The sequence below is a fragment of the Rhododendron vialii genome, chromosome 3a, assembly GCF_030253575.1.
Source record: "Rhododendron vialii isolate Sample 1 chromosome 3a, ASM3025357v1".
NCBI classification, from domain to species: Eukaryota; Viridiplantae; Streptophyta; class Magnoliopsida; order Ericales; family Ericaceae; genus Rhododendron; species Rhododendron vialii.
Window position 1 is genome coordinate 3160564 of NC_080559.1, and position 72089 is coordinate 3232652.

The window sequence follows — 72089 nt, forward strand, 5'->3', positions numbered from 1 at the left end:
AACGAATTTTAGCAAATTATTTCGATACGAAAACCGAAAGTGTAACCAGAACTGTACACAAAATTCATGATAGTATTTTCAAAAATTTCAAAATCCCTGTAACAACCAATTGGGCTGGGCTTCATTTCTGCTTGTGGGCTTCATTTAGAGCCTGGTCGCCTGCTACTACTAACAACAAATTGGGCTGGGCTTCCACCTTCGATTTTCTAACAAAAAAGAAGAGAAAATGACGGCCCAGGACGTGTTTTGATAATTAATACCCACCAAGGACATGTTGAGAACAATTGTTAATACTGAAAATGTCCTTGGCAGATATTAATTATCAAAACACGTCATTGGCCGTCATTTTCCCAACAAAGGAAGCCCCAAGTAGATTGTGACCATAGAGTTTCTGGGTTAGGCATCCACACCCAGATGAATGCCATTTTTTCATCGTCGTTTTTATTTTCTTGACAATAAATAGTGTCATTTTGTAAAAAAAAAGAAAGAAAGTAGCATCCCTGTATGTCTGTATGTCGTTTGCCATTCTTGTTTCTCTACCTCTCTCTCAATCAAAAAAAAACAATTTTGCCGTAAATTTTGTCATACATGGCAAAGGCCAAAGGAGATGGCAATCGCCAAATTTGAGAAAATTATGACGACGTGGGTGTGACACCCTATTTGCCGTTTCTTTTGCCATTTTTAAGAAATAACAAATAATTTTACCAAATATGGCAACCGACGTGGTTGCTCTTATTACCCTGTTGCAAATCCAGACATAAAGAACACTTTTTTTTTGTTTTGTAACTCTGGTGATTTAGATTAGCTTTTATACAATTAATCTTGGAAACCTTAAAGTCGTGATACCCTCGCTTATCCGGGTGCTCCGCAATCAATAATTTTACTACCACATCCATTTACACATTCATTCACACACCTACACTCACAATAAGGGTGGGGCTCACACGCACTCAGTGCGTGATACCCCGCGTTGTGTCGTGTTCGTGTCATGTCATCTTGTGTTCGTGTCAGAATTTTCTCAATCCTCACCCAATCTATTTAAAACATCCGTAAAGGGTTTGTTAACGAGTGTGTTAATTGTGTATGCTAAGACTTAGCAAAAAAAAAAATGTATTTTTTGTGCCACAATGCTTGTATGCTAGAGTGTGTTAAATCTAGTAGTGTGCTAGTATGTGTGCCAAGTTTGGCAAAGATGCTAGCAAACAATAAGTGGGTCTCACCTCTATAATTCAAACTTCAACCATAAAAATATAAATATCCACTACTTTTAATACACACTTGTGGGACCCATTTTTATCTTAACAAAAATTTTAATACACAAATTTACCAAACTCATTGTGGATGTTCTAACATACTTCTATGTTATCAATGTCTAACACACACTTGTGGGACCAATTTTTATCCAAATACTCCTTTTAACAAATATTTTAACACACAAATATATCAAACCCTATGGCAGAAGCTCTTAGCTTTTGGTGTTATCAACCTGTTTAATTTTCGGTGTTATCGTGTCGTGTCATAATTTGCTAATTTCATATCGGTTCGTACCGTGTTCTCGTGTAGTGTGTCGTGAATCCCCACGCCTACTCCCATACTAGTGAGTTTTTTTTTTTGATCCTATACTAGTGAGTTTGGAAAGTGGACAAAACTAACTCTTGGGGGAACCAATCAGAGGACGGGGCGGGGAGTTGCGTGGTTAGTTGGCTGATGAGAGCCTGCTGCTGTGGATATATTGTATGGTCCGAAACAAATGGCTACAACCACCGCCAATATATCCACCGGAATCGGAAACGGCAGCGTTTCTAGGCGAACGGCCATGGCCACCGCCACTACTCCTTCCACTCTCCCACTTCCCACTCCCTTCAGTGGTCTTATCTTGCTCCGAGCCTCCGCCAGGTCGATTCGCCGCCGCCCTGCCGTCTCGGCCGCTCGAACTCACCCCGCCTTGACTCGCTCTTCCCTCCCAATTCGAGTCAGGGCCGCCGCCTCCGCTTCCTCGGATGACCTCCCTAGCTCTTCAGGTCTCTCTTACTCTCTCAATTCTTGTGTGCGTTTGTTGTTCGTACAGCATTCGGAATTTGTGCCTTTTTCCTCGCTCCTACCTACTTTTCGTCGGGGGTTTTTAGTTTAGGTTTATGTGGAATTCTGACAATTACTGTTCGAATTTTGTTGTGTCTTACATTTAAGTGTTAGTTACTTAGATTGCCCGGCACTTGTAGAACTTGAAAGAATAGAGTTCAGTGGGATTCGAGGAGCTGGATTGGTTCCTGAATTCTGCCATGCTAGAAGAATTAGATTCTTGGATGTGCTTGGCCGTAATAGAAAGAACCAATTAATTCGCGTAGTGCTTGATGTGGTTAATCTGGAGAGGAGGAATTGGAGATATATTGACGGGGAAGATAGGCCTTTTTCAAAATTAAGAGTCTTTTTACTTTCAAATTTGTTTAGTTGGGAGTCGAGGGAGTGCAACCAATAAATTCTTTGTCGTGTTAGATATTTTTGGAGTTTAGAGTGGTGTATAGGTCCTTTTATTGGTTGGCCTTTTCTTGATGTTCCTCACTTTCTTTGGTACAGAAAAAGAAGCACTTAACTAGATGAACATTAATGGTCAGGTTGTTGTGATAGTAGTTGGAGTCAAGAGTTGTGAATGTCCAGAGGCTACAGGTTTTGATATGTGATCAAGATCAAGAGCAAACCTTTTTATTGCTTATGAAACTCTGTCTTTTTTTTCCATTGATAAGGCAATTTAGAATTGGGGCCACATTGTTGGGAATTTAAAAAATAGAGTGTTAGTAGGGAATGCCAAGTTAGAACTGTGTGAGAACCTTCATGGTCTAAAATCTTTTCAGGTAAACATTCCCGGAATTTCCAGGCTAAATATTTGTCAGGTAGGTCTAATGAGAATACATGTGGGAAATTTGTTCAAAACCTGGTCAAGATGTGCCCAAAACGTTATGGTCACCACAAGAATAAAAAATACTCCCAACATGTCACAAACTGTCAATGAAAGAACTTTACCTTTGGAAAATCTCATTTGTTTTTTTTGCACTATGAAGGTAGGGTAATCTGTTTTGTTGATTTAATCAATGACACTTGGCCATAAACATGATTTATTTTGTAAGTGTTTGTGCATTGACTAATGCATAATGCATAATGCATAATGAGTACTTTTTCCTTTTCACACATACATTTGTTTACATATTCATTGTCCTCAACAAGTGTCTTCTTATCTAGTGTATGCTGGAAGGTGCATTCACTTTGAAGGAGACTGTTATGATCATTGTCGTTAGAATCGTGCGGTTCACGATTTGATTATGTGCTGCGATACGAATGTCAACCAATATGATTCGACTCTCACTATTGACACGAAGTTAAGGGAGTCATACAATTCAATTTCTGATTCATTGTGATTCCCTACGATTCATGCGATTTAGTGCAATTCACTCCAATTTGGTTTTGTTTGTATATTTGTTTACATTATGCAGAAAATGATGTCTTTTGCACGTCTGTCAAGTAAAAACATGAAATCCATTAGTTGGATAGATATATATTGTACTATTTTCTTAGGCAAGTATACAATGGTTATGATACCATTGATGTACTTAGTTTGTGATGGCTTTCTAGTTTCTAGTCCTGCTTCATGCAGAAACAATGCATAGCAGTATCCAGTAATCTTCTTTATTGCTATTAGTTTTTTTGGCTTTTGAATATTATGGAAAAAAGTTTGGTGTTTATTTCATAATTGTTATGTTCCTTCTGCAGAACGAGGTGTCGAGAATTTGGTAATTATAGGTTCAGGTCCCGCTGGATACACTGCAGCAATTTATGCAGCTCGTGCCAACTTGAAGCCTGTTGTATTTGAGGGTTACCAAATGGGTGGTGTTCCTGGTGGACAATTAATGACTACCACTGAGGTGGAAAACTTCCCAGGTTTTCCAGATGGCATAACTGGTCCTGATCTGATGGATCGGTAATCAGAAGTTTGAAAATTAACATCTTGTATTTCTTCCTGTTCTCATGTGCGATTGGTAGTTGTGGGGTGCTACCATTTGGGCTTTTATTAATTAACAAACATGACATTTTTTTGCTGACTAGGATGCGGCGGCAGGCTGAGCGCTGGGGAGCAGAATTATTCCAAGAAGATGTGGAAGTCATTGATGTGAAGAACAGTCCCTTTACTGTAGTAAGCAGTGAACGTAAGGTGATGTTTAATTGATGTAGCTTGCTGATAAATTGATACAATGAAATGGTTGCCTTAGTATGTGTTAGGGGAGTTCCATGTCGTACAAACACAACCATAGTACAACACAACCATAGCTGAAGCTGGCACTTAAATAGATTAGTTCTTCAAATTGGAGCAGAAAACTTCAAAATAATTATGCACGGAAGTGCTGTATTTCTGTATCCAAAAAATGGCACAATTTATAGATATGGACTAAGATTATGGGATAGAGGAAGAATAAATAGACATCCCAAGGGTAGGCCTTCGAGCCATAGAATAAAATACCATTTGGGTGCTCCTTGTTTGCACTAAACAATCTGAAACCTCTGAAGTTTATAGCTAGGCCTTCAGCTGTTGTTTACCCGATAAATTGCATGATAGCTCTGTTCCTAAGCCTCGCGCATACCCAATTATTCTTGGAATTTATGATATAAACTTCTGTTTGTAGAGATCTTACCAAGTTCCTGATCTCAGTTTCCCCAGAAGTTTGATATAATGGCCCCTAAGTATGGCAATTTGTACCCCCGCGACAGTGTCCTTGCCATTGCACACTATATACATTGTTTTGGTAAGTTGCCCACTATATACTTGATTTAGAGTTGGCCTAATGTTCTGAACTGGAAGAGTTTTCTTGCTGTCTCAGATGAATCCTGAGGGAATTGCTTGCCCCACCAACTCTTTTGTTTAGTTACCCAGCTGGGAATCCGTTTTACTCAGGTCTCAGAGGCATAAGACTTCTTGCTAATTGACCAAAGATGTGTGAGCATTGTAGCCTTTACCCACTCCTTTAAGGGCTTAGAACCCAATCCACCCTCCTCTTTTGGAGAACAGACCATATCCTGAGGGTTTGCGAAAAGCTCTCAATACTTTTGCCCCATTTTGTTTCGTAGCTACCCCTGTCCATAGAAAAGCTCTCAATACCTTCTCAAATTCTTTCAGGATTCTTTGAGGGTTTGCAAATGATAGTTGTAATGCTCGTAATTCATAGGCATTACTATGTTTGATATCATAAGAATTGCTTCTAAAGGAATAACTTTAAAGTTATAGACGTGTATCTGCACTAATCTATGATAAGAAGTTACTAGTATCTAAGGCTCTGTGTGTGTGTGTGTGTGTGTGTATTTTTGTATGACATGCTTTAGCTATGCCGAGGATGTGCAGCTATCTATTGTCCATGGCTGGGTATTACCGTATTAATATTTGTGGATCCTTATAACCAAGGTTTGGTCCTTAGAAGCATTAAGGTTTTTTGGCTTTGTTTTTCAGGTGAAATGCCACAGCGTTATTGTGGCCACAGGAGCTACTGCAAGAAGGCTTGGATTGCCTCGAGAAGATGAATTTTGGAGTAGAGGAATTAGTGCTTGTGCAATTTGTGATGGTGCATCGCCGCTATTTAAGGGGCAAGTTCTTGCTGTGGTAGGAGGAGGTGATACAGCTACAGAGGAAGCATTATACTTAACTAAATATGGTCGTCATGTACATCTACTTGTACGCAGGGACCAACTAAGGGCATCCAAAGCAATGCAAGATAGGTGAGTGGAGATGAGCACTTATGTACTTTGTTTTAATTGTCTTTTCATAGCTCAGTAGATTACCTCGTTAGGTATATAGTATTGGATACCATTATTGAAGTTTTTCCGTAGTTGGAAGGCAACTAATTGAAATGCTATTTCTGTATTCTTTCGTTCTAGGCGTGCATCATGCTTCTTACCTTTCGGCCTCTTTTCTTATAGTTTTGGATACTGTGGAATACCTTGTTTTGTGTGTATGCATATCTTTTTTATTCATTGTCTACCTCCCTTTATATCACAAAGAATGGGAGAGTTGGTTTTTTATTTCACTCAAATGACTATTGGTAGTCCCTGTGTCCGCATGCATTGCAAGGGCCCTTGGTGTTTTTTGTTGAAGCTATTTACCGGGCCTTACCTCAATCACATAACTTGGTAGTTTGTTGCTATTCTATTCATACATTTACCTCTGGTTGTGTTACACAATCTTAGGTAGAACTCACTCATACAACCTAGCTATTGAGATGGGGGTCCTTCGCGCTTGTATGGTGCACTGCACGTTACTGTCTTACTTGGGCAACTTGGTACTTAGCTTCACACTCTAACTAGCATGCAATTAGCGTTGTGCTGCAACCAAGCCGAGCCAAGTTGAGCCTCAGAGTGTTCAAGCTTGGCTCACTAGAAAAGAGTTTGGCTTGAGCTCGGTTTGAGCTGCAAATGTTAGGCTTGTTTTTTACTCGAGAAGTGTTTGATCAGCTCGAGCTCGGCTCGGCCTAACTCGGAAGAAGCCACAGGCCCATGTGGCATGAAACAAAGGGATTGCTTGGGCTCTTGTTATAAAGGATACTTGGCTACATCATGTGGGGAAAATTTCCGATGTGTGACTAAAACCCGAAGGGGAAGAGGAAAAACACCTTTGTCCCACATCAGTAATGGAAGAGTAGAGAGGCACCCCTTTCCTTTAAAAATAATCTTCTTGCTCCATCGTTCCAAACTAGTGGGATGAGCCTCGTTCCTAAATGACCCCTATTAGTAATATATATGGTACTAAGAGAAATAAAAAAGTTCAAAGCCTATTAGTCTTGGGCCTCTTGGCTCGTGAGCCAACTCGAGCAGAGCCTCTATCGGCTTGGGCTCGGCTCATTTACGAGTCGAGCTATGAATTTTTGCTCGAGCTTGTTCAATAAGGTTCCGAGCTGAGCTCGAACGAGCTCTTTTCGAGCTGAGCCTCGAGCGGCTTCGAACCATTTTGCAGCCCTACATGCAATGTGTATTGTCTTACTTAGGCAACACCTGCTGCGTGGAGGAGCACAATCCCATCCACCCCTTGGTACTTTGGCTTTGATACATCTTAGAAATTAGGGAAATACATACTATTGCATTAAGTCTCCATATTAAATCACAGAGCAAACTCATAGGACTACCAAAGGTCAAAAAGATCCATTGGCTCGGTAAGAAAATACAATCTCACTGTCTAGGGCATGGGTAACATGTTTAGATAAGCTATATTCACAACATAATTTGCAACACTTACTGAACCTAGAGGAAGTATTCTTCCTTCTCAGTTCCTATTTTGTTGATCAATGTAAGTAATGTTGGCCCTCTCTGCTAAACATATGAGACTCAATTACTGAACGAGTTTACCTTCTTTACCAATTTTATGCAATTACTTGGAATTGGGGACCCAGCGGCTTTGGTTGCATTTCCCAATAAAGAGACTTGAGTTTTATCATGGGATGCAGTTGTAAACGTGATGTGAATATGATTATATACCCCTTGACAGAGCAGAATGGCAGAAAAAGATTCGTATAGTCGACCCCATTTGACTGAGACACTTTGCTTAGTATGGTTTGGTTATCAGTACACTGGCATGATGGGAACTTTGAAGAAAACAAATATGCATTCATTGTAACTTCTGCATTTTTATAGTGCAGATGCGGTATTTTGATGTTTGAACATTGAGAGTTTGGTTTACTTCTAACTTGCGATGTGGCCAATGTGATGGATAAGTGGACTTGTGTCCCCTAGAGCATGAAGTGTGTCCAATCAGAAGGTTTGAGAAAACTGACATGTTTGGATGTGTGTTTGTGTCTGGGTATTTCCTGAGTGAGTATCGGACATGTTGTCTTCACAGACAAGGCAAAACTAGGCTTTCTCTTGTACATGGCATTTCTAATAGTTTCAATTTGGTATGGAGTATAGTCCCTGAACTTGTATTACGTATATCACATGATAATATCTAGATATGAAATTTCATCTCAATTTTTTTTTTCATGGTGATTATTCTCTTTACTTCTCACTGAGTGTATATGGCAGTGCCACCTTCCTTTTTGCTGCTCAGTTCTAGTCAACTGTGTCTTGTTAAATAAGTTAAGTGTAAAATGTGTTTTTCGTGAACATCGCTAATGAACAGTTTAGATGTCGTGTTTCAACTCCCTGGATGTTTGTTTAACAGGTTGATTATGGCGCATGTTTCAGAGTTTACAACAATCCAAACATCACGGTGCACTTCAATACTGAGACTGTGGATATCGTTAGCAATATGAAAGGGCAAATGTCTGGCATTTTGGTTAGAAAACTTGAAACCGGGGAGGAATCAGTTCTTGAGGCAAAAGGATTATTCTATGGGATAGGCCATTCACCAAATAGCCAATTTTTGGAAGGCCAAGTTAAACTTGATGACTCAGGTTATTTGTTGGTGGATGAGGGTACTGCAAAAACTTCTGTTGAAGGTGTATTTGCAGCTGGAGATGTTCAGGTAACTGTTTCATTATTTATTTGATCATTTCATGCTGCAATACTATATCTCTGTGGCACTCTCCAGGCTCATGCGTCCCTAAATGTTCCTAGTCACTTTGAAGTGGGTTGATAAGCCGTTCTTGAAATGACAATCACTTTATTACCCAATGCCCACTAGTCCCCATGGTTTGTAGTCTTGTAGATTTATCAAAGAGACATTAGGAAAACTGCTTTGTCTCTGACAGACAGTCTTCTGCATAAAAGGATGCTTTAATATTTTGCATTACGTATAACAGTAAAAGTGATTCAACATTCACATCACTAGGTGGTTTTAATGGGAAAATGTTTTGCCATACTGAAATAATAGCAAGATTCCTTCGCTTCAAAATATTATTGGGGATATAGGTTCAAAATTTTCGTCTAAGTTGAAATCTAACTTATTATTTGAAATTTCTGAATGAGCTATAGAGAAAGAAAGTTTCTGATGTTGGAGGAGATTATTTTTGATAGAGAGCATGCCAACAAGAAAAATGAAAAGTTTGGATTTCACATGAAATACATTTGGAGCATCATGGAATGAAATCTATGCTATATTTGTTCCTATATTACTACATTGCAGTAATTAAGGATCATGCCATCATGGATTGTTAGGTTCGATTATGGTTTGGGTTTTCTGATGTTGGTGGCTTGCCTCCGGCATTGGCTTGCTTTACACATGGACTCGGCCATAATTCGATGCATCTTACTTTAATATTGCTCCAAATATGTGATCTTATCTTTGGAATTGGTCAAGTAAATTGATTTATAGATGTTACCCCGAAAAGATGATCTTATCATACTCTCTCGCGCTCTCTCATTTGTTATCCCCCTCTCCTACGTGAAGAATAAATATGTCTGAGTGCAGGGCTCTAGAAATAATGCTTTGGTAGCACCTTAAGCGACCAATTGTGTCAAATGGTTGAGCTTTTAGGAGAATGGCCCTACATGTTTATCAACATCTTAAGAACGTGTATGTACACTTTTTTTTAGGCAATTGTACTCTAATTTATTGATTTTCGTGCAGGACCATGAATGGAGGCAAGCCGTAACTGCAGCTGGTTCAGGGTGCATTGCTGCTTTGTCAGTAGAGAGATATCTCGCAAGCAATAATCTCCTAATTGAATTTCACCAGGTATTTCTAGTCCTGATTGCTTTCTGCTTCAGTTCGTTTACCTGTCTCTTGAAATCCATTTTAAATGAAACTAGACTTCTAGACGTTGAATAAGGGCACAAGTCTTGTGCAAATCCAAGTTAAATTGGGTGAGTAATGGCCTTTAACACTTGACCCTTCCCTGCTGTAGAAGCTTAGCAGTCTCTTTTTTGGTAAGTTGATTCTTGTCAAAGAAAACACACCAAACGTGAAAGGCCAAGGGGTTAGCCTTGGGAGCCTCAACTAATTATACACACAGATCAAGTCCTAAAAGAATCATCAAAGAGAACTGGAACAAAAATAGACAAAAGGGGTATCAAGACCCAAACAGGCAAACATCATAAACACCTCACTTTTGACAGCTGGTTATGTAACTTCTTTCATAGCTTCCATGTCAATAAAATTCCTATGCATATCCCACCGATCTCTGATTTTTAAGTTTTCCCGAGTTGAAGGGAGCTTTTTTCCAGGCAGCCATGCAATCCCTCAAATCACTTTGTTCTTGGGAAGGATACTGGGAACATCTAGGGCTTTGAGCTTAAAGATCCGGCTGTTCCTTTCAGCCCAAACATGAGACACAGATGCAGATGGGTTCAGTTTTATCGCAGTGCCCTGCAAATTCTTGCCTCTGCCATACTGTTTTACCCTGTCCACCTCATTTATAAGCAGCTGAACATTTTTAGAAATGCACATTTGCTCAATATACAACCCCATACCCAACTAGAGAATTGGCATTCTAAAAGATGATGTGATTGTTAGATTCTTGAGCACAAGGCACTAGCTGTATCGTGTGATTATGTGATTCAAATACATGATGCTCCAGAACCATAAATCAATCATCCATAACTATCACCAATTAAGAGTTCACCGCCATGATAAGCATAGCTAAAGTTCTAACAGAACCATCGACAAACAAAGCCATTTTAAAAGTTGTACTCTGAAAATTCACTTGTAAAACTATTTTATTTAAGTTGGGCAAGGCTGGGCCGGACTTCAAGGGCTATTCCAAGTCCATCCCATTGATTAAAAGGGCTCAAAAGCTCAACCCTATGGACCTAAATGTTAATGCCAAACCCTTACTAGCGCGGGAGGCCGGTGTGCACCTATCTAAGAAGCACATGTACAGGTACGTTGATACAGCAAAACCCAAAATTGTGGGGTATGGACCCTACGGCTATGACAGATGTATTTGTATAATTTAGGACCAATGTATTACACGTGATATATCACACTTCGAATAAAGGACGTAGCTAAATGACTTGGGCAAGTAGAAGTCCGGCATCAGATAATAGTCTAACGCCAAACTTGAGGTGCAAAATAGAGTTTAATGCCATTGAAGAACCTATACACAAAAATTGCTATTTTAGAATCGTGCTTAGCATAGAAAAAGGAAGTCTTGTCGACTTAATTTCATTTCTATATGGGGTACAGTTTGATATATAGTGGGGTACTTCTGAGGTACGACAAAGATTCAAAGAGAAAAGTTTTGATATGTGTTTCATGTACCTTACGGACTTTGAATTACGGTACAAGTACGTGGGGTTTAGAATTACCAGTGCTTCATAGGCACCCATATTATCACTTCTATTGTCTTCCATTCCAGGCAGATAGGATAAGAGCACTTTGGATCTGTAATAGTATCAAGTTGCTAATGCCTTAACTACTGCAGCACTGCCCATATCAAGCAATCCGAAGTGCTTGAGTCTCAACTTGGTGGCCTGTTTCCACAGTTGACCGAGCAATAGACAATTGTTTTTTGCTATCTTGAGCTAAAGCCTTAGATCCTGCAGTGAGTGGTTTCCTGCTAAAAAGGGAAGAGAGAAAAGGGGCTGGAACAATGATTTTAGTGGTCATTATTTTCAGTGTTTGTTGCAGTTTTCTGAACCTTTCAACTGGAGCTCTGTAATAGTGAAAAATAAGATTTACAAGGAAAGAATTAACATTAGCCACTGCTGAACCCAGTTGGTAGTCTATAGAGTTTTCACCCCCAAGTCTTGCTCATTGGTCCACATCTGCTTTGGGCGATGGAGACTAGCCAATGGCTGGGTTTCACTGGTTTTTCAGGCAGAGAAAGTAATTCCAATCTTTACTTCTATAGTCATATTGAAGAAGAAGATTATGCTCCTCTACTCAAATTTTGTCATTCTTATGGTGGAATGTTTGAGAAAATAGCAAAGTAAGTTGAGTAACAGCTTCACTTGAGCTGTGAATGATAAATGGGAGAAATTTTCATAAGTCCATTATAGCACTTTCCAAACCCATCTAATCCACTTCTAAGTTTCATAACCCACTAAGTCCATTAATAATTTTAATGACAAAGATACCCCACCTCAGAAATAAGGGTCTTGTTTGGCCAACACGAAAATACATTTTTTTTCATTTTTGTTGCAATCAAGCCACCACCGCCACTGCCGCCGCTACCATCACCATTGCCTCCACGGCCGTCGCCGCCACCGTCGCCGCTATCATCACGCCACATATAACGTTATATGTGTAACAAAAAATGTATTTTTTCATTTTTCTGAATTTTTTTATTGGACCTATTCAATAAAAGAACATATATATAACGTTATTAGTTCCTCTTTTTTTTTTGAGTTTTACAGGATAAAATCTCATATAACCTTTTATATGACAGAAACTCATATATAATGTTACACAGTACAAAAGGTCATATATAACGTTATATGTTCTCTTTATTAAATAACATAGAATGTTATATATAATAATATAACGTTATATATTATTATATCTCTCTTTAACTAAGAATGTTTTACAAAAATGACATTAAATAACAAAAATATATTTTTTGTGTGACATGAAAACACACACATAATCTTATATATTTTTCAAAAAACACAACCAGTTCAAACCTTATATGTCTAGCCTTAGAAAAAACACACATATAACCTTATATATTTATTCAAAAAACTTCAAATATATTAGAAGCAAGTCGGAGTGGCCGTTGCGCGAACCAAATCAATAAGTGATTGATGAAAAACACAAATATAAGCTTATATATTTATTCAAAAAACTTTAAATCTCCAACCCCAGGAAAAATACACATATAACCTTATGTATTTATTCAAAAATCTCCAAATCTGATGATAACCGAACACGGGACAAACAAAAGACCGGATCTGCCCCGATCTGATACATTTTCAGTCCTCCATTCCTGGCCCAATGGAGATTTGATCGGAGATTTGGATATCCGAATGTAAAAAAAAAACATTTGGACTCTGTTTTTGATTTCAAGCTTCAAAAACGATCCAGTATCGAAAAAGATTCGATCTTTCATCTCCAATACACATTGCAAAAAAAAATTGAGATACACATGTCCAGTACAATATTATGAATATGTAATAGAAACCCACAAATTTAAGAAGAAAAAACGGGAAAATGAATTATCACGGATGACACCGATGGCCTCCTCGTTGCCATTGATCTTGGATCGTAGGTAGTGATTGATGAGTTCTTCGTCGGTTAGACGGAATCAGTAACCTATCGGAAGAGATTTCAAGGGCATAAGTTCTCTCAAGGGCATAACTTCCATTTTCAGAGAGGCAAAAAAGGAGAAATTATATAGAGATGAGATGAAGAAAAGAGACGGTAGTTTTCTTTTTCTTTTTGATGTTTTTTATTTGATCGGGAGAATTCAGTGGGGTTTTGGTAGAAGCATCAGCGTGCGAAAAATGTGGAACGAGAGAGGGAGGAGGCTTGCTACAGATTTGTTTTTTCTAGGGTTTCTCTCCGTATGATAGCTTATATAGGAGGATATTTTTGTCTTGATTGAATTTTTTTTTTTAAGAAGTGGACTTAAGGCCTTACTAAACTATATTAGTGGACTAGAGAGGTTATAAACATTAGAAGTGGACTAATTGGGTTACAAGTTTTCTATAGTGGACCCTAGACCAATTTTTTAATGATTAAATTCATATTCAGTTAGTCATTCTTACATGAATGTTGAAAGTGGGAATTAAATTGTGGAATTTTATTTATGTGAACATCTTCTAAAGTAGGTGCAATAATGTGTTTTATATGGACCTAACTGTTGCATGCTTTTTCGGGCAGCCCACGACTGAAGAGGTTAAGAAGGAACCGTCAACTAGAGATGTCCAAGAGGGTTTTGACATCACTCTTACAAAGCACAGGGGCCAGGTTGATTTTTTCCCAAGAAACTTGAATTCATGTGACGAATTTTCTTTGTGGTGACCTCTCTAAGCTTGATCTTTTGTTCACCGCAGTATGCTCTACGAAAATTGTACCATGAAAGTCCAAGGCTTATTTGCGTACTCTATACAGCACCCACATGTGGTCCATGTAGGACATTGAAGCCAATACTTAGCAAGGTACAACCGGGCTGGACACTGCTCTCTCTCTCTCTCTCTCTAAAAAAGGCGTAACCCAGGGGAGACTCTCCCATAGGCTACACCTTGGGAGAGTTTCCCTTGGTTGTGCTGCGCGCAATGGCCCCACACACCACGCATAGGTTAAGTTCAGAGTATGCAGCTGCAGGGATCGAACCTATGCGCAAAGCCTTGGTGTGTTTAAACCTCAACTTGCGGCCCGATCCTTGACCAACTGCACTAAACCCCTGGGGGCTCTCTCTCTCTCTCTCACTTTTGAAATGATTTACTAGTTATGTAGTGAACTTATTCCCGAATCTCTCGAATGGCAGGTGATAGATGAATACGATCAGAACGTACATTTTGTAGAAATTGATATTGAGGAAGATCCAGAGATTGCGGAGGCAGCTGGAATTATGGGCACACCATGTGTGCAGTTTTTCAAGAATAAGGAAATGATCAGGTTGGAATTTACTAAACTATTATACTCTCCTTATCTGTATGAACGAAACCAGTGTTGCTTCATGTTTTTTCCCCCTTGTTTTTGTTTGTTTGTATTTTTCTGTAGTTCATTTTGCAATTTTGGTTTCCTTATTCTTTTGTTTTTTGTTATTTTCATTTTGATGGGTTGAGAAGGGAATTTATTTTCCTTGAATATTTTCATTCACCCATCAGATTTGAGGATGATTTATATACCTGGTTTATAGAATGAATGGTTCAGATCATCAAAATTGGCTTGTGGTGGGTCCCTTTTGAACCTCCTGTGAGGAGATGATGTTCCTTCTTTCCTGCAACTTGCCTTGTGTCCTTTTTGCCTAGTAACCTAGTGTGATGTGATGTCTTGTGAACGTGCCCTAGAAATATTTTAGACATTAGAAAATGTTTTGACCTACTATTTTAGATAGTATTTGGATTTTTAATTAGTTTATGTTTAGCTTATCCAAACCTGCTAATTTTAATTTTTCAATGGTGGATATGCAGGACTGTGTCTGGGGTCAAAATGAAGAAAGAGTACATAGAATTCATTGAAGCAAATAAGTGAGCTCTTTCTTGTTTAGATTTTTTTCATCCTTTTTTTTACTTATTATTTAGGGTTCGTTGCCCTCAAAAGGCTTGTCTGGTGCCCCAACTAGTTGATTCAGTTTTGTTTCTTACAAAGTGGCTTAGTTGTATAAAACGCTGCAATTCCACAGTACTGATCGCCGGTTTTTCCAATGAACAGCACCTTAAATTGCACATTTGAGTTCTCAATGTATTGTTGCAATTTTTGAGGCCCCAATTCCTCTTTCTTTTTTTCCTCTTCAGATGTGAATCTGGAGAGCAATTTCATTTTCTTGCATATTCCTCAATTAACCTACGAGAAAAGCATAAACTTTGCAAGAGGCTTTTAGATCAATGGCAGTAGGAGCATACTTAGGTGCCTAGAGAAAGGAGTTTAACTATTTTTTCAAAGTGCTAATCTAACTATTATAATAATACTGATGTTTGCCGATCAATCACCCATGAATCAATCATCCGCAACTATTACCAATTAGGGTTCACCGCCATGATAACTACCGCGTTCACAAATAAATATTTGCATGACATCGTCATCCATTCCCTTTTCATAGACACTTTCCCGGAATCCTAACATTATCGTAGCGAGACTGAAGGATGAGATTTCATGCTAACTGTTCCTAAAGTTATGTTCCCTGCAAAGAATGCCACTATGGAGAGAAAGCACGTCAAAGTATTGGCTTTAATTTTGGCACTATCCAATCCCTCCGAGCCTTGCTCTTCTTTGACGAGGCAACTCAAAAGATTCTGTGTGTGTTACTTTCATGTTTAGTCCTTTCAACTACTTTGGCCTGTGCACGATCCTGTGGTCTTGCTTATTACTTTTGACTTTTGAGGGTGTTTTCCGAATTCCGGTGTGGGAGAAGTCTATGAACGCCTCTCTAGACACCAACTGTATCCGAAACAATTGAATGTACGTGGAACCACATGCATTGAACGATTCTAAATATAATTGTGTTTGGAGTTGTATTTTAAAGTTATTTTCCTACCATTGCTCTTTCATGTGTTATTAATTTCAATTTCACGAGTACGAGTAGGTAAAAAAACATGTACAGGTGATTGTGCATGTATATAATAATGAAATACAAATGATTGTACAAACATAAAACTTATGCGGAAAATAGGTATTTTCTCTTTTCTCAAACCTACTTCAACCCAGCTAGATGGTTTTGGTTTGACTCTATGTCTACGTTAACAACTAGCAACGGATACAAGATTTGTACATGTTGGGGCCCGAACAAGTCTATTTCAACGGTGATAGCAAAAATTATATTTTATTTTCATCTATTGCTACTTTAGCTTAAAACAAATTCAACCAATCAATTGGTACATTAAAAAACATTTAAAGTATATCTCCAACGATTATTTTGACCTATCAACCAACCACAACTTGGATACAACCACACACATTGGACGATGATGAGATTGAGTATTGAGGGTGAATGTAGCGGTGAAACATAATGGTAAGTGTCTTTTTACGTGACTGTACAATTGTATGTGTAAATTTTTGGGACACAGGCATAGAAACTTTCGGGAGAAAAGAGATTGGAACCCCTTTTATCAGATTGGAATAGATAGAGAGTGGTACAAAAAAGCTTATCTAGTACACTGCGAAATCATACTGGTATTAATGCCAATAAAGAATGGGTAGATATATATTACACGTGTATACTTCTACAACTAAAGCTAAACAAGGGGTTTTCATGTCGTCTATTCAGAAAATTCTTATGCCTCTGTGTCAAAATGATTTTTCGACCATGAAATGGTGTGGTTTTTTTTTTTATATTTTTAATTTAACGGCCGAAAATCCTCTTGGAGCAGAGGCGCAGAGAATTGGCACAAGAGTTTTCGACATCGATTCTGCCTCTAAAAACAAGTGGCATTGATGATTGGTGGGGTCATGACCCTGCAGCTGCCAATGTCTGTTGTTGTGTTTGCGATGCCGACGGGTGAGAGGAAGAGGAGTGAGAAGATTGTGAAACCCAAGCCAACCACCTCGACACCACCCCCGCCTCTCTCTCTCCTCCTCCTCCTCCTCCTCCCCTTTCTCTCTCTTCCCACCTCCGCCTCCCCCGGTGGCCGCCGTAGTTATTACTCAACCTACTCAACCCCGTGATTTCCGATACGCTCCTCCCATTTATTACGCTGCTGCCACCCTGATTAATGTCCTGTTGCACCGACGGCCGAGATCCCGAGGCCCGTGATCCACGGCTGTCGCTCATTATCATCTCCGACCGTAGATACAACAGATCCGACGGCTGTACGTCGCTCCACCTTTGCTGAAACCCCAATCCACCTCCTCCTCCACCTCCACCTCCACCACCACCTTCTCCTCCTCCGCCGCCTACGATAATCCTGTGCTCCAACCGCCGCCGGTCGGAGCTCCTCCTTTCCTCATCCAACGTCAACAGCATCCCGTCTTTCCTTCGATCGAAACATCCAATGCCAAGTGCTTCCTTCGTCTTCTTCTTAGGAGTAGTTTGGCCTGAAGAATTAATATGTGTCAAACAAAGTCAGTCTCTATTTACTTTTAGCGATTATGTGTTCAGTTTTTTTGTAACAAATATTCAAAGCAATCATTCATCTCAAAGAGGAATAAAAACAAAAAAAATTGTTCGGTTTGTGGAAGAAAATGTATTCTAGCAATAAAAACTCAAAACTTTTTTAATCAATTTAGTGATTCTCGGTGACAAGTTCGAATTTTTTCAACAAGAATGCATTATAAATATCGTAAATTTTTTTCCAATATTTATAATGCAGCCCAAATAATCCTTTTTGAGACGGAGGTAAAAAAAACTGAATCAAATTTAAAAAAAAAAAAACTCAAATGAAATGACATTATATAGAAAAAAAAATACCGTTGTTTCAGATTTCATTTTTCTTGGGAACTTTTTTCAGTAAATTCTATAATTTAGACGTAGGTCGCATAATGCAGGGAGGGTCCATGTGAGGGAGCACAAGTGCGCTAAACAACTAAAAATCATGTGCGAGGATTGCGAGCACGAAACGAAAGCGAAGTCCATTTTGAAAAATTATGTAATGGATTAGACTCCTCCCGTCAGCCAATCGAAAAGCAAAGCTCTTACGAAAAGCTCTTACGCGAATTTAACAAAAATTCAAATACTAACAGGAAAGAAAATTATCAAGACAATAATTTAGTAGTAGTAAGAAGTAACATGGCTTACCCTTCAAATTCCAACCGTCCAACGATCTTCTCGTCGTCACATTCTCAACACCATTGTTCTTCTCCCCTGCTTTTTCCACCACAATTTGTAAAATTCCACCGTTACTACTCCCTTTCTCCCCAGCCGACGAGTGCCTCCCAGACACTCGCCTTAAGCTCTCCGCCTCCGCTGTCGTTGTCGGCAACGGCGGTGGAAGCGGAGGTAGAGGATCGTTTTGGCCTATTATCCTGACGGCGTCGTTTAAGAGCAAAATATCTTCCGGGTCGACCCGGTAGCGACAGAGGGGGCACGTGGAGTGGGCGTCGAGCCACGTATCGACGCACTCCACGTGGAAAGCGTGCTTGCATTTGGGCAGCAATTTCAGGACCTCTGTCGGCTCGAACCGGTTCAAGCAGACTGCGCACTCCAGCCCGTCCTTCGCTCCCCGCAGCGAACCGAATCGGAAGATCGGCAGCGACTCGATCACCGTCCGGTCCACCCCGGAGTTCTTCCTGTCCGTGAAAGGCGGGACTCCCCGCCCTCTAGAATTGTATCCATATCCGTGTCCGTGCCCATTTTCCCTCTTGCAGTGCTTGGCGTAGAGGAGCAAGAGGAAAGTTATGGAAAATAACGTTGTTAGGACGCCAACGACGATGGCTATGCTGGGTTTGAATGGGGCCATGTTGGATCTGTCTTGAGGCGGTGGTGGTGGCGGCGGTGGAGGAGAGGGAGGATTTGCGGTGGTGCTGGTGAGGTGTAATTTTGTGGTGGTGTTTTTGTCTGCAAATACCATGATGGAATTAGCACCTAGGAAATAGGATAGGATGAGGGTTTTGAATGATAGCATCATGAGTAGTCTGGAAAAGCCCATTTCTTGGTCCCCTGGTTTATCTTTTGGAAGTTGTTTCTTGCAGCTTGTGAGAGAGAGAGAGAGAGAGAGAGAGAGAGAGAGAGAGAGGAGAGTATGGGAGATGGGTGTGAGAAGAATAGTTTTGGAAATTTGGAGAGGGATGGAGCTGGCCCGCACACACTTAACCGGTCGAGTCGAGAGAGAGAGATGGGTGTGAGGGGGGAAAAATATAAGGAAGAGAAGACAAGGGGGAGTAACAAACTTGGTTGATCTTATTGCAATAATGAGTGGTGGTCACTACAAGGGTACATGAAAATGGGAGAAAGGGATGAAATCAAAAAGGAAAACAGCCAAAAAAAAACAACAGAAAGTGCAAGGGGAGAGAGATTCATTCATTCATGTGTGACCAAGAAAAAGAACTGCATAAAGGCTGCAGAGATACATTGACATCACAGAATGATGAGAGAGAGAGAGAGAGAGAGAGAGAGAGAGAGAGACCTGAATGGCCCGTGTGTGAAGCAGTGGTGAAAGAAACCCAAGGGAAGTATATTTGACAAATGTTGGGGGCTTCAATGCTCAAGGGGGTCCAACTGAACCGGTGGAAATTACAGGGGGATGGCTCTCGTGTTCCGGATTTTGACATTTTCCCGTTCTTTTTGGCAATTCATCGAACATGTGGTGGGAGACTTGCCCTTTTCAAATGGTTGGCAATGTTTTTGTCCCCCCTTCAATTCGAGTTTGTAATTACCGATAAAAAAAGTGCTAAAGTGGTAAGGTTCCATCATCTAGACCGCCTTTTTAGAGTAATGATTCTAATTCTCTATGAGAATATTGTTGTGACAAAAATGGATCCTTTACAAAATTCATGATTGGTTATAATCGTTCGTCGCATATGTACGGTTTCAAACACAATCATATATCAATTTGCGTTTTAAATATTCGTTCCTAGTTGTGCTCTTTGCAAAATTCAGACCTAATTGATACAATTATTCACAAAATGTAAATACATTTTTGGTTTGGAACATCCAAATACCTAGAAGTAAAAAAAATGAGGAACGCAAAATGGGAAACACCCCGAAAAGTACTATGAGAATCCAGTATTGTCTTTTGATTTCATCGTTATTTTTATTGGAAATGAGCCTCGATACGCTGGAGAAAAGAATCTAAAAGAAGTTTTGATGAACAATTTTGGAAAACTTGTATGGTCGAGAAAGGAAAGCGATTTTTGCACACTCCTTTCTTGTAAAATGCACCACAAAATTTGTCTTTTACTACTTCAATTGGCATACAACAAAATACTAGAAGATAAAATTTGAAGTGCGCTTATAAAAAATAGAGTGCAAAAATCATTTCTTAATCTCAACTTCTCAACAACTATTTCTTAGGAAAAAGAATAAGATATACTCCATCCGTCCCAATTTGTTTGTCCAATATTGAGAATCCAACTTCTTTAGGGAGCATAATAATTATACCTAAAAGTAGTTTACTTCCCAATATTACCTTTTACCTTTTTAGAAAAGTTATTTTATTTCAAAAAAGTAAGGGTAAAAAGAAAATTTTATCTATTTAAAAGTCAAACGGACAAACAAATTGGGACGATGCAAAGTCAAAAAATGGACAAACAAATCAGGACGGAGGGAGAACGTTTTTAGTTTTTCTCAAATAATTTGTGATAAGAATTTTTTGCAAATGATTTCCATACTAGAATCAGTATGTAGATGACACTAACATCAAATATAAGTTATACAACCGATCTTTGTTGAATTTGTTAAACTTTTGGTCAAAATATTATTTACTATTTACTCACCTCCTTCAAAGACAAATTGGAAATATAAAATAGAAATAAGCACAAAAATAAATTTAAACGTAACAAAAAATAAATAAATCTTATTGGTTTTCATTTTTCAGTCATATCATATGGGATAAGCTAGCTCCAAGAGACAAAAGAATAACATTGAAGTATTGAACCAATAACATAATGAAATATATCATCAAAAACCTTGTATTTCCAAGGAAGTTGGCTGGCTTGGCTTTTTCTATACTATAAAATGAGTATTCCTGACAATTTGATGACATATAAACAGTGATTTAAGACCCTTAAGAAGTAAATAGTACCCCTTCTTTCAAATTCAAATAATGCATGTCCATGAAATAAATGGTGACAGAGTTGCTTGCTTCTACAGCTGGGCTGGTACTGTGTAACCCCCCATTATTGGGTTCTATTGCTGCATGCTTAAATGCTTTGAATTTAATGCTATGTTTGGATACAAGAGTTTACTTGGAGAGAAGAATTTTTTTTTGATACATGGGCAAAAAGTTTATTAATAGGAAAACTTGACAAATGGTACGTCAAGTTGGAGGAGGGGAGAAAATCCAACCAAGGGTTGGACGAAAAGAAGAAGAACATGATGTTCGGGTCAGGTCACATGCACCTTGACTAATATCATGATCCTGAAGCTAACGATCGATTGACAAATCCTAATCGCGGCGGGAATCAAAACTGCGAGCTTGGGAGAGTAAAACATACTTCTTGTTATGCTTCAATTCGACCAATCTATAGGGGTTCTTGTTCCTCTTTCAAAGAGATTATTATGTGTTTATTTTCCTCTCTTGCAAACCAACTAAAATCTTTGCCTTGATAAATTCACAAACCGAATTTAACATTACATTTTTGAGTTGATACAAAATGAATACGTAAGAGCAAATTCTTTGAATCACTTTTTCTGCAAGAGAAAATTTCTGCGAAACATCTGTGGTAGGGGCCCAATTTTCTTTGCGTCCACACGACTCGTTTGATCTTTTCCGTATGAAGCAAAAACAAATACTACGAGGGTTTTTTTTTTATTTTTTTGGGCAACTCAAATACTACAAGGTTTAAGGTGTCATGACAGATAAAAATAAGAAACCATTTTAAAATCTGATCCACTTTGCGTATGGTGGAAAAGACTTTAATTAATTAAAAAAAACACAACCATGATTCCCAGCTTGATTCAATCTATAAAGTGAAGTTGTCTCAGTCCAAGGAGACCTCAGGTAGTGATTCGAAGGCTTTAATCTATACTTTAAATTCATTCTTTTTAACAAATTTTTTAGTACATGTGGGATTTCTGATAATCCTTTTCGCGACATTGGCACAATTATATATTGGCAACTAGTCAAGATTAGGTGTAGAATAATATTAATTCAACGGATTAATTATAGTTCACTTTATGTTACGTTTTTTTTTTTTCTTCCCTTTTTTGATAACCGAATGTCTGGGCCAGTTCGTGTGCACCTCGACTAATTCCAGGCGCTGAAGTTAATGACCGCACAGACCCTCAAATAGCCTTAAGGTTTGGAATGCTCGGATTTTATGGAATTCAAACTTGCAACCTCTTGGAAGGAAAACCCTCCAGTTGCTTTTTCGTACCCATTTGGCCAAATCCGAACGGGTCTGAATTGATTACTATATTTCAGTTTAGGTTAAGTTCTTCTGACAGTTCTCCAATCCTTTTCCCAGTGTTTTGTCTGGATTTTAGTAAGGTTTACAATATGGGGATGTTTAGTACTTTAGCTTTGGTAGAACCAGGGAACAAAAAGAAATTCAAAAAATCCCTCTATGTATTCTTCCAAAAGGAACATAAAAAGAACAAGAAACAAATTCTCCAGTCCATAAAAAGGGGTAGGGACTGGACGGTGCTGTTATTCATTTGTGGGTTTTCTCAGGCTGAAATGTTTTATTTTTTTGACCTCCTTAACACCTGAAGAGGAATAGTGAAATTTTTAATCAGATGATTGGACGATAATAATAAATACCAACTATAGTGGCGGCTCCAGAAAAACTAAGAAGGGTGTTTAGAATATTTATTACCTTTAAAAATTTCAAAAGTATATAAATAAAATTTATCTATAATGCGACTCAAAAATAGGAAAGTATACTCTCTTTGTTATAAAAAGTTAGTCCATTACGAAAAGACATGTGGATCAAAACATAAAGTAATTGCGTTTACAAGTTTTTGAATTTTTTGTGCCAAATTAAATTCGTTTTGGTAAATAGAAATTTGGAAAATTATGCATGGAAGTACTTAGTTTTTTATCCGAAAATTGCGCGTATATTGCACGTATAATTGCGCATATATTGCACGTATGTAGTGGATTAACTTTTTGGGACAAAGGAGTATATTACAATTTTTCTCGACACGATTTCATATTTTGAAACCGTTGCATAATACCCTTATTATCAAAGTCAAATTCAACTCTCAATGTATGTAACCAAGCAATTATTCATCACTGATCTGTCATCGATTGCGTAATTATTCATTGGATTAATTTGTTCGTTGGTTTTTGGGCTGTGTGTTCAAATATTTTTGGGTTAGGTGTTCAAATAATTTTGGGTTGGGTGTTCAAGGAAAGGGATGAACTAAAATTAAACTAAAAATATTACATATATGCTTAACAAAAAAAAAAAGAAGGGTGTTCAAGTGACCACCTTGATCACTATGTAGGACCGCCTCTGATCAACTATATATTCTTTCAGTTTGTGAATAATACACTGGTATACCCACATGTTGGCTATTTATCTAAATTGCAAATGAAAATATATGGTGCAGCTAGTAAAAGAAATAAAAATGAGGACAATAAATTTTTGTACTTGGTAGAAGGGTGGACGAGTAGCTACATTGGCTGTCACTTGCTCGTTTTACCTTTGGGCTTGACCATATTAACTCTAGACATACCGAATTTGCGACGAATCTCGAAAGCGATCTGTCAGTTATAGGTATCTACTGCCTCCAAGGCGCGAGCAGAACAAAGCTCTCTCACTCAACATTTGGGTTTACAGAACTATTACCGCAAACAAGCCTGGCCATGCGACATCGTACTTAAGTTTAGTTACTTCGTCAACTCATTTACCACCAAGTTGGTCCCACAAAATGTTCATGTTTCACTATCTTACAAATACATTAGGATGTGTGCGTAATGGCTTTAAAACCCATCTTGTTTTTCATCCATGTTCTTGTTTTTATGCTTCTTGTTTATGTTTCTTTATCTTAGACGTTTTAAAAAATATTCAAGTAAAAGTCATATTAATTTTTTACTTTTTCGATTCGTCTTGACGAGACGAATTAATAATCCACAAAAGTTTGGGCGCAAAATTGACAAATGCAAAAAAATTTGAACAAGAACAAAATAAGAAAAAACCCGAAAAATCTTAGCAGAACTTTTTAGCCTAAGTTCAAGGACCAATATCACTATCTCACAAACTTTCTTGCCATCCAAACGACCATCCACCGGGAAAGGTTGGTGGAGTGTTTGGAGAACTTAAAAAGTGGGCATAATTCATTGCATATTATACGCCTAGCTAATAACGATTAGTCGCTAAAATCTAATTATGTCAACGTCATGAACCTTTATTAATTATTATCCCCACATGTCCTGAAAAAATAAAGGGGGCGACTATTCGCAGCCCCGTATTTTCTCCCTTAGCTTACTACATTTCGGTAAATAGTTGTTAAAAATCATACATAACATTTCGGTAAATAGTTGTTGAAAACAAGATTATATTTCGGTAACTACATGTCGAAAATATGTTCAACTTTCAGTAAATAACTGCCGAACATACATTTTCGGTAAATAGCTATTGAAAAAAATATTAAATTTTGGTAATTGTATGCTGAAAATGTATCTCAATTTCGGTAACTAATTGTCGAGTATAATTGCAAATTTTTAACGGACTAAGGGAGAAAATACGGGACTGTGAATAGTCGCCCCCAAAATAAAAATCTATAAGAATAGGTTAACCCTTTCAATCACTAGTTGAGGTGATAAGGTCTCCTTGCACCTTTAGTACAGTGTTGTGCTGCAGAGACCCTCTCCACCACAGTGTATGGTTTGCACACTAATATGTGATGAAAAAGGCCTGTGAAGCAAGCGCTCTAAGAGCAGTGAATAGTCACTCTCTTTTTTACAAACGTGTTATGATCAAGTGGGTAAGTATATCCGATCAATGAGTTTTGTTTTTATCCAATCAATGAGTTTTTTTTTTATCCAATCAATGAGTTTTTTTCTCTGGATAATTTACTCAGCACACTCTGTAAATTGAACGGTTCAATCGTGAGACGAAATCTCGTAGAGCTCACCGATGTGCGCTACACCTGACAGTGCATTGGCACAATCCCATTTGTTAAACCAACATTGAGACAAGACAGCGTAAAGCACATGTAATTGCGCAAGGTCCACCTATACCTAGTCATGGAGAAATTTTTGAGGACCGGTAGTGTAACACATACGTGGTATATCAGAGCGTCTAAATATGTTTTGGACGATTCGGATTTTAAAAATGAAAAAAGAGAAGAGAGAGTGATGAGATGAGGGAAGAGAGGGAATGAATCTGAACCGTCTAAAATATATTAAGACGGTCCAAATCGCCACGTGGTATCTGCTCAACACTGTGGGCACGCCACCCGGAAATTCTATTTGTAAAATCGGGCGCGGCCCCTTTTTTGTTGGAAAAGCGCGGCGAAACGCCTCGATTCAGAGTCGCCACTCGGGTTTTAGCGGTGAAAACACCCAAGGAACCGAACTCGAAAACGTTTGCCACGTTTGTTTGATTTTTGAAAAGGCTTGTAGACTGGACCGTCGTCACCTTCGATATCTGAGGTTCGGGAGCCAGGTTACGAGAGGGGAAGGGTTTTATGGCACCCCTCTCGCCCAATCCGGAGATCGGTCTCTACTCGGGCATTTTGTAAAAGCGCTTGCATTTTTCTCTCATTTGATCATTTTTTAGCCAGTTAGGGCGGGGGAACAGTTAATGGGGGTTAAAACTTTAACAAGTTGAGATTATGTGACAAAAATGTTTATGAATGGCTTGATTGCAATACTAAATATAGATTGAGAACAAGCATTGAGCAAACTGGACAAATTGCAGTACGCTGTCCCGCAGGGGCGTGAGCAAGTTCTACCAGCATGCACTGGCCGAGCCACTACATGTTGATATGACTTGCGCACGCCACTGTGCGACTGGCGTACTCCACTCATCTGGTTCCACAGTCCTTGTTTGCAACCCTCTGCGCTCTGAAAAAGGACCAGCGCACACCCAGGACAAACCATGCAGTTAAATAAACAGGATATATGTATTTACAGACAGATGAGACGGCTTGAAGTCATGAAAATAGAAAAGAAACCCCCTAAACAGAGTGGGGACAGGAAAGAGGCCAAGATTAAGCTAAGATGCAAGGGCCAGCCACTGGATCCTAGCTTTAATTACCGTACGCCAGTCATGGACTGCCGTACGCACGTTTGACCCTAATCCAGTGCTTGATTTTTGCATCATCTGGGCTCTGGAACATGACCAGAAGGATCCCAGAGGCCTTCTGAACAGATAAAGAATAAGCTATGACCTTTAGCTAAACAATAATAGACATACAGAAAATTGTAAACTGATTATTTAGCATGCAAGGGTGATTGACAGAAAGATAGAACAAAAGGAATGACGATCCATGATCCCCACGCCAGTTGTGCTCGTACTATCATAACTGGCGTACGGCATAGAGGTACGGGCGTGCGCCATGATCCATCTGATACGATTTTCGTATTTTGCCAGTTTGAGGCCAGGACTAGTATTACTTACTGGCCTGGGCCTCACTGGCTCCCCTCAGGGGCCAAAAACAGAAAAGAACGTAAAGGTGGTATACCTCTTGGTATTGAGGTTTGAAGGTTGTGTTGAGCTTTTAGAGGTTGAAGATGGAGGTTGTATGGTGACTGAACATCAGTGGGTGTATGGAAGTGGGCTTCCTTCCTTTCTCTCTCAATAGAAGAAGAAAAAGAGCAAGAAGGGAGAAGAAGGGAGTTTTTATGCTTCTTAATGAGACTAACCCTTTGTGAACTTGGTAACCCTTTGCAAGAGTGTGAGAGGGGAGTATATATAGAGGGGGAGTGACTGAGATCAGTTTGGTCTAGGGCCTTGTTTGGCTGGTTGGAGGAGGAAGGGAGCCTCTCATGCATTAAATGCATGGGACTTGCCTTGATGGGGGTTGTAGGAGAGAGAGGGAGCGGGCCTGGACGATACAATCATCAGGGGCTACTGTGGCCGACGTCAGGGTGGCACAAAAGTCCCGCCCAAGTGGCTGAATAAAGTTGATTTGACTGGGTTTGACTAGCGTGCGCCACTATTAACTGGCGTGCGCCGGTAAAAGCTGGGCCACTGGTCGATGACTGACACGTGGCAGATGACTGGCGTACGCCTCCAGGACATTGGCGTGTGCCAGTTTGGTTTTGCTGGGGCTGTTTGGCTCTGGTTTGAAGGGTTTGATATGGGTTTGAAAGAGGCTTGGGACACTCAAAGTTCAAACACACCTTTGTCCTTAAACTGTTTTCGACTAAAATCATCATTGGGGAAATAAAAGATCGACAAATAACGTTATCTGGACAGTCCAGAATGGGGTGTCTACAGAAGCCCCCCTTTGACGGCACTTGAAGCACCATTGACTGGAGACAAGTAACGTCAAAGGTTTTCTAGACACCCTCTTCGAGGCTATTCAGAATACGTGAACTTTAAAGGACCTGTTTGATTTGAAGTTGGGGCGGACAGACCGCTGCTTTGTTGTCTTTGACGGATAGATCACACAACGTGGACTCTCCTGGGGAACAATCTTCTTTTGCAACAGCATCGACTCTGTTGGGGAAAAAGACTGTGGGACGGATAGATCGTCGTTGATTTGAAATTGGACGGGTGGACCGTCGTTGATCTGAATTTGGACGCGTGGATCGTCGTTGATTTGAATTTGGACGGGTGGATCGTCGTCGATTTGAATTTGGACGAGTGGATCGTCGTTGATTTGAATTTGGACGGGTGGATCGTCGTTGATTTGAATTTGGACGGATGGACCGTCGTTGATTTGGATTTGGACGAGTGGACCATCGTTGATTTGAAGTTGGACGGGCAAACCGTCGCTCGTTTGATTTGAAAGTGGACGGGCGAACCGTCGTTGAGTTGAGAGTTGGACGGGCAGACCGTCGTTGATTTGACTCTGCTTGGGGAAATGGTTTAATCGCGGAACGATGAACGTTGTTGGGGACCAAACCTTATCCGGCACACAAAGAACTCCAACAATCACGGGTAGGTCGCGTCAGGGAGGTTAAATTCCGTCTATTGGGAATCAGAGCCAATCTCCTTATCAAGGACCATCCGAGACAGAGCAATAGGACTGCTGGAAAATGTGCTCTAAACGGGACTGAAGTAGAGGTAGTCATTCAGAATGGACGGACCATCGTTGAACATGGATGATGGATCATCGTTGAGTATGACTCGGGAACCATCGTTGATTTGAGATGGTGGGTCATCGTTGAGGATGACTCGTTGAACCATCGTTGATTTGAGACGGTGGGTCATCGTTGAGGACGACTCGTTGAACCATCGTTGATTTGAGACGGTGGGTCATCGTTGAAGGACGACTCGTTAAACCATCGTTGATTTGAGACGGTGGGTCATTCACTGAAGGACGACTCGTTGAACCATCGTTGATTTGAGACGGTGGGTCATCGCTGAAGGACGACTCGTTGAACCATCGTTGATTTGAGACGGTGGGTCATCGTTGAAGGACGACTCGTTGAACCATCATTGATTCGAGACGGTGGGTCATCGGTGAGGACGACTCGTTGAACCATCGTTGATTTGAGACGGTGGGTCATCGTTGAAGGACGACTCGTTGAACCATCGTTGATTTGAGACGGTGGGTCATCGTTGAAGGACGACTCGTTGAACCATCGTTGATTTGAGACGGTGGGTCATCGGTGAGGACGACTCGTTGAACCATCGTTGATTTGAGACGGTGGGTCATTCACTGAAGGACGACTCGTTGAACCATCGTTGATTTGAGACGGTGGGTCATTCACTGAAGGACGACTCGTTGAACCATCGTTGATTTGAGACGGTGGGTCATCACTGAAGGACGACTCGTTGAACCATCGTTGATTTGAGATTAGACGGGCGAACCGCCGTTGATTTGAAATTGGACGGGCAAACCGTCGTTGATTTGGTAAGGGACGGGCAAGCCGTCGTTGAGGGGATCAAGCTATCCTTGGCACGAATAGTTCCAACAATCACGGGTAGGTCGCGTCAGGGAGGTTAAATTCCATCTGTTGGGAATCAGAGCCAATCTCCTTATCAAGGACCATCCGAGACAGAGCAATACGACTGCTGGAAAATGTGCTCTAAGCTGGACTGAAGTAGAGGTATTCGTTCGGGGCAGGCCGAGGCGGACTCTCGTGGGGAAAAATTAGTTTCAGACGAACAGACCTATTGAATGATATTTTGATTGTCGTTGATGAATTGAGCCGGACGATGTTCTGATTGTTGTTGACTTGGACAGAGCCGGAGGATCATTCTTTAGGATGAACGTGCCGTTTGCGGACTGGACTGGACCGGTGGACAGGCCATTGTTGCCTTGAGAAGGTGGGTCATCACTGAAGACGACTCGTTGAACCATCGTTGATTTGAGACGGTGGGTCATCACTGAAGATGACTCGTTGAACCATCGTTGATTTGAGACGGTGGGTCATCACTGAAGGACGACTCGTTGAACCATCGTTGATTTGAGACGGTGGGTCATCACTGAAGGACGACTCGTTGAACCATCGTTGATTGATTGAAAAGACGATATCTTGATCATTGTTGATTGATTGAAAAGACGATAGGACGACATGGCTGATCGTCGTTGATTTGATTGAGAGGGACGACATGGCTGATCGTCGTTGATTTGATTGAGAAGGACGACATGGCTGATCGTCGTTGATTTGATTGAGAGGGACGACATGGCTGATCGTCGTTGATTGAATTGATTTGAAAAGACGACATGGCTGATCGTCGTTGATTGAATTGATTTGAAGGACGGGTAGACCGTCGTTGATTTGATTGAAAGGACGACATGGCTGATCGTCGTTGATTGAATTGATTTGAAGGACGGGTAGACCGTCGTTGATTTGATTGAAAGGACGACATGGCTGATCGTCATTGATTTGATTTGAGAGGGACGACATGGCTGATCGTCGTTGATTTGATTTGAGAAGAACGACATGGCTGATCGTCGTTGATTTGATTTGAGAAGGACGACATGGCTGATCGTCGTTGATTTGATTTGAGAAGGACGACATGGCTGATCGTCGTTGATTTGATTGAGAGGGACGACATGGCTGATCGTCGTTGATTGAATTGATTTGAAGGACGGGTAGACCGTCGGTTATTGATTGAAAGGACGACACGGCTAATCGTCGTTGATTGAATTGCTTTGAAGGACGACATGGCTAATCGTCGTTGATTGAATTGCTTTGAAGGACGACATGGCTGATCGTCGTTGATTGATTGAAATGGGTAGCACAAGCCATTGCTGCTTTGAATTGTATTCGGATTGCCAAAGTGTGCTCCAGGTGCTAGTGGAGCGGGACAGTGAGGCTGTGTGCTTAACATTTGCCATGGAGAAATAGATAAGGAGAACAACATGTGGCACCCCCCTTACAATTGCACTTTCCCAGAGCAGCGGCTTCGGCTCCAGTTCCAGTAGTGACTAGATCCCAGGTATGAACCCCCAAAATCCTGATTACTTGCTGCTTTCGATACTGGACAGGCATGCTTTGACGCTGGATAGATTTTCCCTGTTTTCAACAGTTGATATACAATATGCAATGATATGTACGGAATTGAATGCATAATTTGAAAATGCAAGGGCAGACTAGGGCGGCCTCTAGAGGATGATGGCCTAGGATGGCCACATAAACAAGAGTTACACAAAGCGGTACCGTCACCTTAGCCACAGCTCAGAGATACGAGAGCAATAGATAACCAGCAGCTAGAGGTGTGCAGTTGAAAGAATGGCCCATAGAAAGGGTGGCTCGCGCCAAAGAGTTTTTAGAGGTTCAGAGAGAGTAGTCTGAGAGATTAAGAGAGAGTGAGAGAGAAAGAGTCCATCAGCGAAAGCCTCCTCAAAAGAGGCGGATGGGATAGGAGCCCCAAATACTCAAGGAGATCAAGAGTGACGACAACGACGAGAACGAGGCCGAGCTCTACCACTGAGGACTACCATTGAGCCTCTTTACTTTACTGTCCTTTGCTTCTGAGATGTGCTTCTAGATAGATAGACGTTGAGCGGGCCGGCCTGCCCCAGTTGACATTTGGAAGCGGCATTGGGTCGACGTACCCCTTTTTCTTCGATGCTTGGGCAGATGAGCCCCATAGATAAGCTTTGCTTGGCCTTGATCCAACATGCCCTCATTGCTCACAAGATTCCACTGCTTGTGGACCACAGATGGTAGGGGAGCAATGTAAATTGCATTTTTTAGTTTATTTTGACTTTCTTTTGAGAATGTCAAAAAGAGTGCATAAACCAATCGCTAATATCTAATTTGCATTGACAAACGAACTGAATCGACAAACAGACACACATATGTACAGACTCGCCTAGCTCAAATGAGAAAGGAAGAAGAGCCCCGGATATGACAGACTCTTAGACACATGGAAAACAATGAAATTTTGGGCATTAATGTGCCAAAATTCACTGTATCCCTTAGACAGGTGAAACTGACACTTGCATAAGGTCCAATAAATGTACATTGACCTGTACAAATCGGTAAAATTAGGAAAAGCATTCCGATATGACAATGGATTGAAAAACTTGAAAAGTGTCACAAAGATGGACAAAAGACGCAAATGATGACTCATATAGGCCCGGACTGAAACCGACACCCCTGTGCAGCCACGTTAGGACCATATGACCTGCACAGCATGACAAAACTTGGCAAAAGCCCCTTGAACGAGATTTGAGGTGCTTTGAATTTGAAATGTGCCCCCGAGCGGCCAAAAATCTTTGTTAGGCGTGATGGCTGCCTACCGCTGTCTGACGCAGGAAATGAAGAAGCGCGCGCATGCTTGAGATCAACGCGCATCACTTTTGTACGAGTGCGTGTGAGCCTCAAACTAGCGCGCGAGATTGCAAAGCTGCTGCAGCCGCTTAAAATAAACGTTTGCTGAACTTAGAATAAACCGTGAGCCGTTAGGCCTCATAAGCATTTCGTTCTGTTTTTGATGCTTCAAAATATTTTAAGGCTTTTGCTCAGCTTTAAAATTGAAATAGTAGTTTGCATTAAATTTGAAAGACGAATGGTTTCCCCCTTCTGATTTTCCAATGAATTAATGGTTTTCAGCCTGCCAGTCAGCACTCCGACTTGTCTTGTTCTCGACCTTTCTTGACCCTTGATGTGCACCAAAACGTCAATCATGGATCCAATTGATAAAGTATGACCGAGCCTCGAAGAGAGACTGCCTACGTATCCCTTTCTGGGAATCAGGTCAAAACGTAGTTCAGGCAAAGGTTCACTCGTGTGTTCTACCTCTCCTTTTATGCTCTAACTTTTGCCTAGTACCGCCCTTTCAGGTTTTCGGTCTAGCGAGCTTTCGACTTTTTGCCAACTTTTGCCTAGACCGCCTTCATAGGTTTTCGGTCTAGCAGGCTGCTCTAACTTTTGCTTGGAACTGCCCACCCTTGGGGTTTTCAGTCCAACGAGCTTCTCTCAGGAAAAAGCAACACTTGTGTTGATCCATGTTGACCGAGGTATTGATGTGCTGCCGTCGAGGTCGATGATCTTTGATTGCAGCCCCAGATGAAATGACTTTGACAATGAAAGGGTCCTGACTGCTACAATTGAAAATGCCTCGCTCTAGGCCACTTTTGCACCCTTGTAATGTGCACTTGATGGAACACTGTTTTTACTGTTTTGAACATGGTACAAAGCCTGGAGCCTTCTGAGCTTCTGCTTTCTGGCTTGGCATTCGGCGGCAGGGGATTTGATACTTCTTTATCCCATGATCAACGCCAAACGTGTCTTTGTGAGACCATGCCAAGAAATTGTTGAATTCTTTGAACAAGTCTGAACGGGTGCAATACTCTTATGGGGACAGTGCTAAACCAATTTGAACCATCCGAGGGTCTGCCCCATCTTTCAAGTTTATTTGAAATTACTTCTTCTTTTTAGAGGCTGAGCATGCCTTTCGTCTTCCCTTTCGGCGAGGGAACACATTTCCTTGGGGATGATCCCATCGAAATCTATCCCTTCGTCGTCGGGGTCGACACGGTTTATTCAAAAGCCAGCAAAGTACTTAAAAGCAGGATAATGCATATCATAAGAACCCTCGGGGTTGCCAAGTACAGCAAAAAGACTCAAATTGAGAATAGAAGCTACGACGTGGAGGGCCAAGAGGCACGAGCTCCGACTCAGAGCTAGACTTAGATGACTTGACAGACACTGCGTCAGACTCAGACTCGAAAGTGTCAATGCAAAAGAGACGCGATTTGAAAATGCAACTTTTATAGTTACCCTTGACTTCCTCGCAGAGAGGTGGGAGCTAGAGGACAACAGGCTCAAGCAACAGCACTTCGGCTTCTTCAGCTTCTTCGTCCAAACCCACTTGAGAGAACTCCTTGAACAACAGCCCCAAATTCTCATGATTGAAGGATCCAAGCCAGTCCGTTTTCTCCTTTGATTGATTAAGCTTCCTCTTGAGTTCCTCCTTTGTAGACTGCTCATCACTGTCAACCCAGGTATCGGCGGTAAGGACCTCGACTGCAACTATGGCCATCAGGTTAACCTCGGGTTCGGATGGGAGAGACAAAATTGGCTTGGTTTGATTTTCTGGGCTAATGAAAAGGGTTGGGTTGAATATGGTGGAGCTAGGTTTGATTTGAGTGGAGCTTGAGTTGATTTGAGTAGAGTTGATGGATATTTGGCTAACACATGGGTTGGAACCGTGTTGGAGCATGAAGTTGGATATGACGCTGGGCTTTGATGGGAGTGGAGATTGAATGGTGCCATTGTCAATGAGATTTTGAATTTCATGTCGAAGGCGGAAGCAGGCATCGGTGAGATGGCCGGGCATTTGATGGAAAGCACAATAGGCGTTTGGGTTGTAGGATGCCGGGAATGTTCGAGGCGAAGGAGTTGGAAGGAGTGGCTTGAGGAAGCCAGCTTCGAGGAGCTTCTCATAAACCGAGGACAAAGGTGTGGAGAAGCGGGAGAAGGTCCTTGGTGGATTCCGGCGATTGGATTGAGAGTTCAAGGTGGAGCCTTTGCTTGCTTTGTAGTTGCACGACATTGCACCATCAACAGGGTGCACTCTTTTGCCTTTGGGATTGATTTCTTTGTCGCACATATCCTCCCTTTCGGCGTTGGCTTTGAACAAGGATTCAACATTCTCCTCCGGGTGAGTCCTGGCTTCATGAAACTCAACCAGGTCTTTGAACACGTCTTTCGAGCACAGCTTGGTTCCGACAACAGCAGTGTGGCGAGCCTGAGGAGGTTCTTTGATTAGCCCCAGATCCGGCTTTGACATGACAGAGGTAAAAAGGTCAACCAGTCCCTGGACCATAGCCATTTGTTTGTCCATTTTCTGGTTCATTTCTTGAACAACTCTCTTCAGCTCAGCCAGCTCTATTTGTGTTGCCATTTCGGATTGATGATCGAGGATGGTGGTATGGCTTTGGAAGTGACTGTGAAATAGCCTTGGCAGACGCTCCCAAGTAGGTTTGGTTCTTTCCTTCGGTGAAATGGCCTAGAGCTCTTGACAGCAAAGTAAATGAGAACTCAGTGGCGTTCCTGTAGCAAGCTTTTGAAAGAATTTGAAGGAATGCAATGTGCACATCATTGTCGTCGGTGTCCTCCTAGACTCTAGAGCTAGAGAGAGTCTGCCCTACGATACTCAAACAGTTGCCTAATTTCCTCAGATTTTCTTTTCGACGGTGTATCCTTGATTGAATCGAATGTTACTAAGAGATGCCAAAACAGCCTAAGCCTTTGACTTTTCCCTTCTCGAAGTTTCAAAGTTTTGAGCTCGGAATGACTCGGTGTAGATGGCGTGATACTGTAACCAAAGTGGCATAAGCAGCACTGTGCTGGAGCCTGAGCGGTGTAAGCATCACGACATCCTCTCCGTTGTTCCTAGCTTTTCAGTTTGAAACCTCGATCGGGCGTTAGATAAAGACTTAGAAAGTATTGATTTCCCGAAGTCTCATTGATTAAGGACTTGAAAATTTTTGATAACGTGCAACATCGAGATGCACGACTCGTCATCGGTCCAAGGCAACGCCTAATGGGCGCAAGACAGACTCGACAAAAGACATCCTAAAAGCCGCCCTAGCATGCTCCTACGCAAAAACGGCCATGAATGTATGTACAAGCATGCGATAGGGAAAGCGGTAACACATATGGGGTTAGAAACAAGTAATCCTACCCTGCGGGTTCCTGTCTTATGTTGAAAGGTTCTAGTGCTTTGTAAACGCTGTAGAGGCCGGTTTTGGCTTAAAGGGGTTCCTCTGACTAGAGCCGCGATATACCTCCCATTGCAACGCGTGGAGCAAAGCAATGGTCGAACGGTAGTACGACTCATCATCATCCAAGGTTGTTGGGCGTTCGAAGACCCCGGGCTCCAGTAAACTGTGCCGGTTACCCAAAACACCTCAACGGGGCTGACCAACCATCGATACGAACGGAGAATGCCGAAGAATGACCAAATGAGAGAGAAATGCAACGCTTTTGAAAACAAATGCCTTTTGAAGCTTGGCTCACTTTTGTTAATTGATACTTGTAGAAAACTACACAAGAGAACAATAGTAAAAGCCCCAGTTCGGATTGGTCGGACGCTGAGATCCTGTTACGTTACCATTCCGTTCTTCAGTAGCGCGAAGCGTACTGTTTTGACAAGCTTTTGAAAATTGTTCAATTATGTATTAATCGCCAAATATCAATCAACGCAATGCTCCCCAGCAGAGTCGCCACTGTGGGCACGCCACCCGGAAATTCTATTTGTAAAATCGGGCGCGGCCCCTTTTTTGTTGGAAAAGCGCGGCGAAACGCCTCGATTCAGAGTCGCCACTCGGGTTTTAGCGGTGAAAACACCCAAGGAACCGAACTCGAAAACGTTTGCCACGTTTGTTTGATTTTTGAAAAGGCTTGTAGACTGGACCGTCGTCACCTTCGATATCTGAGGTTCGGGAGCCAGGTTACGAGAGGGGAAGGGTTTTATGGCACCCCTCTCGCCCAATCCGGAGATCGGTCTCTACTCGGGCATTTTGTAAAAGCGCTTGCATTTTTCTCTCATTTGATCATTTTTTAGCCAGTTAGGGCGGGGGAACAGTTAATGGGGGTTAAAACTTTAACAAGTTGAGATTATGTGACAAAAATGTTTATGAATGGCTTGATTGCAATACTAAATATAGATTGAGAACAAGCATTGAGCAAACTGGACAAATTGCAGTACGCTGTCCCGCAGGGGCGTGAGCAAGTTCTACCAGCATGCACTGGCCGAGCCACTGCATGTTGATATGACTTGCGCACGCCACTGTGCGACTGGCGTACTCCACTCATCTGGTTCCACAGTCCTTGTTTGCAACCCTCTGGGCTCTGGAAAAGGACCAGCGCACACCCAGGACAAACCATGCAGTTAAATAAACAGGATATATGTATTTACAGACAGATGAGACGGCTTGAAGTCATGAAAATAGAAAAGAAACCCCCTAAACAGAGTGGGGACAGGAAAGAGGCCAAGATTAAGCTAAGATGCAAGGGCCAGCCACTGGATCCTAGCTTTAATTACCGTACGCCAGTCATGGACTGCCGTACACACGTTTGACCCTAATCCAGTGCTTGATTTTTGCATCATCTGGGCTCTGGAACATGACCAGAAGGATCCCAGAGGCCTTCTGAACAGATAAAGAATAAGCTATGACCTTTAGCTAAACAATAATAGACATACAGAAAATTGTAAACTGATTATTTAGCATGCAAGGGTGATTGACAGAAAGATAGAACAAAAGGAATGACGATCCATGATCCCCACGCCAGTTGTGCTCGTACTACCATAACTGGCGTACGGCATAGAGGTACGGGCGTGCGCCATGATCCATCTGATACGATTTTCGTATTTTGCCAGTTTGAGGCCAGGACTAGTATTACTTACTGGCCTGGGCCTCACTGGCTCCCCTCAGGGGCCAAAAACAGAAAAGAACGTAAAGGTGGTATACCTCTTGGTATTGAGGTTTGAAGGTTGTGTTGAGCTTTTAGAGGTTGAAGATGGAGGTTGTATGGTGACTGAACATCAGTGGGTGTATGGAAGTGGGCTTCCTTCCTTTCTCTCTCAATAGAAGAAGAAAAAGAGCAAGAAGGGAGAAGAAGGGAGTTTTTATGCTTCTTAATGAGACTAACCCTTTGTGAACTTGGTAACCCTTTGCAAGAGTGTGAGAGGGGAGTATATATAGAGGGGGAGTGACTGAGATCAGTTTGGTCTAGGGCCTTGTTTGGCTGGTTGGAGGAGGAAGGGAGCCTCTCATGCATTAAATGCATGGGACTTGCCTTGATGGGGGTTGTAGGAGAGAGAGGGAGCGGGCCTGGACGATACAATCATCAGGGGCTACTGTGGCCGACGTCAGGGTGGCACAAAAGTCCCGCCCAAGTGGCTGAATAAAGTTGATTTGACTGGGTTTGACTAGCGTGCGCCACTATTAACTGGCGTGCGCCGGTAAAAGCTGGGCCACTGGTCGATGACTGACACGTGGCAGATGACTGGCGTACGCCTCCAGGACATTGGCGTGTGCCAGTTTGGTTTTGCTGGGGCTGTTTGGCTCTAGTTTGAAGGGTTTGATATGGGTTTGAAAGAGGCTTGGGACACTCAAAGTTCAAACACACCTTTGTCCTTAAACTGTTTTCGACTAAAATCATCATTGGGGAAATAAAAGATCGACAAATAACGTTATCTGGACAGTTCAGAATGGGGTGTCTACAAACACCCAAAAACTTCTCCTAGTCATGAAAAGGAGAATGGCACATAAGTGATGCTAATGTTAATTTAAATTATTTAATGAGTGGCTTGGATACATCATGTGGTTGAAGATGATGACCTGATTTTGAGGAAAAGATGACTGAAAATAGAAGCAATAACCATATAGGGTTCCATTTGGCATCAAAATCATAGAGGACGCTGACCATGTGATGGAAATTGGAAGTAGGTTGGTCCCCTGACTAATTAGGCTACACCATAATAGCACAGTTTAAGGCTAGGGTTCAGGCCCCCCAAATACAAGTAAATGTAGGGTAAAACAGTGATTTCACATGACAATGTTACCATTCAACGGAAGGCCTCGCTTTTTAAGGTAAGACCCATTTTATCAAGAGTGGGCAATGAGTTGACTCGAGTCGGTGATCGAATAAATAGCTCTTTGGATGGACAGATCGTTGCCGCCGCCGTTGGTGGTGATGAAACCGAAACCCTTTTGCTCGTTGAACCAAACGCCCCTAAGTTAAACCTGCCCGTTGAACCAAACGCCCGAGTTAAACCAATTGTCTCCCATTTCAGATAGGAAACCAAACGCCCTAACAATAGTTCCCGCCGTCGCCCCTCTCACCGATGCCTATGCCGTCATAACCTTACCGCCTCTGCCACAGATTGACAGAGGAACATCCAAAAACAAAACAGGAAAAAACCTAGACTAAAAATCTAAAGAGAGAGAGGGAGAGAGAGATCTGATGTAGGGAGGGAGGGAGGGGGTGGAGCCATTTAACATGCATAAAGGTTATCAAAATCCAAGAATGTTTGATTTCTTCCACAAAAAAAGAATGATTGATTGACTAGCAAATTTAAAGCGGGATTAGGTGTCCTGGGAATTTTTTTTACTATAATCAGGTGTCCTATGTTTAGTCTCACAAATGGCAATAGTGAGAATAAAATTTGTCCCATATCTTTTTTGGAACAAATTTTATGGAATCAATCATCACAAGGAAACAACAAATTTTTTCCTCCGAAACATAAGTGTTTATATTTTTATTTTTTGCCAAGCAGTACACATTGGCAGGGGTTAGGGACAGTTAGTAAGTTAATCCATGTCCAAAGATTGACCATAGTTCTGAACCACAATGGAGGAAATACCTATACTGCATTCGCTAAGTATTGATGTGAAGAAAGTCGTCCTCGCATTGTGATACAAATGAGAGCAGCTCCAGAAGCAACATATTACACGGACAGAAGTCGGTCAAAAAACAAGGAGACAAGCCACACGGATCCAGTAAGCCAGCATGTCAACAAATACTTATTTACGGCAACAACATGCATACTTTCAACTGCAAAAGCCGATATGTGTGTGCACTGTTCACCAAGGTAATTTTTCCTTGGCTTGAGATTTTCAAGATACAGAATCAGACACATCAGGGACATCATCAAGGATGAATTGACCAAGTCTACCAGTCCGAAATAAGGTGAGGAACTTCTTTGACACCATAGTCCGAGCCTCCGATGCCTTGTGAGGTATCTTAAGTGCCTTCTGAAGAGCTTCAAACTGCTGTTCTATGAGAATCTCCAAGTCGGTTTCATTTTCAAGACTACCATTGAAATCTGTGAGAGGTACAAAAAGTGCTCGTTGTACTTCAGTGACAAGATCCTGTGGAAAAATTTTGTACTTAAGTTACAAAAAGCGCTCGTTGTGTAGAGGGAGACAAGAAGATTTAAGCAAGCCAAAAAGGGAACACTTCCAAACACATGCTAGTTATGTCAAACATCAAAGAATTGTGGTACTATGAATAAGTTCACCATAACCAGCCATTGTGTTAGCACTGTGAGGGGAAAGTATCTTAACATTTTCCTTTCTGACATGGCCACACTAACAGTCCATCAGGAAAAGAGAAGAAATGATTCGTGTTTCTCAACAAATTTCACCACCTTTGGTGAGAAAGGGAATGGGACTTTTACGAATCATATTTCTCTTCATGCCTTGCTGTTTCTATTCACTTCTTACAGTTTGTCACAATTGAAACAAGAGAGGGGTTCCCTTTTCCCTCCAATTCTTATCTTTTCTCACTGAATCTAATAAACCAAATAGGGTGTAAGTGAGATCAATGTAACATGGAATCTTCTACTTGTCCAGAAATGCAAATGCAACAGCCATATTTCTCCTGTGAAGAATTTCATTTTTGTTTGTCTTGCTTGGTTTGACTCAACCCTCTCCTGCAGGCACTGCGACAACTCTTTTAGCACACCTTATTTTCCAGTAAAGGATTATGTTTCTGCTTATATTGTCTAGTCCTGACTAATTAAATGGATGACAGGTATCCCAAAGCACCCAGAACTCTTTTGGTGTAACAACCCTCAGCAACACAAAACAGATCAAACCAATTTGGAAGGCTTTTGTTCTATACTTAGCTGAGTTTCAGAGTCCCAAAGAGGTCAAAAAAAGCATCCATAGATGTGCCAAACTACGAAAGCTCTTCTGAACATATCAGTCCTCAGAGAAATTGGCGACAGTTAAACAAAGGGGTAATATCTTTCCTTCACAAAAGGTTAAGAGGCTGATGCAAAAAGATTCGCCCATTATTCACCAATACAAAAGTGATCAAATGTGCCAGGTAGCAATAAAAAGAGATTTCACACTATCATACTGTGGCGTGAAACAATTTTTGCATAAAAGTTCTTTACGGCACATAGAACTAATCAATACCACAAAACCTATAAAGAAAGGATTGCCGCAAAAATTAGAGTCATCACCAGCAAGTTCAGTTATAACTTCTACTCAAAGATGGTAATATAGCCATTTACGGCCCTCAGCTTCATACAATGCCGCAAAAGCTTCATGCTCATTAGGTAAATAGCCATGTAGGATAGTTGAAATATTCATGAAATTTGGTTTCAGGCAATCTTTAATACTAAGGAGAAAAAGATACTGGTGCTTTTGACAAGCATGTATTTACCTCAATGTAGCGCACGCCAGACCTATCCAAGGGCTTCCTCTTTGGGAGAAGATCTTTGAGATTATACTCATGTTTTTCACCTGATTCAACCAGAAGGCCCTCCATTCTTCTATCATCCAAGTGCTTCCAGTGGAAAGGGGTGCCCCGAGTGTTCAAAACCGCCATTAAATATTGAGCAATACGTTCTTCACCTACTACTGAATCTTTTACAGATCCTGAATGTTATTGACATAAGTTAATTATCCTGATGGACTGAGAGTCTGAGAAGCATTAGACCATATACACAAGTGTAATTCTAGTGGGAAAGTTTCAGATGGCAAAAGTGACGAATTCAAGACGTTTGGACATTGTTCTTCTCCCTCTAGGCATGCTGCGTGCTATTATTGAGGCAAAGAGCAGCAGAACATGGCATGGTCAACTCCAATTTAGGACAATTTAAGACATCTAAATATTAGATGCTCCCTCTCTAGGCAAGGTCTTTAGGTAACTTTGGCACAACTTCCATCTTAAGCAAATTTCCACATGAATTACTGACCTTTATGGAAATAAATGAACATGAAGCTTTTCCAGCATTGTAACCATACTAAGATAACTACAAATATTTTCTCAATGATGATGCAAAACAATTATTTAGGTGCACCATAGAAGCATGACATTGCTAGTAAATACTTCCAGAAATCATTGATTCTTTCCGTAATATACCTTAGATCGTACAGTTAGTGTAAAATACCATTCTAGGGTTTAGAATGGAGAATGAGAAAAAGATATGAAGGAGAAATAGGGAAAATAGGTTCCAGATCTTAATCAGCCCCACCCCCCACATATCTATGATACCATGCCATACAATTTCAAGAAAACCCTGGCTAATACTAAGACAGAGTTAAGGAAGAAATAACTCAAACGCACGACTCTAATAAGTACTTAGGAGAGAATGATTCAACGTCAGCTGCTCAGCAATCCATATTCAAACATACTGAAAATCAAGCATACTGGAAAAGCTGTATTGAGAGTATTTGACAGATATGAAAGTAAAGGAGATACCTGCCAAAGCAAGCTTCAATCCTGTTTCAATGTCTGTGATACTTGGCACTAATACTCCCGGAGTGTCCAAAACATATATGCTAGGCTTGTGGGCTATCTGTGAGCAATATAATCAATGTTAGCACCCAAAATATTGCACAGCAAGTAATGTAACAAATGATTTAGAACAATGGTACACCGGGATGAAGGCAGGTCACAGGTGGAGGAATTGGATTGAATGTACAAATGCAAGTACAAAAGACGAAAAAATTACCACTCGATCAAATGGCCTCCAATAATAACATAACTGTAAGAATTTGTATATGTTCAGATATACTCGAGGAAAGAAGGCTCTAGAACAAACGGCCTATTCTGAATTCTAATGTCAATGTGGTAGATCAGATCCCACACTTGTTTAGTATTTCTTCAAAACTAACCACTGAATGCTTCACCAGTCTGAGAGAGAGAGAGAGAGAGTGGTCGCAAATTAGAAGGAAAAAAAGACAAGAAGATGCCGTGGTTAACTGATCATAGATATTTACTGAACAACTTGGTCTCTCCCTGGCAACACTCTTTCCTGGATTCAGTCTGAAACAATGGATTCAACAATGAAATAGGAAATACAAATGATAATCTGATTGTAGGGAAGCATATACACTACACAAACCGTGAACAATCAGAAAAATTAGATGTCATACAAGATTAACTTTGCATGCATTCTAAAAATTAGTCTCCAATCATTATTCACAACACAGTAAGAACAAGATGTAAACAAAGAACAACAATAATAAAAATTCTTCCACAAAATTGACCTTAAATCCTGCAATATCTCGAGTAACGCCAGGCAATGGTCCCACTGTAGCACGCTTCATCTTCTGCTGCACTAAGAAAATCTAGAAACTTTAAACACTACCTTAAGGCCATCAACACTGGGAGTTGAATTTGTCTACAATTCAATTAGAAATAATAATCACAATTACATATATTTCCTTTGATTGTGAGAGAAACTGCGTAAAAAAATTTACCAGGAAAGCGGGATGAAGCAATTTGATGAATGGAGTTAATTAAAGCTGACTTGCCAACGTTGGGAACACCAACCACCATAACAAGGAGAGTAGGTTCCCTTGAGATTAGCTCCTTCAGCTTGAACTCCACAAGGGCAAGAAGCTTTGGACGAAAACCGAGAATCAGAACATTTACATTTTATAAGTAACTGAAAATAAGAAGTGTATAGATCAAACATCAAAATAAGACCATTCTTATCCTGAAATAATAAATTGAGTTCGTATAGGCATTTTGGTTCCCGCAATCAAAATAGCTTCTCTGGCTATATTTTCTGCGACTCTGCCCAAAACTTAAAGCTCGAAGCACTCAAAGACTATCAATATCCAACTATAGGAAAGTAGAGGCTTATATTAGTTGTAGCTAGCTGTGAGCTGGCATTTTTCCTTACTATTATAAGGGACTGCTACTTGTAGTGCGCAGTGTACCAGTGAAAGGGAAAAGCAAATTGAGATTAGATTCTGAAAAAGCAATAAATTGAGAAAATAATAGATCCATCTTCAGGTCTTCCTGTACTTGTGTTCGACGAAACACTTGATAAGGTACTAGGGGTACACAACATGTATCATACGCACCCAACAAGTAAGTATAATAGTACAGTTAACCACATAATAACCATCCTCAAGACTTGCATTTCATGAATATCAGATGAATCTACCAAGTTTTGGGATCAATGTAAGTCGAAATTAAAGAGAATAATTAGGTTTGTTTGTGCGTTGATAGGATAGGGTTTTCAGCTAGATTGTCCATATGAGGGTTGTGAACAGTACTGCAGAATCATCTTGTGAGGAGTAAAAAAGTGGAAGAACGCTGCCCTCACAATTTCGAGGAAAAGAGATAAAAGAAACAATCTGAAACTGATAATACTGGAAAAGAACATTTTAATCTTAATTAACCAAAAAGTACAACTAATCTTCTTCGGAAAATACTCGCTAACCTTCATAACAGAACCTTTGCTATGCGCATTTATTGAAAGACAATCTTGCTTGCACGAGTCGAAATAACGAATCCATTTCTGCAAAATTTAAACCGCAAAGAACCATAATCATCACAACAGTCTACATTTATATCGATAATATCCCTACAACACCAATTACCTAGAACCAAAAACTAAAGGTTTGAGGGCATCTCCAATATTTACATCAAGTACAAATTTGTTCAAAGAAAGGCCAAAAGTGAGTTCCAATCCCTTTCATGAAACATGTATCAAATAAAGGAAGTACCAAATCCTTCATCGAATCAATGATAAACCAATCTAAACAATTTGGCTGGAGATGCCTTTGTATGGCCCGTCACTAAAGATTGGTTTTTTATTGGCTTTTAGTTGCTTATAGACTAGACTAAGGGGTGCCAGTTATCATGGGTATACTCAGCGTGATACCATACAAAAGAGTTGTTAACTTCTTGTCATCGTCACTTTGTGCTACTACACTCACCCACTGGTGTTAATCCTCTCTCCCTTTCCGATGTTGGTTGGCGTTCCGAAAGATGATAGTGGCTCAACTGACGAGAAACTAGAAGAGGAAGAAGTAAACAAAAGAGGTCCAAGCCAGACGTTAGAGGGGGTGCACTAAAATAATGCGTTCAATGGTCTCGTCGTTATTGTTTGAGAGCCAATCCAAAAGGTTTTTATTCCTCCTTCAAATTCACAATGGTCAAATGTTTTATTCACACTTGTTTCAGAATTGCTAGGAGAAAGGAACTGCTACCCTCTCAATCACGCATGAGAGGAACTTCCCTTGAGCCTTGTAACTTTCTAAGAAATCGCAGATGACGGGTTCCTTGGCTCTTTCTTTTTGGTTTATCTCCACGTGATTTTTGGCACAGCCTCTCCAATTCTGAGAGGTTCCTTTTTGACTAAAGCCTCATTGTATGTCCTCAATTTTTATTTAATATAAGCTTCATTATCGAAAATGAAACGGTCCGGTTTCGGCTAAGTTGGGTATTTGGGAAAATTTTTAAGGGGAATTTAAACAGAGCAACGAGTAGAATGCATCATATCAGATTAAGCTGCTTGTAGTTGAAATTTAACTCAAATCTTATCCAAAGATCAAGAAATAAACACACAAAAAAATAAAAAATTAGGGAGAAACAGCAGCACCTGCATTATGTTGGGATTGGCCAAATCTTTCTTGTTGAGAGCGATGACGCGCCTTTTCCCAGCGAGCATTGGCTGGAGATCTTCGTTTGCAGAGGACAGTGGTATCTGTAGGCGTAAAAGGATATGTAATTTAATAACCAAAGGCATTGTTACATATACATTCTTCTGTATCGAGAGATCGAGATCGAGATCGAGATCGAGAGAGAGAGAGGGGAATACGCGGGCATCGCGGACTTCGATGACGAGGTCGGAGACCTTGAGGCGGTCGCGGATGGCGCGAGTGGCGGCGGCCATGTGGCCAGGGAACCAGTTGATGGTCCCACCTCCCTTGGTAAACCCCATCTCCGCCAATAATCCCTTCTTCACTATTTTCTTCATTCTTCTCTCTCTCTCTCTCTCTCTCTCTCTCCCCCTTCCTCCCAAACCCTGAACCCTGAAATACGGGCGTCTGTTTTCCCAACACCAGTAAAAGGCGCGATCACTGAACACACGCTTTCTTCACGCTTGCTTCTAGTAAAAGCGTAATTAGTGTATGATATATTTTCGAACATCTCGCACTTGGCCGCGTTTTATTACTTGTGAATGCATTTTTTGACATCTGGCCGCGTTGTTTGGAAGCGTGTTTACAGAACACACGTTTTAAAAAATAGACTTAGTGGTAAACTGAGGGAGACCAGTTGGCCGAAACACATTGAAATAGATAAAAAAAAAAGAAAAAAAAATCTTTCAGTCGCCTCAAAATATTTTTCAGGCTCTCTTTTGGGGATTTATGTTTTTACAATATTAATATTTCCCTAAATATTTCTTTGTCTTTATTCAATTTTCTTTCGCGTTAGTTATTTTTGCGTCAAGGTTTTTTATTTATTTATGGATTATTGATTTGTTTCGACGAGAGAAATTAAAGAACTATAAAATTATGACCCAAACTCAAATATTATTATTTGAAAAAGTCCGAAAAGTTTGAATTTTTGTCAGTTTTTTTTTTTTTTTTGGAGTTTTCCAAAAATAATTGAGTTTGAGTCATGATTTTCCACTTTTTTGACTTATCTTGTTGAGACGAATCAATAGTTTACAAATATGAAAAATATTTGACGCAAACTAACAATAGTTTAGAAAAAAAATTCTATTTGGCAGGAAAATAAAAATGTCTGCGTAGTTTCATTTAACATTTTAATAGAGCAACCGTCCAAGCAAACACCACAATCTTTGAGCCCGTCCAATTTCTTGCCCGAATGGAGTCAATGGAACACAAACAGAACCAAAAGATAGTAGTGTATTCAGTTTACTAGAATAAGAACACCAACCAACTCGCCAAATCATGAACCACATGTTTCTTGCATACTTGAACCATTTCTAAACTTTTGAATCATGTATGCCTGAAAATCAAAACATATTTCAATGAAATCTTCATGGATGAAACTCATGGAATCACTTCGTAGTCTCCTGCCAATTCGGACTAGAAAAACTTGGTAAAAAGCATCCAAAACTAGACTTGCATAAGTAAAACCTGTTTACCCAATCAACTCTTCACTATCCTCAGATACGATCGCATTAAACAGCATACCAACAAAAAAATTCCAAGAGAGTACAAGTGAAATTGATAAAAAAATCAAAACTTTAGAGGTAAAGAGGGGAGAATAATGAACCACTGAAGCTAGTATTATGCGGTTGCCGTTTCGGCGCATACTGATATCTCTTCCCCCAAAACTTCTGCTACCCGGCCGCAATATTTTTCATATAGCCGCAATCTTTTTCATGTGGCCGCAACTTATGAATCTTGCCGAAAACTTTAAACTTCTGGCCGCAATCTCACCACGACGATGTCCTTTGGAGAATTCGTAACTCGCGTTTAAAGCTCCACGACTTTACATAAACCCACCTTTCTCCCCTCCTCGTCGTGCACAGTGATAACGCCTTTACGTATTTAGAAAGAATCGTGCACAGTGATGACGTTTTGCAATATTTGGCGGCCAGACGCAATTTCAAGCGGCCAAGGGTAGTTTTAAGCGGCCAAGTGTAGTTTCCCGCGGCCATAATACATGTAGTCGTGCACAGTGATCGCGTCTTTCTGTATTTGGCGGCTAAACGCAATTTAAAGCGGCCAAGAGTAGTAATAAGCGGCCAAGTGTAATTTAGCGCGGCCATAATACATGTAAAGCACAAAAGAATCGTGTACAGTGATCGCGTCTTACTGTATTTGGCGGCCAGACGCAATTTCAAGCGGCCAATGGTAATTATAAGCGGCCAACTGTAATTTCTCGCGACAATAAAAACTTAATTGAAGCCTTCCCTACCACGGGTTGGTTTTAGGATAGATGGTGAAAAGCTGTCCGACGGCCGGCCCCCTCTCTCTCTCGAATTCTCTGGTATCTTTCTTCTCCCTCCCATATCTTACAAGAACAGGTACATCTCTCTCCTTTCTCGGTTCTAATTAGTTTAGTTTCAATTTCAATTATTTTTCAGTCATTGTTCAGGGACTTCAAGCATAAACTCTCCTTCCGAATCAGTCTGCCAATTTATGTTTGAACTTCCCAAATAGTGGTTCACAATTGAAGCTTTACAGACCCAAAACAAATCTGCAAAACCAACAATTCTCAGCTCGGTAAGGGCTCATTCGAGTTCTATTTATTTACTATAAACGAATCAAACCGAAGCCTCATTATTTGGCTCATTTATACAAGCCCAAACCATTCAAGTGTAAGGTTTGATTAGGCTCGCGAACCTTGAATCAAAATATAAATAATAGTTTGTGGAGGACTATTCATAGATAATATTTTAGTGGGGTATATATGCATTTGTTGTGGAGATCTCAGATAAGGTTTTGGTGTTCTTGATGGATTTTGTGTTTTTTAAGTTTTCGGCTTATGTTAGGTAATATTGATACATTGCGGTAAAATAAAAATCATCAAACTCGAGTCAGAGTTCGGCTCATTTGAATTTTACAAGTTTTGATGAGCCGAGCCTGAGCTTCAAAAATTTTAAATGACCCTAACTCAATGCTGAGCTCAGCTCGATTCAGTTTGTTAAACTTCAACGAGCCGAATCCACTTGAGCCCAACCTCTCTGAAAGTCTTAGACAGCCAAACTCGAGCTAGACCAATATTTTGTCGTGCTTAAGCCGAGCCTCCCAGGGTTCGAATCGATTCGACGTGTCTGCACCCCTATATCTAACACATCAAAAAAAATATTTAATTTTGCCTTCTTCATTACTTTGATGAAACCTTTTTACAGGTTTTCACACACATTATGCATCTTACAACTCTTCCCATTTGCTACCTACTTGAACTTTGAGCACATCTTCCGAATTTCCACCTATGCCCCAATCTTCACCTCAATGCCACTCATTTTGATCATAGCCTTTGGAAACTCCAAATCAAATCTCAATGTCAACAACCCTCTTATGCTGCCTGCATAGTTCTGAACGATTATACCAGTTGCAGCTTCTCCCAAGAGCCTGTGGTCCGACTCTAGAATTCCGTTGCCATTGCGCACATTCATGAAGAAACTTGCGTCGAGTTTGAACTGGCTATCTTTGTCCAAGGCCACACGTTTTGAGCCATCACCATCTTTGGGGCTGGTAGTTGTGGTAAGAATGCTTGATTAATGGTTGGATCTGCATTGCCTGTGTTTGTGAAGTTGTATAGACGATAACTGAAGAACAAACAATCTGTTTGGCCGATGGAATGTGCTCCTGCAAAACAAAAAAAAGGGGGTACCACAAAATAATACTACATTTTACATCAATTCCCCATTACAAGTGAAAACATTCTAAAGAATCTGGATTGGGTACAAAGTGGACCTCGAATGAGCCAAAAACAAGTTGAGAGCTACCAACTCCGTTTGTTTTACAGTTATGAATAGGCTTCACTGAGAGAAACTGAAAGCATTACCAACTAGTGTAACAAGGTCATGGTCATCTAGGCCTTTAGCCATGAACTTCTGCCTCTGAACTGCAATGGAATCTGTAGGAGAAGGTAAATTTGAGGCTTCAGCTTTGGAAGAGACCCTGCCGTCTCTTCTTCCTGTTGGCATTTTATCAAACTATCAGGTATAAGTAGTATGCCCATGAGAGAGAGAGAGAGAGAGAGAGAGAGAGAGAGAGAGAGAGAGAGAGAGAGACCAAGACAACAGCATCACGGGCAGCCAATGCTAGTATGTCAGCACAGGAGACAGCTCCCGGGCACAAGGCCTCTAGCTGCATGTGTTTTTTCATCATCAATTACTTCAAACCCTCTTAAACCAAGATTTGGCAATGCATTCCTATCACCAGAAGCTCCTGTTATCAAAATGGAACCATCGCAGCCCTATGGACTAACAAAGTGTCATTTTTGGTGCACAAAGCTCCAGCCAACAGTAAAACCTCAGAGAAAAGAAGATATGTGGTTCTTCTATGTGATCATGCGTGTAGCTAATAATGGTTACGATGAATATTTTTTCAAGAAAAGTTGATGATGTGACTGCATGTTATTGGCCAGATGCGCGGGAACAAAAGGAACACACGACTAAGCTGGTATTCCAGTGCACTCCAAACTGTTAATGTGGTGAAAATCTTGAAATACATGAATCTCAAGACAAGATCATGGTGTTGGAGAGAGAGTAGGCATGTGGTTTTCACCGTAGTTAATCCTAATTTCAAAGAATTGGAAATACCCTTGGGTTGATTCAAAGATTCATTACCTGAACAAAACAGTCAAGGAAATGAAGCCTAAGCAAGCCAGCTGCAATGGTTGGATCTTTATTGAAGTGTGCTTCAACAGTGGCCCTGATTATTTCCTCTGCTTTTGGGCAAGAAGAAGAATAGAACCCTGTTTTCAATCCTCCTTGGCCTTGTACATGAAAACCCGTTATCAATATCACTAACAAAACTGAAAAAACAACCTCCATTTGCAGTACTTAGTGAGTGCAGAAAAATCAACACAACACTCATTGTGCACCTGCACCAGTAGTACTATTTATAGACGATTTGCTCCATTAAGCTTCTACTGTAGTTTTGATTGTTTTTCTCTCCACATTTTTGGGCTTTTTTCCCATTGAGGTAGTCCCTTCCTTTCTGTGGAGACGTGTGGGACCATTGAAGATGGTGGTATCCAAACCAGGAAAATTAAGATGGTGGATTATCTTTTAGAGTTTCATGCGGTTACTGGAGAGCGGGAGAGAGAGTTCACTGAATATAGAGTTTGAAAGGAACTTTCACTTATCTTTGATGCCTTGGCTTTATTCCTACTTGATGCGATAGAACTCTCTCTCTCTCTCTACTTTGTTCTTTTCCTTTGTTCCTAGCAAATATTGTCATTGCGTTCACATTTACTTTTTATTTTTGTGTTTGATTGTTTGAGTCGGTTGATTACATGCAAGTATCATTCTCACGCAATATTTGCCTTTACTTCAGTTCCTAATTAGGTAGGATATTGCAAAAATTCTAATGAATTTTCTGGACTGCAACATGAGAGTAATATGTTACTACTAGAGTTAGCCTTTGTTGCTATATACTGGGAGGCAGCAGGATTATTTCAAGATTTCAATGCATTTTGGAAGCTGGGAGCATGCAAAGTCATCAGTACATGTAGCCATACATTATCTGCTCACCCCAGTCCCCATCTTCACCCATCTTTAATCACTACATAAGGTTTATTATCCTCAAGCCATTTCCTGGTTCAATTGAGTAATCAGACAGAAATGGTTCAGATCAACAAAACGTTAGGTGAAAACTGTGAAATTCAAAGCCCCTATCATCTTATGCGGTATCCAGATTGTATGGGGATGCACGAGATCCTCTGTACCGAAATAATTATCTACATCCTTATATAATCCCAACTCTGTGGTAACGCCCCGATTTTGTGTTCATTGAGATTCTCTGGTGATTTATGTGATTGAAAATTCCTTAAAGGGGAGGACAGAGGTACCTAGGTATGGATAGCCCCTTGGCAACATAGTTTGGATTGTGGTGCCTAAGCAAATCCTACTTGCCTAATGTGAACATGAGAAAAGTGCCATCTTTTGAGGTGTGAACCCAAGGCCATTGTAAGGCACAAAGATATATAAGTGGCATGCTGAGTCATAAGCGTTTCAAAAGGTCTTGCATAATTGTATATTAAAACAGAAGATACCGAGTGTCACCCTTCTGGTTACAGATATTAGCTCTCCACATGCGAGCAGACCTGCAATAGTTGGTCTTGTGTATTGAATTGCACTCTCCACACTTGGTAATGGTTCCAAGTATTGAAACTATGCCAACTTACTTGATCTTCTCGCTCAAAGATGACGTATTTACGTTCATAGATTCTTCCCAAGAACGAAAGGAATGTGTTTTTCACACATCCATCGTACACCAACTCCCTTGTTCAATTGCCACAATCGGAATACATTTTCCTCTTTACATCCCAAAATTTCTATTTTCACACACAACACCATCAGCAAATTTCCCGTGCTTGGTCTTATTAAAACTGTGGCACTGGTTACACCATAATTTTGTAAATTAGTCAATATTGGTCGACTAGGTCAAATTGTGACACGTGTCGACAATACTTGGACTAGTTTTAAATAGATGTTATGCATATCAAGGAATCGAATGGACTGATCGACGGTTGAAAGTTTTTCTTAACTCAAAACGTGTCTAATGACGAGTTACAAGCAGATCATGCACGAAGCAGTTAACAAAGGCAGTTGAAAGGAGCAAATACAACATGAGATCGTGTGAAGTAACCGCCTGTCCAAAAACGTGGAGAAAGAAGAGGGAGAAAAGAAGTAACCGCTTGATTCAAATTAAGGGAGGGAATTCTACCAAGTTTGGATTTCAAGTCGAAGTTGCAGCCTATAAATACAAGAACTAAAAACGATTACGAGCCCACTCAATCGCCCAAAGGCTTCTACTTTTTATCTGTACTTTACTTTTCTCGCTCTAGGAGTAGTTTGTAACGTAACCGTCTACTCGATTGTGTTCTCACTGTCGATCGACTTCTACTTTGAAGAATAATAAAGTCCTTTTGTTGTTCTTCTTCCATCTTCATTCACTTCACTAAGTTTGCTTCCAGAGAAGTCCTGAAATACAGCAAGGAACCAAACTCCACCACCACAAACATCCACATTCCAGCACTTCAAACATTTCCCTGTTGACTATCGACAGCAAGTGAAAAATAAACACACAGGCAAATATAGCAGTTTGTTTTCATCATTGTTCTGATGCAATAGTCTTCTTGTTGTTCACATAAGCAACCAATAAGCCTCAAGTGCAAACACAAAGTAGGGAATACGGGAACACACGAGATTTTATTATTCAGGCAAGTCGAATTACAATATTGAAGGGCTTCTCCTCTTATAGATTTAAGGAGAAACATTAATTCACAACAAGACAAGCATAACTTACAAGGATAGACAATCATATCTTACATGAGAGACAAGCATATATTCGTATCTTACATAAGACAAACAACTTTCACTATTCTCAAAGGAAATTAAATGAGTAAAGACAAAGCAACAATATTCTCTCACCTTTACTTTTAACCTTTTTTTTTTCACTTCAGACACAAAGTGACAGAGAGTCACACTTATTGCTCACAATACACCAAACTAGTAAATTAACAGCTGGCAGATGGTGATGACTTCAATCCGAGTAGTATTGCCGCATTGGGAATCATCTGAGTCATACTGCTAGAGAAGGACCTGATATATCGGGTGGTCACGGTCTCTGTCCTCCATTTCATACTAGGTGTGAAATCCATCCAAAAGATACTGAATTTTTTGGCGCCATTCTTCTGGACCTTTCTAGGAATAGTTTGGTGTTGTTTTGCTAAATATAAACCATTATAGTCAGTTTGGTTCCCCGTTTGCATAGTTTATAATTTATAACCACCAAATTTTCAAGTGCAATAATTCTAAGTTTATGTTGTCTTTAAGACTGTATCCACCAAGTTTTCTTTATACTAAAACTGTTGAGATTAACTACTGTGAGATTCTTGATTCATTTTTTCCATTTTCACTGCAGGATGAAGTAGAAAAGTTAATCTGTGGTTCGGTTTGGTTCCGTTCTTTATGCTCAAAAGTTCTATTCCGTACCAAAAATGTCCAACCAAAGGAACTGATTCAGTCAAGTGTTTGGTTACTCAAATAGATAAACCATGTCTGATTTTCAACCCAAATTTATATGCTGTTTGGTTTGGCCTCGTTCACCATGCTCAATAGTTCTGTTCTAGACCGAAAATTTCCCAACGGAAGGAACTGGCTCAGCTCAGTGTCTGGTTTACACTCAAACAGACGAACCATATCTAATTCAACCCAAATACACATCAACAAGTGTATTTCTCAATCTGCTATTTTAATCTAACTGGGTGCTCCAATGCAAATTTGTGGTAAGCTCTGAATTACTGGAATTAATATCAAGGCAGATCACTAAATTTCCAGACTTATGCTTACACAAGTGGGCTGAAAAATATGCATTTTTTGTTACATGTGGTAGTGTCTAATACATGCGTGAACACAGATAACAAGATAATCAAAATTACGCTACAGAACTGACACTTTTGTAATGCCTTCCGCAGCATATAACTACTTCGCTATTTGTTCCAGAACAGGAATTGTACTCCACGTGTCCTCCATTCCATTAGCCTGGAGTGATGGCAACGAGAACACGCTGACAGTTGAGCTTTTGCTTCGAATTTCTGTGATTGTGCAACGAGAACGCGCAACGCTGAGATTGTGCTCTTCATATATAAGCTTTCCATATACTCGATCTCTGCTAGTTCCTTGGGACCTCTAAGGAGGCCATCATTCTCAGTCGTGGTAGAAGTTGAGGTTTCATCTCCAACATCCAGCTGATCAGTTGAAGTTGGGGGTTCGTTTATGGGGAAGAGGCGATCAAGCAACGCCCCACACTCTTTCATGAGTTTGAAAAGCAAGTCATTGGTGAAGAAGGGTTGTTGCAAGACTTTCTGAATGTAGGGAGAGCGGATGAGAGCTCCGGTTCTTTTGTCGTAGTTTTTGAGTATCTTTACCAATCCTGTCAGCATTTCGAGGTGAAAATGAATCAGTTTGAGCCAATGGAGAAAAATAGATAAGATTTGGGATCTCCTGAAATCCCACAAGTTGGCATGACAAATGAGATGGTTTGGGCACATAGGAATGTAAGATGAACTTTCAATTGAATCATTACCCATGCTTTGCACGATCCATAAAGTTTTCAGCCAATAGAAGATTCAGATTCTACCAACTCTCCAAGCTCAATGAGCAGTTGAAGTTTGCAAAACCTGGGCCTCACAGAAATTCGAAGCTATACCCATAATCTCTCTGTTTGATGTCATTTCGTTTTCCTAAGCTCGATCATTTATACCAATACACCACTTTTATGGTGATGATTCAAATCAATATCCACCACTTTTACGCATTTCCTTTTTTTCAAACCCTTCTCACAATACATGCATGAGGCCGTACCATGATTTGAATAGCATCAGTCAAATTGCAGCTTTTGGCTCCAATAGTGGTCATGGTAACAAAAAAAAAACATGTGATGATTTAACTACCGTACTAGACTCTGCATAAAGGTAAAGGAAAATGAAAATGGGAACTACCTGTATAGTTAAGGGCACTGTAATTCTCCGACAAAACCATCTCTCCATGGAACTCCACAGTCTCCTTCCATATGTTTATCTCTTTGCTCAAATCTCTTGCCTTTGCAACTCTATCTTGCAAGCCCTGTAGCCCAACCCAACAAGAAAATGTTACCTCACTAGACCTTGAATATAAACCCAAATCGTCTCATCTTACTATCTATGCTTATAGAGTCAGAGATGTGGAAACCACAATAACTGACTAATAGCCTCACAAAACCATTAGACATCTTAGATTTTTCTCCGCATCATGGCAAATGCTGAGATCACAAAATGTGTACATAAACAACAACCTATCTCCATGCATGAGGTAAATTGAGATACTACAACCTAGTGATCATCCTTATTGTCCGGTGATCATTGAACATCTTTCAATACCTAAAGGAGGAAGAACTTAGTTTCCGTTTGACCAAAAAAAAAAAAAGAGAGGAAGAAACTAGCCACCAGAGAACTTATACACTCCAGGTTTGGATATTGCCTGTGGGAATCCAAAATGTGGAAGTCACGACGACAAACGAGACTACATCCTGACTTTTTAGACACGTGAACATCAAAGGGATTGAGATGAAATTTAACAGAGACAATAGTTATTTACATAGAACCACCCAATGAGAAATTTTTTCTAACAAGAATCGTATAATCTTCTTGGACATAGATGTGGGTTTGAAAGGAACACCAGCTAGCTGGTAGATTAATGCAGCATTTAGCGCAGCTTATAGAGGTCGCAGCTTGTTAATGCTGCAAACAGCCTTTACAGTTTGGGAGTACAGGGGTTTACTATGACACTGCTTATAGTTATAGCTTATTAAGGCCACTTAAAAAGTGCTTTAAACCAGTGGTGGAGAAAGGATTTTGACCAGGGGGATTAATAGACATATTTTTTATCGGAACTTATACTTATTATATCACAAGGTTTTTGCTTTCCAATACTTTACATTTGTCCTTTGAAATGATTCTAGCCTGATGCAATTAAGGTTTACCAATCATTTTGTTTTTTTTTCTTTAGGCTACTTCTATTGTCACGTGCTTTTTTATTATTTATGAAAGAAATTGAGAAATGAGAATGTAAAATAACCATTTTTTTATCAAATCAAACCAAAATTATCAAGATTATAAGTAGCTATACATGAAAAATTATCAATAATATTCAAAATCAGGTATATACAAAATAAAATTTTTAAAACTCGGATGCTCGAGGGGGGATTACAAATATTTGTTGCATCACATGCGCCCCAAGCGCAATTCAATTGCGCCCTAGGTGCATTTATGTTGCGCCCAGGCACATCCTCATTTTCTCTCTTTTTGTAATGTGCCTCAGGCACAATTGAATGTGTCCCGGGCGCATTCTTTTTTCTCTCATTTCATAATTGCGCCTCAGGCGCATTTGAATCGAGGAGCATTCAATTTTTTCTCTTTCAATGTAATGAACCATTGAATTCCATGCCAACATGCTCAAAAGTGCAAAAATGTTTTAACTGTGAACTCCATTATTCTGGATCAAAAAGATAAGTAAATAAGCAAAAAACTCCGGAGGTCAAAAATTGGTCATTGGTTCTTGTGTTAGCCCATATTTATTTGTCTATATGAGACAAATCTTGAACAAAAAATTTGGGGTCGAGGCACTTTCAAAAGGAAACAAAACAATTTAATTCCAACATATGACATCCATGGGCTTAATAGATTTCTAGCATTTGAGGGAGTGATCGATCTCTAGAAGAAAAACCATGGATCAATCATTAGGCTTCAACGCAGCTCCACCCTGGCTTCTTCATCAAATCATTGTTGTTCATACATCTCCGTAGTTCTTCAACTCCATCCCACCTCTCAACAACAGCCTGAACAACAATTATAATGTTTCGAGGCTGGCCTTCTATAGTCTCCAGCCATTTTGGACTAAAAAAAATCACTGAAAAAGGATTTGAAAATATTTGATGCATCCCGATTCCCATGCGCCTCAGGCGCGTTTGAATGGCGCCCCAAGTGCACGCAAATTTCCTCTTTATTTTGCAATGCGCCTCAGGGGCAATTGAATCACGCCCCGAGCGCATTCTATTTCTCTCATTTTGTAGGGCACCTTAGGCGCATTTGAATTGCGCCTCAGGAGCATTCATTTTTTTTTTTTTTTTTCTGTTGATGTAATTTCATTCCTACATATACCATCAAGTGGCTCATAGATTTCAAGAATTTGAAGGGGCGATTGATTTCCCAAAACAAACTCATGGGTCGATCATATCGTTGTTGTTCATACTCTCCATACTTCAACTCTAAACCAACTTTCAACAACAGCTTGAACTTTACCAAGTGTAGTAGCCAGCATTTTTAGGTTCCAAATCAAAGAGCCATTTTGCTACATATTTCCCTCATTTTTGGTTCCCATGAACTCTACAGGCTGCCAAAGCTCTCCCAAAATCCTCCCATGCCACATGGAAAAGTCACTAGTTTCAGAATCATACCAAATGCCCATTCCCAGACCGGCCCAACAAATCCTCGTTGAGCTTCCCAGAATCCCATTCCGAATCTCCATGTCAAGGCATAAAAGACTCTACAGCCAGAGTGGCTACAAGCAAATAATAAGCTCAAGATCGAAGGTCATACTATTCGGCTCCATTCCTTCTTCCACCATTTGACGAAAAAATTGCAGGGCTTCAAAACCTAGCCCATGGGCTCCACAACCCTCAATCATCGATTTCCATGTCACGAGTTCTCTATTTATCACGCTATCACAACATAGTCTAGCATAAGAAATGCTTCCGCTTCCTGTGTACATGTTTAGGATAAGCATGGATAAACTGGGAGGATTTGGCATTATCAGTAGAACTGAAACTGATTTTTGTGTGAGCTAAAATCCAAGGTTCTGAAACTCCATGATCTCCTACACAACTTGCAAAGCATTAAAGAACAAATTATGAATCATGTAACCTGAGAATCAAAACATATATCATTGAAATCTTCATAGATAGAACACATGGAACCACTTCATACAGGCTTCTTGTGTCTCTCTTATGCTCTAACAATCCTTATAATGTTTAAGGGATTCCTTTTTTTAGTCTCCTGCCAATTTGGACTAGAAAAACTCAGTAGAAAACAAATTAAAAAAATTTGCAGCATCACATGCGCCCCAGGCGCAATTCAAGTACGCCCCAGGCGCATTTATGTTGCGCCTGGGCGCATCCACTTTTTCTCTCTTTTTGTAATGTTCCTTGGGCGCAATTGAACGACCCCGGGCGCATCCTATTTTCTCTCATTTTGTAATGCACCTCAAGCGCATTTGAATTGCTCCTCGGGAGCATTCACATTTTTCTCTTTTGATGTAATGAACCACTGAATTCCATGCTCGAAACTGCAAAATGTTTTAACTGTGAACTCCATAATTCTGGTTTCATAGACAAATTATGCTTCTTCAATGGATGGTCGAGGCTCTAGATGGATTCTCCACCGACTGGTTTGTAGTTGCAAAGGCCGAATGGAAACTGGTGTTTAATTGTTTCTTCGAACGGAAGTGAGTAGGCTTCGCACTGGTAATTTGCTTCACAACTTATCCAGCGGTGCCACTACCAAGACTAAAGGTAAAGATCCTTCAGCTCAATCTTTTTGCTTACTGGATTGTGTTTTTCATGAGGCGGATCAAACATACTACGTGCTAGACAGTTGGGAAGAAAGAGAAGAGTCATATGATTTCTTTCCCTCACTTTTCTATAGCTTTGATCTTCGAAACCCAAATCACAGAGATGCCTCTCCCTCTAATCAAAACCAGATAATCGAACCAAAAAGCTTAGACAGAAGCATTTCAACAACAAGAACAGTGGATCCAAAACAGACCAGAACGCCACTAGGCCCCATGTTAAGAGTAGTTCAATCCTTCTGCAATCACCACTAGGCCATCCATGACAAACCATAATGCCATGTTTGATTCGTTGGCTTGAAAAACAGAGAACCTTGGTATGAAAGATGGCCTAGTTACTAGCAGTTTTGTTGACATCATACAGACCAAAATAGATCGTTCCTTCAAACACAAGAGGTCGAAGAAACAATATTCCAATGATATGAGATAATATTCACTTCGTGTCTCACTGGTGAAGGTCGTAAGTGGATCATTATTTAGGTGATATTGTAAGGATTCAACTCCATCGTTGAAGGAAAAGACATCTGAAAGCATGACAATAAGTTGTAACACAGTGGCGTTTGTAAACTAATCCTTCACATATAGTACCCTTCTTGCATTTTTTTTTTTTTTGTGGATTAGCAACATGTTGCTTATCCACTTCTTTTTCCCCTCGATGTACCCTTATTGAGCTTTTATAAAAAACATCTTTTGACAAGCAAAAAAAAAACTATGCCAAACTGTCAAATAAATACTTTTGAAATCGGAGAGAGGTCATGCAGATGCAGGCAATGGTTGTGGCAAAATAGTTGCAGAGTCAGACAATTGTCTTTAAATGAGAAAATGCCTTTATTTGATGCAATATTTATTGTTTTCATGGGAAATCAAAAGTCACAATCCAACATGACAATTGGCGAACAATATCTCAAGTGTAGTTAACATGATCTTGAAAACTTCTATAGTTACCATACATGTATGTATTACCAAGTTTCAGATTTTTAGTGAAAAGAAACAAAAGGCTTAAAAAGCATCAAATGTAAGGCTACAGACAGTTGACATCAACACTGTAATAAGACCTCCTAAATTACACACTTTTGTAATGCGCCCGGGGCGTGTCCTATTTTCTCTCATTTTGTAGGGCATCTCAGGCACATTTGAATTGCACCTCGGGAGCATTGCTTTTCTCTTTTGATGTAATTTTATTCCTACATATAACATCTAGTGGCTCATAGATTTCAAGCATTTGAACGGGTCATCAATTTCCAGAACTTAAACCATGGATCATCCTTTAGCTTCAACTTCAATGCCGCTCCACCCCGGCTTCTTCATCAAATCGGTGTCGTTCATACCTCTCCATACTTCTTCAACTCTATCCCACCTTTAAACAACAGCTTGAACGTTACTAAGTGTAATAGCAAGCATTATTGGGTTCCAAATCCAAGAGCCTTTAGCTACATATTCCCCTATTTTTTGTTCCTATTGAACTCTACAGGCTGCCAATAGCGCTCCCCAAATACTACCACATGGAAAAGCCTCTAGTTTCAGAACCATACCGAAAGCCTCGTTGAGCTTCCCAGACCAACTTAACAAATCCACGATACAAGTGTAATGATTGAGATCAGGTTCTATTCCGAATCTCCATTTCATGGCATAAAAGACTCTACAACCTTCACTTAGAAGGCCAAGAGTGGCTACAAGTAGATAATAAGCTCAAGAAGGACAATACTATTCTGCTCCAGTCCTTCTTCCACCATTTGACGAACAATTTGTAGGGCTTCGAAACCTAGCCCACGGGCTCCCCAGCCCTCAATAACTGATGTCCATGTCACGAGTTCACTATTTATCATCCTAACAGCCATAGTTTCAAGCCGCCAATATTAGTATACACAATGATGAGGCTTTTAAAGATTTCAGCCGCAGAACTCCTAAAAAAAAAAAAAAAAAAAGATTTCAGCCACAGGTTCTAAACTTCCATTGCCCATTTGTCGGAACAGTTTTATGGCATTCTAAAAATGGAGGGCATTTTGAGTATGATTCTAAAACTAGTGGTGCTATTCTTAAAGGAAATTTGTCTAAACAATATGAGCTACTCTACCCTTGTACCCGCACTTTGCATAAAAACCCAAGGAATGAAGTTTGGAGAACACTGTGATAAAGTCCATTTTCAGTAGCAAAACCATGCAATTTTTGCCTTGAAAATGATTATCATTCTCCCCAGAAGCTAAAAATACTTTTTACGGACTTCTTGTGCCTCTCATATGCTTTAACAATCTTTATAATGTTGACTTGAGGGGCCTTTTTTGGCTCCATCCTCCTGTTGCCAAGCACACCACAAGGACAACTATCCATTCTCCGTTCACTAGCACTCTGCCATGTGCTTTGAAGATCCCAGGCGTGGATTTGGAGTAAATGCTTTGTCTAAGCATGGGGTTGGAACAGCGGTAATTTTTGGCCTATAAAAGGGCCTCTGAGCTCTGTATTCTGTATCTCTCTTGAGTGAGAGACCAGAGAGGGTGAGGTCTGTTTGTATAGCTATGTAGGAGAGTGGTGAGGAATGAGAGTCCTTGCTGTAAAGCTTTCCTCCCGTTTTGATAATAGCTCTGTTTACCTCTGTGGATGTACCCAATTTTGGGGAACCATGTATATCTCCTATGTTTGTGTTCTTGTGCATGTGTTTTGGCTCTATTTGATCCACTTGGGGCACAACAAATAATGTTTAAAGGATTGCCTTTTTTTAGTGTCCTGCCAATTAGGACTAGAAAAACTCAGTAAAATAAGAATCTGAAATATTTGCTGCATCCCATGCGCCTCAGGCGGATTTAAGTTGCGCCCAGGCGCTTCCACATTTTCTCTCTTTTTGTAGTGTGCCTCAGGCGCAATTTAACGCGCCCCAGGCGCATCCTATTTTCTCTCATTTCTTAATGCGCCTCAGGCGCCTTTGAATTGCTCCTCGGGAGCATTCACTTTTCTCTTTTGAATTTTTGATGTAATAAACCATTGAACAAATAATTTATTTGTTCACTTTGCTCATATTTATTTGCCTATGAGACAAATCTTGAACAAAAAAGGGGGGCCTTGAGGCAATTTCAAAAGAAAACAAATAATTTCATTCCTACATTTGACATCCATGGCCGGGCTCATAGATTTCTAGCATTTGAGGGTGTGATCGATCTCCAGAAGCAAAACCATGGATCAACCATTTGGCTTCAACGCAGCTCCACCCCGGCTTCTTCATCAAATTGTTGTCGTTCATACATCTCCGTAGTTGAACTCCATCCCACCTCTCAACAATAGCTTGAACAGTACTAAGTGTCGTAATAGCTAGCCAGTATTACTGGGTTCCAAATCCAAGAGTCATTTTGCTGCAACAACGAAGTTTGGAGAACACTGTGATAAAGTCCATTTTCAATAGCAAAACCATGCATTTTTTTTGCCTTGAAAACTATTACCATTCTCCCCAGAAGCTGAAAATACTCAAGTTTAATGTCTCACTGGTAGACCTTACTTCATCTTGCATTTTGTTGAAGCACTTGTCTAACTTCCATGATATCCTGTCTTGAAATGTAAGTATGTAACAAGAAATCAAGATATTCTAAGAAACAATATCCCTTCTATCAATTTCACTGAAAAAGGTTTCTATCTCATCGATACTACCTGCATTACTATACATTTTCGAAATCAAATTTTTCATCACAGAAGAATGCAATTGCTTCCTGCATTACTAGTTTCTTAGACTAATTTGAGTACGTGGGCGAGCACCGAGCGATTTAAATTTCTATTCACTGTGAACATACATCGGCTTATAGAATAACCACGAGATTGGGTGTAGTAGGCCTGCTGTGCTTTTCCGGACTCATATGAGTGATTCAAATCGTTCATACTTGTTCGGCTCAAAAAGTTTGTAATGATCGCAGTGATTCAGTGTTAGCATGAACAACACACTTTTGACTTAAAATTTATAGACTAATATGATTTTCAGTATAAACTTCAAGATAAATGTGTCTAAATTACACGAGTATACTCAGCGTGATAGCATATAAAAGAGTTGTTGCCGTCGTCGTCACTTTTTTGCTACTGCACTCACCCACTGGTGTTAATCCTCTCTCTCTCTTTCTGATGTGGGTTGGCGTTCCATGAGATGAGAGCGGCTCAACTGACGAGAAACTAGAAGAGGAAGAAGTATCCAAGGCAGACCACTACTACAGTTGATTCTTTCCTTAATGTTCTTAAGTTAGAGAGGGTGCACTAAAATTATGTGTTTCCCCAACACCAGTGAATAGGAGTGGTTATGGAACACGTGTTTTCTTCTTGCTTACTCTAGTAAAAGCGTAATTAGTGTATGTGTTTTCGGACATATAGCAGCTTCTTATTACTCTTGGCCGCATCGATTACTCACGGCCACCTGTTTTGACACCTGGCCGCGCTCTTTAGTAAAATCGTGACTGACATCTTGGCCGCATCTTATTACTCCTGCCGCTTGTTTTGATACTTGGCCGCGATTTTCTGAAAGCATGACTAGATACCCGTCATCATGGCCGAAGCATTGGGCTTCCAGTGAGGATTGGGTTTTGAAGTGGGCCTCTAGGACTTAGTGGACTGAATGGAGCTAACCAGTTGGCCCACCTCATTTTAAGCCGAAAACCCATTGAAATATATCAAAAAAAAAAAAAAAAACTTTCAAAAATCTTTGTGTCGGCCCAAAATATTTTCCTGGCTCTCTTTTGGGAATTTATACTTTTACAATATTGATGTTTCCCTTCTCTTTTTTTTTTTGTCTTTATTCAATTTTCTTTTGCATTAGTTAGTTTTGATTCAAAGTTTTTTTATGGATTATTGATTCGTTTTGACGAGAGAAATCGAAGAACTATAAAATTATGACACAAACTCAAATTTTATTTTAAAAAAAGGCAAGAAAAAGTCTGAAAAGTTTGAAATATTGTTTGGCCTTTTTTGGATTTTTCCCAAAAATAATTGAGTTTGGGTCATAATTTTCCATTTCTCCGACTCATCTCGTCGAGACAAATCGATAGTTTACAAAAATTTGAAGCAAACTAACAAATGCAAAAAAAAAAAAATTGAATTAAGACAAAAAAAGATATTTTGTTTGGCAGGAAAAAAAAAAGTCTGTGCAATTCATTCATGTAACATTTTAATAGAGAGACCTGTCCAAGCATACACCATAATTTTTTAGCCCTACCAATTTCTTGCTTGAATGGAGTCAATGGATCACAAACGGGGCCAAAGATGCTGCCTAGCACCCCGGTGCCAAGCGGGTGCCAACTGTTCATTTCGGCACGGATCGCTCGTATTGAATCTAAGCGCATATAAATTTGAACCGTTCATTGCTTGATTAATATCCGAGCCGTCGATCGCTGAGATGAACAGTTGGATCGGCCACTCGGCACCGTTGCCAAGCACATGCATCTCCAAATCCCAAGGATAGTAGTGTATTGTTAACCAACAACAAGTCTACATGCAGCTTTGCAATTTGTTGTGGCAACAAATTGCATTCTGTACCCCAGCATCAACATGTTCATAACCTAACAGTGGGCTCAATACATGTTGTACAAACAGTTGCTTGGCTATTTCCCTGGTTGATGCCGATACAAGGTCTTAAGTTTCTTTCCATGGAAGGCACTCATCATTCGTCAGAGCCGGATGACCATCCTAGCTATCATATCCGTTTCTAGGAGATTCATTCCTAGGAGCCTTTTGTATGCGCAGTACCTTCCCAACCTACTCAAAATCGAAGCAAATGTCGTATGTAACGAATGTAGGTACATTGCACCGTCTTCGTAATGAAGCATGTTACTATGGCCTCCCCTATTGACCCACTGTTATCTAACTCGTTTCATCTCCATTTTATTCTGAAATTCAAATTCATTTTACGGAGTACAAGGATATGCATTTGCAAATTCAAACAATTCTTCAAAAGGAAGATCCCAATTCTCAGAAGGAAGAACTTGTTTGCTTTACTTTTGGAGTTTGGTAAAATGCTCAGTTGAATTATTGTATAATAAAAAGTGAAACGAAGAGGCAAACTGAAACGATCAAAAGAGTACACTACAAAGTGAACCAACACATCTAAATGCATTACACTCCTAGACTCATACATACGCATATACTAGTTCCTTTTTGCTAGCAGATATTTCAAGAATTTACAATTGAAATTGCAACAAAAGCCAATAACGGTGAAAGCACATCAAGGAAATTCTGTTTCATCAAATGTGAACTCTCGTGTTTCAAACCAAGTTTGCAAGAATAAGAACACCAACCAACTGGCCCAAACCAAGAACCACAGGTTACTGGCATATTTCAACCTCAGGAGCTTACTCCCATGCAGGGTTTTAAATGGCGGTATCATGAAACACAACGGTATCGGTGATACGGCCGTATATCAGACTATATCAGACCGATAAATAGGTAAATATTGGTATCGGACGTCTAAAATCCTATTACGTAATGGCCGATAAGATATGTAACGGTATCGGAGGTCCGAAATCCCGTTACATAATGGCCTTTACTGAAAACCAGCATGTGGTTTGGTGACTACGAGGTCATGAGTCGAACCCTAGTGGCCAGTGGGTGATGCTTGGGGATGAGACTCATGCCATTAATCTTAGCAAATCAACACTAGGTGTCGATATGAGAATCCCGTCAGGGAAAATGTAGAGAGATCTCAAACAAAATCCCAGTACAAACCATTACACAATAAGGTACAGAGGTAATCGAAACAACAAACAGAATGCAAGCGTAAAGGAAGAAATCTGCTCCCATGGACAGACCACAACGGCCGCCTGCCGGACTTGAATAGAGACCCAGTCCAGCAGATGAGAAACTCCGAAGAGACTCCATGGCAAGCCTCCGCTGTCACGCCAAACTAACTTAATATAGATCGAGCTGGGGCCCTTTTTTTCTGAGATCCTGACCGACTTGATCCAAAAATTGGATTTCTTCTCTCTTTGAGCGGGGATCCACTCAACGTGGGTGTTGAGCTCCTTCCGCTTCTCGTCAATCCGACGTGTTCTCATTTCACTCGGTTTATTTCTTCGGTGCGTCTGGCGAAATTGCTATGTGAATTACCCCATATGGGGGTGATCTACTATAATAAGCCATTTTGTCGGGCTATATTTCCTTGTCACTTCGTCCCATTTCCGCTATTTCTGTTTTCAAAAAACTCATTATGATACACAAAATAAGCCTATAGCCAGGGTAGGAGATACCATAGCGACTTGGCTTTGGGGTGGTTTTCTCTGAAATTTCGCTATTGATTTCGTTGAATGCGCCTTGGGCGCATCCTTTTTTCTCTCACTTAGTAATGCGCCTTAGGCACATTTGAATTGCTCCTTGGGACTTGGGAGCATTCGCTTTTTTCTCTTTTGATGTAATGAACCACTAAATTTCTCTCATTTTTTAATGCGCCTTTTGAATTGCTCCTCGGGAGCATTCAGTTTTTCCTTTATGATGTAATGAACTACTGAAATAGACATTCAGTTTTTCATCAAACAGCCAAGAGGGCATAACCAATGCACCAAACATTTCACATAGACATCCATCATTCTGATTCAAAACTCATTATAGTTGCAGCCAAACAATGTATCATTCAGATTCCTTCTTCCAAACAAAATACCAATCGGAAGCAAGAATATAGCTTGGTTCAATGTGGGGAAAGAGATCAAAAGCCGAATCGCTCAAACCTGAATCCACATGGCCCTTGATTATTGAGACAAATATTCACTTCCTCATTTATAAGAAAATACACAGAGTTAGCAGAGGAAGTTTAGATGTATGTATGTTAACTTCCTTTCACCTGGGAAGGTAGTAAGTTGATCATCAATCAGCTGATCTTGTGAGGATTCAACTCCATTATTGAAGGAAAAGACATTTGAAAGCATGACAATAAGTTGTAACATTGCAGAGTTCGTGAATGAATCCGTCACATACGCAACAACTTTCCACGAAACAGATTTACAGTATCGCTTGCATTCAAGCAAACTTATGCGAAAAATAGAACTTATTTGATGAAATGAAAGCCCCAACCCCTACCTATTACGTACTTTGATACAACGGTCATTAATCTACTAGTCAGTCAACAAGTACCATAGAATGAACTTGGTTTATAGAAAATTTTCCCGAATAGAGAATGTCAGGAATCTGTTGTGGCGGCACTAAAGATTGTAGTTGTAATGTGGTGGCAGTAGACTGAAATATAGAAAATACTGTCAATCCTTTTCAGTGTTCTCATTTGGAAATATTCTCATTTTTGTTGTGTGGATAGTTTTAGCAAGACACCCAATTTAAAATTGAAAATATTTAAGCCCCGCTTTGGGCGAATGCCAATGATGGAACGGTTTTTCCTACACTTTGATGAAGTGTAGATACTCTATAAACAAACACTATTTATTGATATACAATTGGTCTTGATCAAATTTAAAATGAGAAACAAACACGCGTTTTACGGGAATGAATCATATTTTGATCCATTGAGGGTAAAATGGTCACTTCTTTTGATGTACAAATGATTTTTTTTTCAAACTACTTGGGATAGAAAGTAAATTGGACAAGCTTTCTAACGGTTCAAACCACGAGCAAATTGAAGTTCGGGGATGTCCAGGGCAAGTCCTCAAAGTTTGAGCAACATTAATGCGTCCCAGGCGCAATCCTTCACGCCTAGGCGCATGGAGATGCGCCCCGGGCGCATCTTGAACAGTGCACTACATGTCCCAACTTTGCAGACTTGCCCAGCTTGTCCAATCTACTTTCCTACCGAATTGATTTCGATGAAAATAAATTGTACATCAAAATACATGACAATTTTACCCTCAATTGGTCGGGAAAAAAATATTTTAATAAAATGCTCGTACTGTTTTCATTTTAAATCGAATTAAGACCAATTATATAACAATAATTCACTATGTTAAAATATGATGGAAATGAACAATTAAACTAATGAAGTTTTATTTATGTAAAATTGGTCGAAGGGAGAGCGATTCAAAGATCATCAGCGCAACAAAGGCTAAAGTACATTTTCGTACATTCTAAGTTCCATTTGAGGCACACATCCCTAGTTCTAGGGTACTCGTTCATTAATTCTATACGAGTGCCCACAAGATTCATTGACCTCTCCACACTTCATTAAATAATCAGAAACCATTTCATCATCAGGATTCACCCAAGGCAAGAGTTGTGGTGAGGGTGAGAGATAACCTGAAGGAGTCGAGCTAAGAGGGGAGTTCCTCAATTGAGTTTTTTGTAATGTTATTGCATATGATCCTATAATAAGTTTCTCTCCATTTGAGTGAGAGTGTTAGGTTTTGATCATCGATGCAGTACACGACCATGAGACATAGATGATTTGATGTCAACAAGGATTTTGCAGGTTAGGTTCCCTATGTATGTCCAGATACTTTCCCTAGACGGTTGCTGAAAGAAAGAACTTGAGAAAGTATTTAGCCATGGTTGAACATCTAGCCAGGCTTCTCATCCGAGGAATGATATAGCGCTCATTATCGAAATATCTTGATCATCATGTTTTAATAGAAGGAAGAAAAAAGAGAGTAGAGAGACATTCATGCAACCTTGACCCATAATAAAGGATGGGAAACCTACAGCTATCTACGTGGCCAATTTAGAGGGGGAGCGCTTATCCTAAGCAATCAGATACTTAATAAATTAAGCAGTTACTACAACGATGTAATTGGGACACACGGATTCACGAGGTGCTCAGAGGCTTCAAACAATCGAGTTGAACAGACGGCACAAACCAAGCAGAAAGTGCAAAACCAGCAAAACCCAGTTTTTTACTTTGGAGATTTTTCTCACATTGCCTAAGCAGAAAAAGGAGGGAGAAAATGCAACTATAAAATAAGCAACCCAAGAGAAGAGAAGACAAACCTTTCTCGGCCTTCTGGCTAAGATCAAGTGTAGTATCTGTTCTTATTAGTTTAATATCTGATATATGGGCCATCGACTCACTCTTTATTAAATTAATAATTTTTTGAGGGGGAGGGTCACCTACAAGTGTAGTATCTGTTCTTAGAATAGTAATCTGATTACCAAATCGATGTAGAACGTGTTTTAGCTGTAGTGGCTTCTATGAATTTTTTTAGTTGTCTTGTTTCTATCCAGTTTTCATGAATGAAACGCAAATATTTGTATGGCTGGATTCCGCCATCTTTTAGTACTTTAAAACTCTATTTATTGATATACAATGGGTCTTTATCCAATTTAAAATGAGAAACAAACACACGTTTTACCGAAATGAATCATATTTTAACCCATCGAGGGTAAAATGGTCACTTCCCTTGATGTACAACTGATTTTTTATCCAAACTACTTGGGATAGAAAGCAAATTGAACAAGCTTTCTAACGGTTCAAACCACACTCAAATTGGAGTACAGGGTGTCCGGGGCAAGTCCGCAAAGTTTGAGCAACATTAAAGCGTCCCAAGCGCAATCCTTCAAGCCCAGGCGCATTGCAATTCGCCCCGGGCGCATCTTGAACAATGAGAAATGATATAGGTACCGACCATGGAGGAGAGAAAACGTACCGACGGCCGCCGGCGGGCCGTCTCCGGCCACCGGACGGCCGATCCGAGCCGTCCAAAAATTCTAAAAAAAAAAACCGATGGGGCCTACGCGAGAATTAATGGCATCCGAGGTGTGTAAGGTACTTGATCCGAGCACCCTTTTTTCTTGTATATATGTATATACGTGTATATACACACAAAAAAAGTGCTCGGATCAAGTACCCTACACACCTCGGATGCCGTTGATCCTCGCGTAGGCCCCATCGGTTTTTTTTTTTAGAATTTTTGGACGGCTCGGATCGGCCGTCCGGTGGCCGGAGACGGCCCGCCGGCGGCCGTCGGTACGTTTTCTCTCCTCCATGGTCGGTACCTATATCATTTCTCTTGAACAATGCACAACATGTCCCAACTTTGCGGCATGCCCCAGACACTCCCGAACTCCAATTCGCTCGTGGTATGAACCGTTAGAAAGATTGTCTAATCCACTTCCCTACCGAATTGATTTCGATGAAAATAAATTGTATGTCAAAATACATGACCATTTTACCCTCAATCGGTCGTGAAAAAAATTATTTCAATAAAACACTCGTACTGTTTTCATTTTAAATCGGATTAAGACCAATTATATAACAATAATTCACTATATTAAAAGATGATGGAAATGAACAATTAAAATAATAAAGTTTTAGTTATGAAAGTTGGTCGAAGGGAGAGCGATTCAAAGATCATCAACGCGACAAAGGCTAAAGTACATTTTCGTACATTCTAAGCTCCATTTGAGGCACACATCCTCAGTTCTAGGGTACTCGTTCATTAAATCTGTCAGGGTGCCTACAAGATTCATTTTGACCTCTCTACATTTCATTAAATAATCAGAAACTGTTTCATCATCGGGATTCACCCAAGGCAAGACTTTTGGTGAGGTTGAGAGATAACCTGAGGGAGTCGAGCTCAGAGGGGTGCTCCTCAAGTGAGTATTTTGTAATGATATTGCGTATGATCCTATAATAAGTTTCTCTCCATTCGAGTGAGAGTGTTTGGTTTTGTTCATTGACGCATTAGACGACCATGAGACATAGATGACTTGACGTCAACAAGGATTCTGCAGGTTAGGCTCCCTATGTATGTCCAGAGACATTCCCCAGACGGTTGCTGAAAGATGAACTTGAGAAAGTATTTAGCCATGGTCGAACACCTAGCCAGGCTTCTCATCTGAGGAATGATATAGCGCTCATTATCGAAATATCTTGATCATCATGTTGTTCAGATTGTCTTCTTGCCAATCCTTGGAGCTTGATTTCTTTTTTAATATAATATCTCTTTTTCGCAGTTCAAAAAAAAAGTTGCTTTCATTAAGAAAAAAACAAACCGGAAAGCTAGAACCAACTCAATCACATTCCATGCTATAGCTATACAGAGCTGCTTCTTCTCCAACAGAACATAGAGGGTTTGATGTCAACAAGGATTCTGCAGGCTAGGCTCTCTATGTATGTGCAGAGACTTTTCCTAGAAAATTATTTTGTTCCTCTCACACCATATGTGGTAGATGGTTGCCCCGGGCGCATTTTATTTCCTTTCACACCATATGTAGGGCGCATCAGGCACATTTGAATTGTGCAATGGGAGCATTCAGTTTTTCTCTGTTGATGTAATTTCATTCCTACATACAACATCTAGTGGCTTATAGATTTCAAGAATTTGAATGTGCGATTGATTTCCTGAAACAAACCCATGGATCGATGCTGCACCTCGGCTTCTTTATCACATCGTTGTCATTCATACTCTCCGTACTTCTTCAACTCCATCCCACCATTCAACAATAGCTTTGAACTTCACTAAGTATTGTGGCCAGCATTTTTAGGCATTTTGCTACATATTCGATCCCCTAATTTTTGTTCCCATGAACTCCACAGGCTGCCAATAACGCTCCCAAAATCCTACCCTATGGAAAATTCACAAGTTTCAGAATCATACCAAATGCCCCCAGATTGAGCTTCCCATTCCGAATCTCCATTTCATGGCACAAAAGACTCTACAGCCTTCACTTAAGACTGCCTGAGTAGCTACAAGCAGATAATAAGCTCAAGAAGGTCATACTATTCGGCTCCATACCTTCTTCCACCATTTGACGAAAAAAATTCAGGGCTTCAAAACCTAGCCCATGGGCTCCGCAGCCCTCAATCATCGATTTCCAAGGCATGAGTTCTCTATTTAATTATCACGCTCTCACAACATAGTCTAGCATAAGAAATGCTTCCGCTTCATGCATACATGTTTAGGATAAGCTGATCGAAGCCCATTCGGTAGTCGTTGAAGTTTACCAAACGGCCGTCAAATTCAATTATTTATTAACCAGACTACAACTAAAGATTTGCATAGTATAGTGAGGAAGTCCGAGTCGATCCACAGGGAGTTCGAATATAGCTTGTTCGGATTAGATGTAAGAGTTTTCGGCGTTTAGGCGGCCAACTTTTAGTTTTCCTTTGAAAGGTGAGAATTGCCCTTATGAAAATGACTAGAAAAAGAGTTTGAACTAAGAATTAAAAATGGCAAGGCAATGGAGTTACTAACGCCCGTAACTTAAGCCATCTAACAATTCTCAACGAAAACACGGTTGAATCGCACGGCATAGGCTATCAACCTGAAGATTTAGCTATGAAAATGGTTAGACTTGATATAGAGTTTGAATAACAAGCTAAACACAAGGCGTGACATCGCTCCCGGAACCATGTGAGCGAGCACATGATCACCGGAGATAAACAACACCAAGACTTGCATTCAAACTAAACATCAAGGTCAAGAACTAGAAGCATGGTTTGGAAAGCGAGCAAGTTCTTTGGTTCTTTTGGCAAACACGAGGCGAGACATAGCTCACGGAACCATATGAGCAAGCATATGATCACCGGAGGTTAACATCGACAAGTTTTGTTACATAAAAGGCGAACCACGCACATTTACAAACCAAACCTCAAGTTCTAAGATTGAGAAAATCAAGATTAACGTGAGTCACGAGGCATTAATTACCCCATGGCCAAGCCTAATCGACTACTCACACATAAGAAAAAGACTAGAAAGCATGCTAGAATTGGAAAACATGTTAAACCGATAGAACCGAAAATAAACTTAATTTAAAGAAGAATCTAGTCCGTAGCTACAACATTAATACACGACAAATTAAATGAAACCAAATACTTACTTGAGTTCTAAGGAAAATAAGCTTGAAAACTTGAGCAACAACAATGGAAAAAGACTATCCTAAGCTAACTACCCTTTTTTTAGGAGAGAGGAGAGGGATATTTATACAAAAACCAACTTCCTCTCTCAAAATATCTTAAAAGGTTACTACAAGTAGCAAGTTT

The 72089-nt window shown here is 40.3% G+C and overlaps 3 protein-coding genes and 3 pseudogenes across 5 annotated transcripts; 2 read left to right on the forward strand and 4 right to left on the reverse strand.

Moving 5' to 3' along the window:
- The first annotated feature begins 1643 nt into the window (after positions 1–1643).
- On the forward strand, positions 1644–15280 carry LOC131319132 (thioredoxin reductase NTRC). 2 transcript variants are annotated; one of them, XM_058349270.1, is made up of 10 exons: positions 1645–2021; positions 3763–3970; positions 4096–4201; positions 5489–5754; positions 8209–8488; positions 9533–9640; positions 13727–13813; positions 13900–14004; positions 14334–14464; positions 14983–15280. In XM_058349270.1, exons 1-10 carry the CDS (start codon positions 1751–1753, stop codon positions 15041–15043), a joined length of 1623 nt encoding a protein of 540 aa, XP_058205253.1. In that variant the 5' UTR covers positions 1645–1750; the 3' UTR covers positions 15044–15280. The 2 variants fall into 2 exon arrangements, with proteins under 2 accessions (XP_058205254.1, XP_058205253.1); XM_058349271.1 differs by lacking the exons at positions 13727–13813; positions 13900–14004; positions 14334–14464; positions 14983–15280 and adding an exon at positions 10114–11830 and having other exon boundaries at positions 1644–2021.
- Positions 15281–16585: 1305 nt separating this feature from the next.
- LOC131319505 (RING-H2 finger protein ATL43) lies at positions 16586–19693 on the reverse strand. The gene is made up of 2 exons (XM_058349771.1): positions 18243–19693; positions 16586–17542 (listed from the first exon to the last, which is right to left on the reverse strand). The coding sequence occupies exons 1-2, from the start codon at positions 19090–19092 to the stop codon at positions 16956–16958; spliced, it is 1437 nt and encodes a 478-aa protein (XP_058205754.1). The 5' UTR covers positions 19093–19693; the 3' UTR covers positions 16586–16955.
- A 19302-nt stretch (positions 19694–38995) lies between these two features.
- LOC131319513 (short integuments 2, mitochondrial) lies at positions 38996–45452 on the reverse strand. Of its 2 annotated transcripts, none has more exons than XM_058349792.1 (8): positions 45221–45452; positions 45002–45106; positions 43838–43915; positions 42864–43005; positions 42651–42721; positions 41860–41956; positions 40819–41033; positions 38996–39515 (listed from the first exon to the last, which is right to left on the reverse strand). In XM_058349792.1, the coding sequence occupies exons 1-8, from the start codon at positions 45377–45379 to the stop codon at positions 39261–39263; spliced, it is 1122 nt and encodes a 373-aa protein (XP_058205775.1). In that variant the 5' UTR covers positions 45380–45452; the 3' UTR covers positions 38996–39260. The 2 variants fall into 2 exon arrangements, with proteins under 2 accessions (XP_058205775.1, XP_058205776.1); XM_058349793.1 differs by having other exon boundaries at positions 38996–39469; positions 45221–45433.
- A 1865-nt stretch (positions 45453–47317) lies between these two features.
- Positions 47318–51111, reverse strand: LOC131319139 (peroxidase 25-like; annotated as a pseudogene).
- A 1913-nt stretch (positions 51112–53024) lies between these two features.
- Positions 53025–55215, reverse strand: LOC131319149 (SPX domain-containing protein 2-like; annotated as a pseudogene).
- Positions 55216–68092: 12877 nt separating this feature from the next.
- LOC131321536 (U2 spliceosomal RNA) lies at positions 68093–68262 on the forward strand (annotated as a pseudogene).
- Positions 68263–72089: the final 3827 nt, after the last annotated feature.

Coding starts and splice junctions, on each gene's coding strand:
- LOC131319132 (XM_058349270.1), top strand. CDS start 1,751: ATGGCTACAACCACCGCCAATATATCCACCGGAATCGGAAACGGCAGC. Junction 3,971..4,095: donor GGTCCTGATCTGATGGATCG/GTAATCAGAAGT, acceptor TTTGCTGACTAG/GATGCGGCGGCAGGCTGAGC. Junction 8,489..9,532: donor TTGCAGCTGGAGATGTTCAG/GTAACTGTTTCA, acceptor ATTTTCGTGCAG/GACCATGAATGGAGGCAAGC.
- LOC131319505 (XM_058349771.1), bottom strand. CDS start 19,092: ATGGGCTTTTCCAGACTACTCATGATGCTATCATTCAAAACCCTCATC. Junction 17,543..18,242: donor GGACGGTTGGAATTTGAAGG/GTAAGCCATGTT, acceptor TTAATTCTTCAG/GCCAAACTACTCCTAAGAAG.
- LOC131319513 (XM_058349792.1), bottom strand. CDS start 45,379: ATGAAGAAAATAGTGAAGAAGGGATTATTGGCGGAGATGGGGTTTACC. Junction 43,916..45,001: donor CCAATCCCAACATAATGCAG/GTGCTGCTGTTT, acceptor TAAATTTTGCAG/AAATGGATTCGTTATTTCGA. Junction 41,034..41,859: donor ATTGAAGCTTGCTTTGGCAG/GTATCTCCTTTA, acceptor AATAACATTCAG/GATCTGTAAAAGATTCAGTA.